The sequence below is a fragment of the Triticum urartu genome, chromosome 7, assembly GCF_003073215.2.
Source record: "Triticum urartu cultivar G1812 chromosome 7, Tu2.1, whole genome shotgun sequence".
Taxonomy (NCBI): domain Eukaryota; kingdom Viridiplantae; phylum Streptophyta; class Magnoliopsida; order Poales; family Poaceae; genus Triticum; species Triticum urartu.
The window spans coordinates 217,097,302-217,169,390 of record NC_053028.1 but is presented as its reverse complement, the minus strand read 5'-3'; positions in this window follow the sequence as shown (position 1 = coordinate 217,169,390).

The window sequence follows — 72,089 nt, the reverse complement described above, 5'->3', positions numbered from 1 at the left end:
TAAGCATCTTCACCGAGGTCTTTCATTGAAAAATTCTTATTCAAGTATCCTTTTATGCTATTCAGAAATTCGGTATCATTTCCTATCAACAATATGTCATCCACATATAATATCAGAAATGCTACAGAGCTCCCACTCACTTTCTTGTAAATACAGGCTTCTCCAAAAGTCTGTATAAAACCATATGCTTTGATCACACTATCAAAGTGTATATTCCAACTCCGAGATGCTTTCACCAGTCCATAAATGGATCGCTGGAGCTTGCACACTTTTTTAGCACCTTTTGGATCGACAAAACCTTCCAGTTGCATCATATACAACTCTTCTTTAAGATATCCATTAAGGAATGCAGGTTTGACATCCATTTGCCAAATATCATAATCATAAAATGCGGCAATTGCTAACATGATTCAGACAGACTTAAGCATCGCTACGGGCGAGAAGGTCTCATCATAGTAAACTCCTTGAACTTGTCAAAAACCTTTTGCAACAAGTTGAGCTTTGTAGACAGTAACATTACCATCAGCGTCAGTCTTCTTCTTGAAGATCCATTTATTCTCTATGGCCTGCCGATCATCGGGCAAGTCAACCAAAGTCCATACTTTGCTCTCATACATGGATCCCATCTCAGATTTCATGGCCTCAAGCCATTTCGTGGAATTTGGGCTCATCATCGCTTCCTCATAGTTCATAGGTTCATCATGGTCTAGTAACATGACTTCCAGAACAGGATTACCGCACCACTCTGGTGCGGACCATACTCTAGTTGTCCTACGAGGTTCGGTAGTAGCTTGATCTGAAGTTTCATGATCATCATCATTAGCTTCCTCACTAATTGGTGTAGGAATCACTGGAACTGATTTATGTGATGAACTACTTTCCAATTCGGGAGAAGGTACAATTACCTCATCAAGTTCTACTTTCCTCCCACTCACTTCTTTCGAGAGAAACTCCTTCTCTAGAAAGGATCCATTCCTAGCAACGAATATCTTGCCTTCGGATCTATGATAGAAGGTGTACCCAACAATCTCCTTTGGCTACCCTATGAATACACATTTCTCCGATATGGGTTCGAGGTTATCAGTTTGAAATATTTTCAAATAAGCATCGCAACGCCAAACTTTAAGAAACGACAGCTTTGGTTTCCTGCCAAACCATAGTTCATACGGTGTCGTCTCAACGGATTTAGATGGTGCCCTATTTAACGTGAATGCGACTGTCTCTAATTCATAACGCCTAAAGCGATAGCGGTAAATCGGTAAGAGACATCATAGATCGCACCATATCCAATAAAGTATGGTCATGACGTTCGGAGACACCATTACGCAATGGTGTTCGAGGTGGCGTGAGTTGCGAAACTATTCCACATTGTTTCAAATGAAGACCGAACTCATAACTCAAATATTCACCTCCATGATCAGATCATAGAAACTTTATTTTCTTGTCACGATGATTTTCTACTTCACTCTGAAATTCTTTGAACTTTTCAAATGTTTCAGACTTATGTTTCATTAAGTAGATATACCCATATCTGCTGAAATTATCTGTGAATGTCAGAAAATAACGATACCCGCCGTGAGCCTCAACACTCATCAGACCGCATACATCAGTATGTATTATTTCCAATAAGTCAGTTGCTCGCTCCATTATTCCGGAGAACTGAGTTTTAGTCATCTTGCCCATGAGGCATGGTTCGCAAGCATCAAGTGATTCATAATCAAGTGATTCCAAAAGCCCATCAACGTGGAGTTTCTTCATGCGCTTTACACAAATATGACCTAAACGGCAGTGCCACAAATAAGTTGCACTATCATTATTAACTTTGAATCTTTTGGCTTCAATATTATGAATATGTGTATCACTACGATCGAGATTCAATAAACCATTTATATTGAGTGTATGACCATAGAAGGTTTTATTCATGTAAATAGAACAACAATTATTCTTTGACTTAAATGAATAACCGTATTGCAATAAACATGATCCAATCATATTCATGCTCAAGATAAACACCAAATAACATTTATTTTAGGTTCAACACTAATCCCGGAGGTAAAGGTAGTGTGCGATGGTGATCTTGTCAACCTTGGAGTCACTTCCAACACACATCGTCACCTCACCCTTAACTAGTCTATGTTTATTTTGTGACTCATGTTTCGAGTTACTACTCTTAGCAATTGAACAAGTATCAAATACCGAGGGTTTGCTATAAACACTAGTAAAGTACACATCAATAACATGTATATCAAATATACTTTTGTTCACTTTGCCATACTTCTTATCCGCCAAGTATTTGGGTAGTTCCGCTTCCAGTGACCATTCCCTTTGCAGTAGAAGCACTCATTTTCAGGCTTAGGTCTTGCTTTGGGCTTCTTCATGGGAGTGGCAACTTGCTTTCCATTCTTCTTGCAGTTCCCTTTCTTTTCTTTACCCTTTTCTTGAAACTAGTGGTCTTGTTAACCATCAACACTTGATGCTTTTTCTTGATTTCTACCTTCGCTGATTTCAGCATTGCGAATAGCTCGGAAATTGTTTTCGTCATCCCTCACATATTATAGTTCATGATGAAGTTCTAGTAACTTGGTGATAATGACTAGACAACTCAGTCAATCACTATCTCATCTGGAAGATTAACTCCCACTTGATTCTAGCGATTGTAGTACCCAGACATTCTGAGCATATGCTCACTAGCTGAGCTATTCTCCTCCATCTTGTAGGCAAAGTAATTTGTGAAAGGTCTCATACCTCTTAACACGGGCATGAGTCTGAAATACAAATTTCAATTCGTGGAACATCTCATATGCTCCATGGCGTTCAAAACATTTTTGAAGTCCCAGTTCTAAGCCGTAAAGCATGGTGAACTAAACTATCAAGTAGTCATCATACCGAGCTTGTCAAACATTCATAACGTCTACATATGCTCCTGCAATAGTTCTGTAACCTAGCATTGCATCAAGGACATAATTCTTCTGTGCAGCAATGAGCATAATCCTTAGATCACAGACCTAGTCCGCGTCATTGCTACTATCATCTTTCAACTTAGTTTTCTCTAGGAACATATCATAAATAAAAGGGGGAAGCTATACGCGAGCTATTGATCTACAACATAGATATGCAAATACTGTCAGGACTAAGTTCATGAATTTAAGTTCAATTAATCATATTACTTAAGAACTCCCACTTAGATAGACATCCCTCTAGTCATCTAAATGATCATGTGATCCATATCAACTAAACCATGTCCGATCATCACGTGAGATGGAGAAGTTTTCAATGGTGAACATCACTATGTTGATCATATCTACTATATGATTCACGCTTGACCTTTCGATCTCAGTGTTCCGAGGCCATATCTGCATATGCTAGGCTCGTCAAGTTTAACCTGAGTATTCTGCTTGTGCAAAACTGGCTTGCACCCGTTGTATGTGAACGTAGAGCTTATCACACCCGATCATCACGTGGTGTCTCGACATGACAAACTGTAGCAACATTGCATACTCAGGGAGAACACTTATACCTTGAAATTCAGTGAGAGATCATCTTATAATGCTACCACTATACTAAGCAAAATAAGATGCATAAAGGATAAACATCATATGCAATCAATATAAGTGATATGATATGGCCATCATCATCTTGTGCCTTTGATCTCCATCTCCAAAGAAACGTCATGATCACCATCGTCACTGGCTTGACACCTTGATCTCCATCGTAGCATCGTTCTCGTCTCGCCAACTATTGCTTCTACGACTATCGCTACCGCTTAGTGATAAAGTAAAGCAATTACATGGCGATTGCATTTCATACAATAAAGCGACAACCATATGGCTCCTGCCAGTTGTTGATAACTTTGTTGCAAAACATGATCATCTCATACAACAATTTATACAATCATGTCTTGACCATATCACATCACAACATGCCGTCCAAAAACAAGTTAGACGTCCTCTACTTTGTTGTTGCAAGTTTTACGTGGCTGCTATGGGCTTAGCAAGAACCGTTCTTACCTACGCATCAAAACCACAACGATTTTTTGTCAAGTGTGTTGTTTTAACCTTCAACAAGGACCAGGCGTAGTCACACTTGATTCAACTAAAGCTGGAGAAACAGACACCTACTAGCCACATGTGTGCGAAGCACAGCGGTAGAACCAGTCTCATGAACGCGGTCATGTAATGTCAGTCTGGGCCGCTTCATCCAACAATACCGCCGAATCAAAGTATGACTATTATCGCCCAGAACTCTTTGTGTTCTACTCATGCACAAAACATCTACACATAGACTTGGCTCAGATGCCACTGTTGGGGAACGCAGTATTTCAAAAGAAATCATACGATCACACGAGATCTATCTAGGAGATGCATAGCAATGAGAGGGGAGACTGTGTCTACATACCCTCGTAGACCGAAAGCGTTAAGTAACGCGGTTGATGTAGTCGAACGTCTTCGCGATCCAACCGATCAAGTACCGAATGCACGTCACCTCCGCGATCTGCACACGTTCAGCTTGGTGACGTCCCTCGTACTCTTGATCCAGCTGAGGCCGAGGGTGAGTTCCGTCGGCACGACGGCGTATTGATGGTGATGATGAAGTTACTGATGCAAGGCTTCACCTAAGCACTACGACAATATGACCGAGGTGTAAAACTGTGGAGGGGGGCACCGCACATGGCTAAAAATCAACTTGTGTGTCTATGGGGTGCCCCCTCACCCATATATAAAGGAGGGCAGGAGGAGGAGGGCTGGCCTCCAGGGGCGTGCCCAAGGGGGGATTCCTACTCCTAGTAGGAGTAGGTTTCCACCTTTCCTAGTCTAAGTAGGATAAGAAGGAAGGAGAGGAAGAAGAGAATGAAAGGGGGGAAAGCTCATCTCCGGTCAATAACCAATAGCGGAACCTGGATGCTCATATTGGTTCCTACATATTCTACTAAGATCTTTATCGGTCAAACTGCATATAAAATACGTTGTTCCCTTTGTCATCTGTATGTTACTTGCCCGAGATTTGATTGTCGGTATCATCATACCTAGTTCAATCTTGTCATTGGAAAGTCTCTTTACTCGTTCCGTAATGCATCATCCTGTGACTAACTCATTAGTCACATTGCTTGCAAGGCTCATAGTGATGTGCATTACCGACACGGCCTAGAGATACCTCTCCGATACATGGAGTGACAAATCCTAATATCGATCTATGCCAACTCATCAAACACCATCGGAGACACGTGTAGAGCATCTTTATAATCACCAAGTTACGTTGTGACGTTTGATAGCACACAAGGTGTTCCTTCGGTATTCGGGAGTTGCATAATCTCATAGTCATAGGAACATGTATAAGTCATGAAGAAAGCAATAGCAATCAACTAAACGATCATAGTGCTAAGCTAACGGATGGGTCTAGTCCATCACATCATTCTCTAATGATGTGATCCCATTCATGAAATGATAACACATGTCCATGGCTAGGAAACTTAACCATCTTTGATTAACGAGCTAGTCAAGTAGAGGCATACTAGGGACATTCTGTTTGTCTATGTATTCACACATGTACTAAGTTTCCGGTTAATACAATTCTAGCATGAATAATAAACATCTTTCATGATATAAGGAAATATAAATAACAACTTCATTATTGCCTCTAGGGCATATTTCCTTCAGATATTTCTGTGGAAGCCAAATTTTTTGAATCAGTTTAGTGAAAAAACTAGCGCGTAAAGTGTCATCAGACACGGTCCCTTATTCATAACTGTGTACGATATGTGAACATCACAAACGATTCAGATAGCTTAACCCGTGTGTGATGAGTTTGAACGTCAAATATTTTGTTTCAAATTTCCCTGGTTACAGTGGTCATCCACGTTATTGCGTAATTTGGGTACACAAAGGAGACTAAAGCACACCCACATTTCTTAATCGAGCAAGTTCAGCAATTAAATAGAGCTAGCTGACCTAAACATTACTCTAAAAAATTAAAGACCCGCACTCTTAATTAAACAAAACAAAGAGTACTACTACAACTGGTACTCGTCGATCTCCGCCACCTCCTCCATATCCAGCTCGCGCCCGACGGTCTTCTAGGGAAGGGGCTCCATGGCATCCATCGCACCATACTCGGCAAGCATCGTTCGATTTGTGCGGTGACCGCCACGAGCTAGGCGTGGGCGGCCTCGACATGGTCATGGGAGGCCTCCATCAGGGCTAAGGCCGCCACTGCAGAACAGATAGCAGATGTGCCACTCTCGCTAGTTGCTATCCCCACGGCAGATGTTGCTGCCGCCACTTGAGAAGCAACAGCGATTGTTTGGGCTGCCTTGGCCACCCGGTCGCAGATTGCGGCCGCGCTCATGCACCTTGTTCGCACGTGCATGGTGGTTGCGGTCGCGCTCTTGCCGGAGTGGGCCGCCGAAGTTGCCCTCACCCCGCGGGTCCACGTCCCCATCTTTCACCGGTGACGAATGAACAGTGAAATGATATTTGGGGAGCGAACTAGTGTGCTTGACACGCCGGTTGTGGACTGTAGCTAATGCACTTTCTTGCGTAAGCCATAGGCGTACTATACACCGACAGTGCTCCAGGATATTTTGTACTGCATCTCACACGGTTGGTGATAATAAACTGTGTGGGATCTACTTGACTTTTCATCTTGATTTGAATTACATAATGGGGTCACAATGGCAATTGACGTTGTTTGAATTGCTAGAACTTTTATTTGCAGTGAACATGCAACTATATATGTGTCGTAAACAATTGGAATTATTCATGGTTCGTTTGGACATTTTATACATTAAATTGGTTTTCTAGCCATTTCAGGTGCACAATTCAAAATTAAACTACATGCACATGCTCTGGTTCACCAACATGGGTTGTAAAACCATATATGTGTCCATGGGTTTATGCTTATGTCCCATGCAATAAATGGGGATGAATTTCAAACACCACGGCACCGTGCCTCTCCGGCAAATGTTGAGGTACTTGCTTTTGTAATTCTAGTAAATCCAAAACCCGTCTGAAATTCATGAACCTTGGCATGCTATCATGGAATGTCATCAACATGCTCGGGTAAAAAATATTGTCCCATTTGGGGCAGGTTATGATATAAGCTTCTCACAAGAAGCCTCATGGTTCCGTTAAGGAAACGTGTCACCTTTGTGGACAAAACGATATTCATCGCCTCTTCTTCCTTTCAATTTTTTTCCTGGTGTCAACATAGGACAACAGGACTGTCATGTTAAAGTTTGGATTTTTTGGGGATCGTTTGGACATTTTTATACGTTAACTGAGTTTTCTAGGCATTTATGTGCATAATTCAAAATTGAACTACATGCACATGCTCCAGTCCATAAAAACAGGTTGCAAAATCAAATGTTTGTCCTTGGTTGCAAGCTTAGGTCACATGCAAGGAATGAGAATGAATGTCAAACACCTTGACACTGTCGCTCGGCTGCTAACATTGAGATACATGGTTTTAAAATTCTAGTAAAGCGAAAACTTGTCTGAAATTCATGAAACTTGACATGATATCATGGAACGGCATCAACATGACGTGATAAAAATATTTCCCCATTTGGGGCAGGTTTGGTATAAGCTTCTCGCAAACCAAAGCTTGTCTCACAACAAGCCTGACGGAACGTGCCACCTTGGGGGACGATACGTCTCCAACGTATCTATAATTTTTGATTGCTCCATGCTATATTATCTACTGTTTTGGACTATATTGGGCTTTATTTTCCACTTTTATATTATTTTTGGGACTAACCTATTAACCGGAGGCCCAGCCCATAATTGTTGTTTTTTGCCTATTTCAGTGTTTCGGATAAACGGAATATCAAACGGAGTCCAAACGGAATAAAATCTTCGGGAACGTGATTTTCTCACCGAACGTGATCCAAGAGACTTGGACCCTGCTCCAAGGAACAAAAGAGACGGTCACAAGGGTGGGGGGCGCGCCCCCTGCCTCGTGGGCCCCTCGTTGCTCCTCCAGCGTACTTCTTCCTCCTATATATACACACGTACCCCCAAACGATCAGAACAGGAGCCAAAAACCTAATTACACCGCCGCAACTTTCTATATCCACGAGATCCCATCTTGGGGCCTGTTCCGGAGCTCCGCCGGAAGAGGGCCATCATCACGGAGGGCTTCTACATCATCATAGCCTCTCCGATGAAGTGTGAGTAGTTTACCTCAGACCTTCGGGTCCATAGTTAGTAGCTAGATGGCTTCTTCTCTCTTTTTGAATCTCGATACAAAGTTCTCCCCCTCTCTTGTGGAGATCTATTCGATGTAATCTTCTTTTTGCGGTGTGTTTGTTGAGATCGATGAATTTTGGGTTTATGATCAAGTCTATCTATGAATAATATTTGAATCTTCTCTGAATTCTTTTATGTATGATTGGTTATCTTTGCAAGTCTCTTCGAATTATCCTTTTGGTTTGGCCAACTAGATTGGTAGTTCTTGCCATGGGAGAAGTGCTTAGCTTTGGGTTCGATCTTGCGGTGTCCTTACCCAGTGACAGAAGGGGCAGCAAGACACGTATTGTATCGTTGCCATCGAGGATAACAAGATGGGGTTTATTTCATATTGCATGAATTTATCTCTCTACATCATGTCATCTTGCTTAAGGCGTTACTCTGTTTTTAACTTAATACTCTAGATGCATGCTGGACAGCGGTCGATGAGTGGAGTAATAGTAGTAGATACAGAATCGTTTCGATCTACTTATCACGGACGTGATGCCTATATACATGATCATGCCTAGATATTCTCATAACTATGCTCTGTCAATTGCTCAAGAGTGATTTGTTCACCCACCGTAGAATACTTATGCTCTTGAGAGAAGCCACTAGTGAAACCTATGGCCCTCGGGTCTATTCTCATCATGTCAATCTCCATTACTTTGATCTTGCTTTGCTTTTTTACTTTGCTTTTACTTTTTACTTTGCATCTTTATACCAAAAATACCAAAAATATTATATCTATCAGATCTCACTCTCGTAAGTGACTGTGAAGGGCTTGACAACCCCCTAATCGCGTTGGTTGCGAGTAGCTATCGCTTTGTGCAGGTACGAGGGACTTGAGCGTGGGCTCCTACTAGATTGATACCTTGGTTCTCAAAAACTAAGGGAAATACTTACGCTACTCTGCTGCATCATCCCTTCCTCTTCGGGGAAAACCAACGCAAGCTCAAGATGTAGCAAGAAGGATTTCTGGCGCCGTTGCCTGGGAGTCTACGCAAAAAGTCAACATACCAAGTACCCATCACAATCCCTATCTCTCGCATTATATTATTTGCCATTTGCCTCTCGTTTTCCTCTCCCCCCAATTCACCCTTGCTGTTTTATTCGCCCTCTCTCTCTCTATCCTCCCTCTCTGTTTTCCTCTTTTGCCCGCTTGCTTTTCGTTTGCTTGTGTGCTAGTTTGTTTTCTTGTCGTCATGACTAGTCTCATATCTTCTCCATTGTCTCCCGAGAGTGAAGTTCTAAATTTTAAACAAAGGGAGGGAGAAAATCTAAAAGATGCTTGGTATAGAATTTGCAATGCTCAAAATTGATCTACCAGGAAGCAATATACCTTAGTTCTTCTCCGCACTTTTTATGTAGGTGTTAATCCTTGGTATAGATATATCCTCGATACCATTAACGGAGGGAACTTCTTGGGTAGCCATACTTTTGATTCTTTTAATGCTATGCTAAATTTATTTTGCTCACCACCTCTTTTGGTTAATGGAACCATGTTAACTTTGGAGCATGTTATGCAAAGACTTGAAATTATTGAAAATAAAGTTGCTACTATTGAATCAATTGAAAATCTAGATAAAAAGATCCACAATCAAATTACTCAATATGGATCTAAGGTAGGAATGACTTTGAAAAATATTAAGGAAAAAGAACCCATAGTTAATGAGAAAATGAACATAGACTCTACTAGAATTGATAAACTTGAGGGTATCATTACAAACTTGGGAACCACTTTTTCTTCCGTAAATAATACTCCAAGTCCTCCTACTAAAATTGCCAAGCTTATGTATGTTCCAAAAAATAAGGGTGAATCATCTAAGGAAACTGCGGATCTTAAATCTATAAGTATTCATCCCAATCTTTTTGATATCATTAAGGAACCAATTGATACACATGAATTTTTTGATCTTGTGCCTAAAATTTTGATAATCCCTAGAAAGAAAGAAACTCCTAAGGGAAATAGATGCCTCATCGAAGAATTGCCAACCAAAGATGGCAATACCTAGATATGTCCTCGCTTTTATGCCTAGCTAGGGGCGTTAAACGATAGCGCTTGTTGGGAGGCAACCCAATTTTAGCCTCTGTTTTGGTTGTGTTTTTTGTTTTTAATTAGTGTTTGTGCCTAGTAGAACCGTTGGGAAGACTTTGGGAAAGTCTTGTTGAACTTGCTGTAAAAAACAGAAACTTCAGCGCTCACGAGAACTGCTGTAATTTTTATTTGGAGAGTGATATTTAGTTCATTATTTTTGAATATGATTAATAGATAAATTACTCACGTCCATCAATTTATTTTAGAATTTTTGGGGTTCCAGATCTGGCGCTAGCTACAGATTACTACAGACTGTTCTGTTTTTGACAGATTCTGTTTTTCGTGTGTTGTTTGCTTATTTTGATGAATCTATAGCTAGTAAAATAGTTTATAATCCGTAGAGAAGTTGGAATACAGTAGGTTTAACACCAATATAAATAAATAATGAGTTCATTACAGTACCTTGAAGTGGTCTTTTGTTTTCTTTCGGTAACGGAGCTCACGAGTTTCCTATTTTGAGTTTTGTGTTGTGAAGTTTTCAAGTTTTGGGTGAATTCTTTTGATGGATCATGGAACAAGGAGTGGCAAGAGCCTAATCTTGGGGATGCCCATGGCACCCCCAAGATAATCCAAGGACACCAAAAAGTCAAAGCTTGGGGATGCCCCGGAAGGCATCCCCTCTTGCGTCCACTTCCATCGGTAATTTACTTGGAGCTATATTTTTATTCACCAACATGATATGTGTTTTGCTTGGAGCGTCTTGTATTATTTGTGTCTTTGTGTCTTAGTATGCCACAACCATCCTTGCTGTACACACCTTTTGAGAGAGCCATACATGAATTAAAATTTGGTAGAATACTCTATGTGGTTCACTTATATCTTTTGAGCTAAGTAGTTTCGCTCTATGTGCTTCACTTATATCTTTTGAGATAAGTAGTTTTGCTCTATGTGCTTCACTTATATCTTTTGAGCTAAGTAGTTTTGCTCTATGTTCTTCACTTATATCTTTTGAGCGTTATAATTTTGCTCTATGTGCTTCACTGAGATCTTTTAGAGCACGGTGGTGGATTTGTTTTAAAGAAACTATTGATCTCTCATGCTTCACTTAAATTATTTTGAGAGTCTTAATAGCATGGTAATTTGCTTAATAATAATATGCTTGGTATTCAAGATTTGTGAAACTTTCTTTTGAGTGTGTTGAATACTAAGAAAAGATTGAAGCATGATAATTGTTTTGAGATATGGAGGTGATAATATTAAAGTCATGCTAGCTGAGTAGTTGTGAATTTAAAGAATACTTGTGTTGAAGTTTGTGATTCCCATAGCATGCACGTATGGTGAACCATTATGTGATGAAGTCAGAGCATGATTTATTTATTGATTGTCTTCCTTATGAGTGGCGGTCGAGGACGAGCGATGGTCTTTTCCTACCAATCTATCCCCCTAGGAGCATGCGCGTAATACTTTGCTTTGATAACTTCTAGATTTTTGCAATAAGTATATGAATTCTTTATGACTAATGTTGAGTCCGTGGATTATACGCACTCTCACCCTTCCACCTTTGCCAGCGTCTCTAATACCGCGCACCTTTCGCCGGTATCATACACCTACCATATACCTTCCTCAAAACAGCCACCATACCTACCTATTATGGCATTTCCATAGCCATTCCGAGATGTATTGCCATGCAACTTTCCACCGTTCCGTTCATCATGACACATTCATCATTGTCATATTGCATATCCCGGTACACCGCCGGATGCATTCACATAGACTCATATTTTTTTCTAAGTATCGAGTTGTAATTGTTGAGTTATAAGAAAAATAAAAGTGTGATGATCATCATTATTAGAGCATTGTCCCAGTGAGGAAAGAATGATGGAGACTATGATTCCTCCACAAGTCGGGATGAGACTCTGGACGAAAAAAAAGAGGCCAAAGAAGCCCAAATAAAAAGAGGCCATAAAAAAGGGAAAGGCCCAAATAAAAAAAATAAAAAAATGAAATGAGAGAAAAAGAGAGAAGGGACAATGTTACTATCCTTTTACCACACTCGTGCTTCAAAGTAGCACCATGATCTTCATAGTAGAGAGTCTCTCATGTTATCACTTTCATATACTAGTGGGAATTTTTCATTATAGAACTTAGCTTGTATATTCCAATGATGGGCTTCCTCAAAAATTGCCCTAGGTCTTCGTGAGAAAGCAAGTTGGATGCACACCCACTTAGTTTCTTTTTGAGCTTTCATATACTTATAGCTCTAGTGCATCCGTTGCATGGCAATCCCTACTCACTCACATTGATATCTATTGATGGGCATCTCCATAGCCCGTTGATACGCCTAGTTGATGCGAGACCATCTTCTCCTTTTGTCTTCTCCACAACCACCATTCCATTCCACCTTTAGTGCTATATCCATGGCTCACGCTCATGTATTGCGTGAAGATTGAAAAAGTTTTGAAAAAGTTAGAGTATGAAACAATTGCTTGGCTTGTCATCGGGGTTGCGCATGATTTAAATACTTTGTGTGGTGAAGATGGAGCATAGCCAGACTATATGATTTTGTAGGGATAACTTCCTTTGGCCATGTTATTTTGAGAAGACATAATTGCTTTTTAGTATGCTTGAAGTATTATTATTTTTTATGTCAATATAAACTTTTGTCTTGAATCTTTCTAATCTGAATATTCATACCACAATTAAGAAGATTTACATTGAAATTATGCCAAGTAGCACTCCGCATCAAAAATTCTCTTTTTATCATTTACCTACTCGAGGAGGAGCAGGAATTAAGCTTGGGGATGCCTGATACATCTCCAATGTATCTATAATTTTTGATTGCTCCATGCTATATTATCTACTGTTTTGGACTATATTGGGCTTTATTTTCCACTTTTATATTATTTTGGGGACTAACCTATTAACTGGAGGCCCAGCCCAGAATTGCTATGTTTTTGCCTATTTCAGTGTTTCGGATAAACGGAATATCAAACGGAGTCCAAACAGAATAAAATATTTGGGAACGTGATTTTCTCACCGAACGTGATCCAGGAGACTTGGACCCTGCTCCAAGGAACAAAAGAGGCGGTCACGAGGGTGGGGGCGCGCCCCCTGCCTCGTGGGCCCCTCGTTGCTCCTCCGGCGTACTTCTTCCTCCTATATATACACACGTATCCCCATATGATCAGAACAGGAGCCAAAAACCTAATTACACCGCCGCAACTTTCTGTATCCACGAGATCCCATCTTGGGGCCTATTCCGGAGCTCCGCCGGAAGAGGGCCGTCATCACGGAGGGCTTCTACATCATCATAGCCTCTCCGATGAAGTGTGAGTAGTTTACCTCAGACCTTCGGGTCCATAGTTAGTAGCTAGATGGCTTCTTCTCTCTCTTTGAATCTCAATACAAAGTTCTCCTCCTCTCTTGTGGAGATCTATTCGATGTAATCTTCTTTTTGCGGTGTGTTTGTTGAGACCGATGAATTTTGGGTTTATGATCAAGTCTATCTATGAATAATATTTGAATCTTCTCTGAATTCTTTTATGTATGATTGGTTATCTTTGCAAGTCTCTTCAAATTATCCTTTTGGTTTGGCCAACTAGATTGGTAGTTCTTGCCATGGGAGAAGTGCTTAGCTTTGGGTTCGATCTTGCGGTGTCCTTACCCAGTGACAGAAGGGGCAGCAAGACACGTATTGTATCGTTGCCATCGAGGATAACAAGATGGGGTTTATTTCATATTGCATGAATTTATCTCTCTACATCATGTCATCTTGCTTAAGGCATTACTCTGTTTTTAACTTAATACTCTAGATGCATGCTGGATAGCGGTCGATGAGTGGAGTAATAGTAGTAGATGCAGAATCGTTTCGATCTACTTGTCACGGACGTGATGCCTATATACATGATCATGCCTAGATATTCTCATAACTATGCTCTATCAATTGCTCAACAGTGATTTGTTCACCCACAGTAGAATACTTATGCTCTTGAGAGAAGCCACTAGTGAAACCTATGGCCCCCGGGTCTATTCTCATCATGTCAATCTCCATTACTTTGATCTTGCTTTGCTTTTTTACTTTGCTTTTACTTTTTACTTTGCATCTTTATACCAAAAATACCAAAAATATTATATCTATCAGATCTCACTCTCGTAAGTGACTGTGAAGGGCTTGACAACCCCCTAATCGCGTTGGTTGCGAGTAGCTATCGCTTTGTGCAGGTACGAGGGACTTGAGCGTGGGCTCCTACTAGATTGATACCTTGGTTCTCAAAAAATGAGGGAAATACTTACGCTACTCTGCTGCATCATCCCTTCCTCTTCGGTGAAAACCAACGCAAGCTCAAGACGTTGTAGGGGACATAACGATATCTGTTGCCTCTTCTTACTTTCAAATTTTTTCTCATGTCAACATAGAACAACACGAGTGTTGTGTCAATTGTTGGGATTTTTCGGGTTCGCTTGGACATTTTCATACATTAACTGAGTTTTCTATGCATTCATGTGCATAATTCAAATTTGAACTACATGCACATGCTTTAGTGCATATAAATGGGTTCAAAATTGGAATGTGTGTCCTTGGTTACATGCTTAAGTCCCATGCAAGAAATGAGAATGAATGTGAAACACCTTGCCACCATCGCTCAGCCGCTAACATTGAGATACATGGTTTTTAAATTCTAGTAAATCAAAAATGCGTTTGAAATTTATGAAACTTGACGTGCTAGCATGGAACGACATCAACATGCAGTGGTAAAATTTTTGTCCCATTTGGGGCAGGTTGGGGTATATAAGCTTCTCACAAACCAGAGCTTCTCACAACAAGCCTCATGGTTACGATATGGAACATTTCACCTTTGTGGACGAAACTATATCCGTTGCCTCTTCTTTATTTCAATGTTTTTGTAGTGTCAACATAGAACAACATGAGTGTTGTGTTAATTTCAGGAATTTTCCGGGGCTCGTTTGGACATTTGTATACATTAACTGAGTTTTTATGCATTTATGTGCATAATTCAAATTTGAACTACAGGCACATGCTCCAGTGCATGTAAATTGTTTGAAAAATTAAATCTGTGTCCTTGGCTACATGCTTAGGTCCCATGCAAGAAATGGGAATGAATGTCAAACACTTTGCCACCGTCGCTCAGCCGCAAACATTGAGATACATGGTTTTGAAATTGTAGTAAATCTAAAACTCGTATAAAGTTCATGAAACTTGACATGCTATCATGGAGCGGCATCAACATGTTGTGGTAAAAAAATTATCCCATTTGGGGCAGGTTTGGGTATAAGGTTCTCGCAAACCAGAGCTTCTCACAACAAGCCTCATGGTTTCAGGATGGAACGTGCCACCCTTGGGGACGAAACGATATTCGTTGCCTCTTCTTGCTTTCAAAATTTTTCTAGTGTCAACACAGAATGACAGAAATGTTTCGTCAATTTTTTGGACTTTTTGGGGTTCGCTTGGACATTTATATACTTTAACTGGGTTTTCTAAGAATTTTATGTGCATAATTCAATTTGAACTACATGCACATGATCCAGTGCAGAAAAATGGGTTGACATATGAAATGTGTGTCCTTGGGTGCATGCTTAGGTCCATGCAAGAAATGAGAATGGATTTCAAACACCAGGGCACTGTTGACTGCTGGCAAAACGTTGAGATACTTTGTTTTTAAATTCTAGTAAATCCAAAACTCATCTGATATTCATGAAACTTGGCATGCTATCATGGAATGGCACCCGACATGCTGTGGTATTTTTTGTGTCCATTTTGAGAGAAGGCACACTCGAATAACAGCCAACAAAGGCATTTAAAAAAATAGCTACCACTTTAATATCTCAAACGTTTGTATAATTCAAATCGTGTGCGTTCTGTTAATCATTCACGCGACGCCACGTGTATTGATTTTAATGGCTACAGGAGGTGCCATGCGGACAGCTTCTTGACTGAGTGGGAGGCATGTGAGCGCAGTCCGGTACGCATGCTGACTGAGAGGCGTGCAAGCTGTCCTCCAATGCGTAGGCTCCCCAGGAAGCGTGCGAGCTATATGCCGCGCAGGCTCACTCGGAAGAGAGCCCTTTGACTTCCATGGCCGCCAGCCTTGCTTGGATCCTCTCGATTAATGGCGCCCGAGCCGCTGTTTAATACGGGCGGCCTTACTGTTCGCCTCCCATTCCCCTCCCTCCCGCACACCTCCACCAACACCATGGCGCAGAAGGATCATCTTCCACTAGTCTTCAAGTTTGGTGAAGTAGACTCCGAGCCGGAGGAGAAAGAAAATAAGGAGGAATGGGGCCTCATGGACATGGCCCTGAATGAGCTGTCTACGGCGGTTGCTGCCCCCTCTCATGTTCCAGCTCCCATTCCCGCGCCCGCGCCAGCGAGCATCCCCGTAGCATTGACGGGCTCGTTGTCGAGCACTATCGCAGAGATGGAAGTCGTGGGCGTCAACGAGGTTTCAGCGGACCCTGCGATCTTGTGTACATGCCAGCGCCAGTGCCAGCGCTCGTGCACATGCGTGCCCCTCCACCCACTGAGGTGCGAGTCCTCGTGCATTTGGCAGCATCCGTCGCGCCCGTGCCCGTGCGCGCGCCCCCCTCAGCGGCATGGGATGCCGCCATCGACCGCTACCTCTGAGCGCCACCAATTGCCATCTGAGGGAGTCCTGGACTAAGGGGTCCTCGGGCGTCCGGCCTGTTATCCATGGGCCGGACTGATGGGCTGTGAAGACATGAAGGCCGAAGACTGTACCTGTGTCCGGATTGGACTCTCCTTGGCGTGGAAGGCAAGCTTGGCGACCGACTATGAAGATTCCTTCTTATGTAACCGACTCTATGTAACCCTAGATCCCCCCCGGTGTCTATATAAACCGGAGGGGTTAGTCCGGAAAGGATAGACTCATGACCATAGTCATACAGGCTAGGCTTCTAGGGTTTAGCCATTACGATCTCGTGGTAGATCAACTCTTGTAACACTCATATTCATCAAGATCAATTAAGCAGGATGTATGGTATTACCTCCATAGAGAGGGCCCGAACCTGGGTAAACATCGTGTCCCCCGTCTCCTATTACCATCGATCCTAGATGCATAGTTCGGGACCCGCTACCCGAGATCCGTCGGTTTTGACACCGACATTGGTGCTTTCATTGAGAGTTCCACTGTGCCGTCGACGAAAGGTTTGATGGCCCCTTCAATCGTCTATAGTGACGCTGTCCAAGGAGAAACCTTCCTCCCCGGGCAGATTTTCATGTTCGGCGGCTTCGTACTGCGGGCCAGCTCGCTTGGCCATCTGGAGCAGATTGATAGCTATGCCCCTGGCCACCAGGTCAGATTTGGAAGCTCGAACTACGTCGTGGATATCCGTGGAGACTTGATCTTCAATGGCCTTGAGACTGCAGCGATCGGTCCCCCTCGCCCTGATTAACATGTCTTAAATCTGTCATCGGACCCGATTCAGGAGATGGCTCCTGTTGCTGCAATGGCCTTAGAACCGGAGCAGATCATGCCATTCGAGGCCACAGAGTTCGCATCGCTAGAGCTGCTCGCAAACTCGACACCCTACAATATTTGCGCCAATGGAACTCCGGACTCGTCTTCGGCTATAAGTTCCGGACCATGTACGCTTGTGGACACCGAGCTAGATCGGTTATCGATCTTCGAATTTAGCGTAGCAGACGTTTTTTAGCACTCACCTTTGGGCGATGTGCTAAACTCTTTAAAGAATATGTTATTCACGGGGGACTCACAGCCGAACTATGTCTGGCTCGAACTAGGGGCTGACGACGGAGAATTTTGCTTCCCACCCGCCAGCCACTTCATAGCTAACATCGAGGACTTAACCGACGTGTTGGATTATGACTCCGAAGACATCGGCGGTATAGAAGGTGATGCTGATAAGGAGCAAGGCCAAGACCCGCAATTCATGGGACGTTGGACGGCCACCTCTTCATCCGATGTGTACATGGTTGATACACCTAAAGAATCTAGCGGCAATGACAAAGAAGACCTAGATGCGAATAAACCTTCTGAGACACAGTCCAAGCGTCGGCGCCCTAAATGCCGCTCTAAGCCACGCCGCTCAAAAGATGGCAACACTGGCACTGGAGAAAATAGCACTCCGGACGACGCCGAAAACAACGAAGACCTTGTTGGAGCAGCATCCGAACAAGAGGAACAAGACAATGAGCAAGCTAACCCTGATAAACAGGACACGCCGAGTGACCCAGATGATGATAGTTATCGTCCACCCTCCGAGGATGAGGAGAGCCTCGATAGCGAGGATTTCATCGTGCCTGAGGCACCCCTAGAGCAGGAGCGCTTCAAGCGCCAGCTAATAGCTACTGCAAGAAGCCTAAAGAAAAAGCAGCAGCAGCTCCAAGTCGATCAAGACCTACTCATTGATAGATGGACCAATGTCCTTGCAGCCGAAGAAAATGGCCTCAAGCGCCCAGCCAAGAGTTACCCAAAGCGTAGACTGCTACCTCAGTTCGATGAGGAGGTACCAAATCCCATACTTCCCTCGCATAATATGGAACGACCACCATGCAGTCGGGATAGTGCAGCAGACCGACCACCCCGTGGTCGGGATAAAACGGAAACTCAGGCCGAACAACAAGCGGCCCCACCGCCTCGCAAAAACAGGGACAGTAGAGCAGGACACACCAGATCAATCTATGGATCGCGAGGATGCTTCCCCACTCGGGATGACAGCCACCTACTCGGATGTGACAAACTTAATTACACCCGGGCCGATAACCGTAGACAGACTTCATCGGAGGTGCGCCGTGACGCGGCCCGCTATAGAGGCACCGCACACCCTCTCTGCTTCACAGATGAGGTGCTGGATCACGAATTCCCTGAGGGGTTCAAGCTCGTCAATATTGAATCATACGACGGAACAACCGATCCCGCAGTGTGGGTCTAAGATTTTATTCTCCACATCCACATGGACCGAGGAGATGACCTCCACGCTATCAAATACCTCCCATTAAAGCTCAAAGGACTAGCTCAACACTGGCTGGACAGCCTGCCTGAAAATTCCATCGACAGCTGGGAGAATCTGGAAGAAGCTTTTCTTGACAACTTCCAAGGCACTTATGTCCGTCCACCTGACGCCGATGACTTAAGTCACATAGTTCAAAAACCCGGAGAGTCCGCCAGAAAATTTTGGACTAGGTTCCTAATCAAAAAGAACCAGATCGTCGACTATCCGGATGCCGAAGCCCTAGCGGCCTTTAAACATAGCATCCGTGATGAATGGCTCGCCCGCCACCTCGGCCAAGAAAAGCCGACATCCATGGCAGCCCTCACGGCACTTATGACCCGCTTTTGCGTCGGAGAGGATAGTTGACTGGCTTGCAGTACAAACACAACCAACGACGCAGGCCCCTCCGAGACCAAAAACAGCAGCAACAAACTCCGGCACAATAGACACAAATGCCGAAGCAATGGCGATAACACCGATGACACCATAGTTCACGCCGGATTCAGTGGCTCCAAGTCCGGCCAGCGAAAAAAGCCCTATAAAAGGAACGACGGAGGACCATCCAACTTGGACCGCATACTCGATCATCCGTGCCAGATACATGGCACCCCAGACAAACCACCCAACCATACTAACAAAGATTGTCGGGTCTTTAAACAAGCCAGCAAGGTGAATAGCAGAAACAAGGAAGGGGAATCACAGAGCGAGTATGATAACGAGGAGCCTTGGCAGCCGAACACTGGGGGGAGAAGAAATTCCCGCCTCGAGTCAAAACGGTGAACATGATATATGCTACACACATCCCCAAAAGGGGGCACAAGCGCGCACTCAGGGACATTTATGCGGGAGAGCCAGTCGCCCCAAAATTCAACCCATGGTCGTCATTCCCGATCACCTTTGATCGTCGTGATCATCCAACTAGCATCTGTCATGGCGGTTCGGCCACATTGGTACTCGACCCAATCATCGAAGGATTTCACATGACACGAGTCCTAATGGACGGTGGTAGCAGCCTCAACCTGCTCTATCAGGATACAGTATGCAAAATGGGCATTAATCCCTCACGAATCAAGCCCACGATAACTAACTTTAAAGGAGTTATACCATGCGTAGAGGCCCGTTGTACGGGCTCGATCATGCTGGAGGTGGTCTTCGGTTCCCCGGATAACTTCCGAAGTGAAGAGCTAATCTTCCATATCGTCCCCTTCCGTAGCGACTACCACGCACTGCTCGGACGAACCGCGTTTGCTAGATTCGACGCGGTGCCGCATTATGCTTATCTCAAGCTCAAGATGCCCGGTCCACGCGGAGTCATTACAGTAAATGGAAACACGGAACGTTCCCTCCGTACAGAGGAGCATACTGCAGCCCTTGCAGCAGAAGTACAGAGCGGCCTTCTCAAGCGGCACCATAATCCGGCCGCCGAACCCGTGGACATCGATAAGAAGGTCCGGACTACACTGCAACAGGGCAGCTCGGTTCGTCATGGGCTGAATTAGTAAATTCGGCCTCTGTCCCAGCCCCAATGAGGAAATGGCATCCGTACCGCGCGTACATAACTACGCACTCAGAACCCCATGGGTACTGACGGAAGCATAACGCGCTCGCGATCCACAGTGCAGCTTGACCGACCTTGGGGTTCGCACGCCTTTATTTTTTTTTATTACGGGTTTTTCTCTTTTCGAGGTCTATGCGGACGACCCATTTGCAGAACACACCAAGGAGGCAAGGAGCTCTGGCATACAAGGGAATCCCTAGGTGGTCTCTATTAAACGATTGCCATACTTGTTTTACATACCCGCACGCAGCTCGCCCTTGGTTGGGGCATGTTAAATAGCCTTACTTGCTTATTACATTACTTGCACAAAGTACGCCTCAACATACTAATTACATCACAATGGTGAATAAATGGTGGCGTCAGCTTATTACTTAATTTTCCTGTTTCCTCACCTTTGTATATATATTACTTATTGCACACGTACACCATGGTACATATTACTGCGCTAGGGGCTTCATTACACCCCGCATTACGGCAATAAAGGTCCGACCACTTTTCCAGTATAGTTCGATAGCTCGAACTTATAGCATTATATGCATCGGCTCCGAATCATGTCTTTGGTCAATAGTTGGGTTGCCCGGCTCCTGTGCTTACTACCTTACGTTCCGCTATATCGGCTAGGGTAGTAAAGGGAGAACTACTACGATTGTGTCCCGGTTCTTCCAGACGAGCACCTCAGTAGAGAAGGCCGAAAACTGACTATCATGATGCGGCGAGAGCTGGTCAGCTGTTCGAGAGGTTCCAAATCGTTAGAGATTTTTCCGCTTCTTGCAAAGAATTGGTTCCTCCGATTGGGCGTGTACACGCCCCTAGTTCGGCCTTCCGAATACCAAGGGCTTCACCAACTTTCTTAATTGTCAAACTCCTATGGCTAAGTGAGGGCGGTAAAGGCCGCATAGTCTGATTGCCTTGTTTGTTGCGCTAAACACCTCCTTTAAGGACCAGAATGTGGAGTAAAGAGTGTTTAGATTTATCCCGAACACCCCCGTACTATCTACATGGGGGCAGAAGTCGACGACTGGTCAACCCTCAGATTTCATAAACGGCCGCACAGGAGGTAAAATGTAAACCATTACAATACATAACATCATTGTTCCATATTACAGGACATGATAATACAAATGTTCTCATGGGAATATGACATCCTTCGAACATTTCTCCGTCACAAGGCGGGACCCCTCCAGGACACCATCAAAATAAAGCTTGGGTCGACGATGCTCCTTGCCCTCAGGCGGCCCCTCGGTCATCAGCTTCTTGGCATCCAGCTTTGCCCAATGCGTCTTGACGCGGGCAAAGGCCATATGCGCACCTTCAATACAGACCGACCGCTTCACGGCTTCGAGCCACGGACAGGCACTTACAAGCCACTTAACAAGTCTAAAGTAGCTGCTAGGTATACGATCGGCAGGCCATAGCTGGACTATCAGGTCCTTCATGGCTAGCTCTGCCGACCTGTGCAGCTCGACCAACTGCTTTAGCTGGTCGCTGAAGGGCAACGGATGTTCGGGTCCAAGATATTGGGACCAGAATAGCTTCTCCGTAGACATCCCTTCTTAGGCTCTATAATGCTCGGCAGCATCTGATATACTGCGCGGCAGATCCGTAAACGCCCTGGAAAACCCAAATCCGAATAAGTACAAGGAATGTTTCTTCTACATACTTGCTTTGCATGGTGAAAGAAGTACCCACCGCAATCTCCTTGGCCGCCTGAATTTCCTGGAGGGTGTTATGGGCTTCGGCTCGTGCATCCTGTGTGCTCTGGCGGGCCTTCTCCAGTTCGGACTCTTGCTCCTTACAATCGCGCTCCAAGGACTCAAATCTCTCGATCGCGCCCTGGAGCTATTGCTGCGCCTCGCCAACCTGGGCCTCGTGCTTCTCGAGCGTGGCACGTTCCTTGGCCGCTTTGTCCTCGGCCTCGGTTAACGCTTTCTTAAGGGCTGCCACCTCGGCCGTGGCCCCTAATAAAGTTTATGACACCTTAGTCCGGACGGACTATTCATTTTTTCTTAAAACGTACCCACAGGTTACTGCATACCTTGGCTATCCTCCAGCTGCTTATTCACGAGGCCGAGCTCTTCCTCGGCCCACTCCAGTTTCCGCCTCAGTCCGGAGACCTCCGCAGCATGAGCGGTGGCAGCCTGCAGTGATACCTGCTTATTCACACAGACAACTTATGTTAGGCTCCTGCGATATTTCTTCTCGATCCTCTATTCGGCTTTTTCCTTCCGAACACCGAACAGAGCATCAGGGGCTACTGTCTATACTATGATATTCTTCCTACAAACACATTACTCACCTCAAAGCCAGATAGAAGGCTAGTGCAGGCTTCGGTCAGTCCGCTTTTTATGAACTGGACCTTCTCTATTACTGTGCCCATAAGGGCGCGGTGTTCATCCACAATAGAGGCGCCTCGTAGCGCCTCCAGCAGATTATCCGGTGCATCTGGTTGGATAGAGGTCACCGGCGGAACAGGCACATTCCCTTCTTTTGGGGAATGTCATTCGCTGGACTCTAGAGCCGCGTATATCTCTGGAATGGTATCCGACTCAGGTCCGAAGGGAACTCGGCCCCCGTCACCAGTCCCCATAAGGGCTTTTCCCCCATGTGTCCAGTGACCGAGGAATCATCTTGGGGCGCCACCCCGACGATCTCCGGAAGCCCCCCCGGTCGGGGAAGGTCTTTTGCGACACCACCTCATCATCACCCTTGGGAGAGACGGAATGAGCAGGTGGCGGAGACATGCTAGCCATCTCCTTTGAGTCTAGCGACCCCTCTGTCGAGGATCGCGGGGAGCCATCGCGTGCTGGACTGCAATAACAAGGTTTAAGGTATATCAATATTACAAACCAGGAAGGCCAGACGTTTTCTGATTCTGGTACTTATGGGGCGCCCCAAGGCTTGATCCGGCGAGGTCGCTCTGGACTGCTATCAACATCCGACACGGAGTTATCCGCGAGGGGGCCTCTAACCCTCTTAGGTGCTTTCTCCTCCGGATTTGTGGAGGCCACTCTCTTCTTCCTCTGCACTTCAGGTGGGGAGTCGCTTTCTTCTTCCTCTTCGTCGTCATCGTCAGCGGACGAAGAGGAAGTCTCGTCTTCGGACATCACGTCCGGAGCGCCTTTTTGGCGAGGGACCTTCTTGGCCGCCTTCTTGGCCGTCTTCTCTGGCACCTCATAAGGTGCTGGAAAAAGCATTTTTGTCAGTAATGGGAATTCTTGGTCTTTGGGCAGCAGAGCTAGGCAGTTAATACCCTCAGCTATCTTGATCCAGGCCTGAAAACACGGGTAGGAAAGCTTAGGCTTTTTCTCAAAATATGCTAGTAAAGGGTACGCCTTGAAAACATTAAAAGAACTTACCAGGTTAGCCTGGCGTTTTAGGCTAAGCCCGCGATCTTCGGTCGTGGGCGGTGGCGTCTCGCCGGAATTGAAGAGCACTTTCCAGATTTCTTCGTGCGTCGTGCCAAAGAGCTCTAGTAGCGTCTGGTGCTTCGCTGGATCGTACTCCCACAGATAGCAAGTCAGGCGTTGGCACGGAAGGACCCGACGAATGGGAATGACCTGGACCACGTTGACAAGCTGGATCTTCCTATCTATCATGCTCTGGACGCCCGTCTGGAGCCCAGTCAGCTCGTCCGAGGGACCCCAGGTTAGGCCCCTATCTTGCCAAGAGGTGAGCCGCATCGGGATTCCAGATCAGAATTCAGGGGCCGCCACCCAGTTGGCGTCACGCATCTCGGTGATATATAACCACCCCGATTACCACCCTTTTACCGTCTTTGCAAATGAGCCTTCGGGCCAGGTAACATTGGGCATCTTGCCTACCATGGCACCTCCGCACTGCTTGTTGGCCGCTCACCACCTTCGGTTTCACATTGAAGGTCTTTAGCCATAGGCCAAAATGAGGCGGGATGCGGAGAAAGGCCTCGCACACGACAATGAATGCCGTGATGTTGAGGATGAAGTTGGGGGCTAGGTCATGGAAGTATAGCCCGCAGTAAAACATCAGTCCACGGACGAAGGGGTGAAGAGGGAAGCCCAGACCATGGACGAAATGTGTGAGGAACACAACCCTCTCGTGGGGCTCTGGAGTAGGGACGATCTGTCCCTTGGCCGGGAGTCGGTGAGCGATCTCCTCGGCCAGATATCCAGCCTCCCGGAGCACCTTGATATCCCTCTTGTTGACGGAGGAGGCCATCCACTTGCCCCCAGCTCCAGATCCGGACATCTTTGGAGTGCTTTATCAGACGAGGGAAAAGCTAAAAGCTTGGGCGCTGGAGCTCAGGGACGGAAGGACTGAGGAGGAGCTGAGGTGTGGGTAAAGAAAGGGAATCCTTATCCCCTTATAAAGGCCATGAATATCAAGTGTCTCCCCACTCGCCTTTAACTCGCCTATTCCCAAGGGCCGTGCAAACAGCACGGTTGGGTCGCCCACGCCCGTATTGATGAGAATTCCATAATAAGGGGACACGATCTCTGCTTCGACAAGACGTGCCAATGGCAACCGTGTCTCGAAACATGGAGCGGCAGACGAAAAACGGTTCGAAATTATGACCAGACAGACGTGAGGTCATCACCAGATTAGACTCGTGTAAAAATATATTCTCTCTGCGGTTATGTATGGTGTGTGTGACAGGTCCGGATACTATCATCGCATCTGAAGACTATCTTGAAGTTCGGATAGAAGGGAACCCGCCTTGCAATGCCGAAGACAATCTGCATGCCAGACTCCTCGTCATTGAAGCCAGCTTCAGGGGCTACTGAGGTAGTCCTGGACTAAGGGGCCCTCGAGCATCCGGCCTGTTATCCATGGGCCGGACTGATGGGCTATGAAGACATGAAGGCCGAAGACTGTACCTGTGTCCAGATTGGACTCTCCTTGGCGTGGAAGGCAAGCTTGGCGACCGACTATGAAGATTCCTTCTTATGTAACCGACTCTATGTAACCCTAGATCCCCCCGGTGTCTATATAAACTGAAGGGGTTAGTCCGGAAAGCATAGACTCATGACAATAGTCATACAGGCTAGGCTTCTAGGGTTTAGCCATTACGATCTCATGGTAGATCAACTCTTGTAACACTCATATTGATCAAAATCAATCAAGGAGGACGTAGGGTATTACCTCCACAAAGAGGGCCCGTACCTGGGTTAACATTGTGTCCCCCGTCTCTTGTTACCATCGATCTTAGACACACAGTTCGGGACCCCCTATCCGAGATCCCTCGGTTTTGACACCGACACCATCCTCCATCGCCCCTCCCGTCAATCGCGCAACGATATGATGTTTGATTTCCAAGTGAAGAACATTATGTGCTGCCTTGAAGACTTCAACAACGGCGTCCCGGAGGACGACAACGACAACGACGGCACGGCACGCCACCTCTGCCGCCGCCGGAAATAGTTTTTTTGGGGTTTAATACTGTATCTCGATCATAGGAATATAAATTCATAGTGTGACTGAGTGAAATATATGGTTTGAATGAACTTGCGTTTTTCCCTCTTAATGTACAGACTTATCAAACAATTTTGTTTTGAAAAAAATGTCAATGGTTTTTAAATATAGAACACTCATCGCAAACGTTTTAGTTAGAACACCCTTATGCAAACCGACAGCTTCCCCTGGAAGCCAAGGGAAAATGTGCCTAGCAGGATTTGTGCAGCTCTTGATCGCAAACATTTTAGATAGAACACCCGTATGCAAAGTGAGAGCTATGGTCTTCCCCCTTAAGTCAAGGGAAAATTCGCAGCGCAGGATTTGTCCATCTCTTCAATGCAAATGGTTCAGATTGAATATGGTATGCAAAGCTAGACTTCAGCGCTAAGCCAAGAGAAAATGTGCCGAGCAGGATTTGTACATCCCTTCAACGCAAACGGTTGTTTTGGATGACCCATGTGTAAACACGTATAAACAATTTGGTTAGATTTGCATCTGTCATATTGGGTATGTTGCCATTTTTCAAACTGGAAAGATTGACATTTTTGATCAAGTAACATTGCCATTTGTCAACCTTGAAACACTACGATTTGTCAAAATATGCACCTAAAATCACTAGCACTATCTATTTTTTGCAACTAAAATCCAGTAATTAAGCATATATTTCATTCATAGATTAAGCAGTCGTTCTTTATATAAACAGTTAAACTAGGGAGCTAAACCGACCAAACTTTTCCCCAATTGTTGCCAACCACGTACTGAAATAGCTAGTTCAACTATATATACTACCTAATTTTAAGTGCGTTGTACAGTTCCACCGCATCTATAGTCAGATGAACTGAACAAAATAGCCCCTAAATACTACTACTACTTGATATGTCTCAACGTATCTATCATTTTTTATTGTTCCATGCTATTATATTGTCTGTTTTGGATGTTTTATATGCATTAATATGCTATTTTATATTATTTTTGGGACTAACCATTAACCTAGGACCCAGTGCCAGTTCTTGTTTTTTCCTTGTTTTTGAGTTTCGCAGAAAAGGAATACCAAACGTAGTCCAAACGGAATGAAACCTTCGCGATGATTTTTCTTGGACTAGAAGACAATTAGGAGACTTGGAGATGTAGTTGGAGGAGCCACGAGGCGGCCAAAAGGACGGAGGGTGCGCCCACGGGGTAGGGCGTGCCCCCCCCCCGTTAGCCTCCTGACCTAATGCTTTAGCCTATGTATTCCCAAATATCCCCAAACCACCATAGGAGTCCACAAAACACTTTTGCACTGCCGCAACCTTCTATACCCGTGAGATCCCATCTAGGGACCTTTTTCAACACCCTCCAGGAGGGGGATTCGATCATGGAGGGCTTCTACATCAACTCTATTGCCCTTCCGATGAAGCGTGAGTAGTTTACCACAGACCTACGGGTCCATAGCTGGTAACTAGATGGCTTCTTCTCTCTCTTTGATTCTGAATACCATGTTCTCCATGATGTTCTTGGAGATCTATTCGATGTAGTACTATTTTTTGCGGTGTGTTTGCTAAGATCCGATGAATTGTGGATTTATGATTAGCTTATCTATGAATATTATTTGAATCTTCTCTGAATTCTTTTATGCATGATTTGATATCTTTGTAATTCTCTTCAAACTATTGGTTTGGTTTGGCCAACTAGATTGGTTTTTCTTGCAATGGGAGAGCTGCTTAGCTTTGGGTTCAATATTGCGGTGTCCTTTCCTAGTAAAAGTAGGGGCAGCAAGGCATGTATTGTATTGTTGCCATCGAGGATAAAAAGATGGGGTTTTCATCATATTGCTTGAGTTAATTCCTCTACATCATGTCATCTTACTTAATGCATTACTCCGATATTTATGAACTTAATACTCTAGATGCATGTTGGACAGCGGTCGATGTGTGGAGTAATAGTAGTAGATGCAGAATCATTTCGGTCTACTTGACACGGACATGATGCCTATATTCATGATCATTCCCTTAGATATCGTCATAACTTTGCACTTTTCTATCAATTGCTCGGCAGTAATTTGTTCACCCACCATATTATTTGCTATCTTGAGAGAAGCCTCTAGTGAAACCTATGGCCCCCAGGTCTATTTTCCATCATATAAGTTTCCGATCTACAATATTAGTTTCCGATCTACTACTTTGCAATCTTTTACTTTCCGATCTATAAACCAAAAATACCACAAATGTTTACTTTACCTTCCATCTATCTCTATCAGATCTCACTTTTGCAAGTAACCGTGAAGGGATTGACAAGCCCTTTATCACGTTGGGTGCAAGTTGTTTGATTGTTTGTGCAGGTATTCGGTGATTTGTGCGTCTCCTACTAGATTGATACCTTGGTTCTCAAATTGAGGGAAATACTTATCTCTACTTTGCTACATCACCCTTTCCACTTCAAGGGAAAAAACAATGCAAGCTCAAGAAGTAGTGGGAAGAATTTCTGGCGCCGTTGTCGGGGAGATTTATGCCAAGTCAAAAGTCAAGACTCATCTCCCGTCAACTTGCCAATTTCTAGCACCGTTGCCAGGGAGATCTACGCCAAGTCAAGACATACCAAGTACCCATCATAAAATCTCATCTCCTGCATTATGTTATTCGCCATTTTCCTCTCGTTTTCCTCTCCCCCACTTCTAAAACAATTTTCAAAAAAAGTTTGCCTTTTCTTTACCCTTCTTTTGTTCGATCTTTTTTTTCTTGTGTTACCATGTGCCTTCTTTTTTCTTGTATCTTCGCTTGCTAAAAGTTTATGGATCATCATCCACTTGCTAATATTTTTAAGAGATCCAATTATGATGAACCAATTGCTAGTGAGTTGTGTGCACTAGATTATCTTTATGAAGTTTTGCTTGAAATTCATGAATCTGAAAATTGTGATGAAGAAATTTATGAAGATATTCACGATAGCTCCTTGAATAAAAAGCATGATTGCAATGATGTTATTATAAATTCTGTTAATGTCAATTGTGCTAATATTATGCGAAACACTAAGCTTGGGGATGCTAATTTTGCAATGTATACTACTTGTTGGAACGATCATGATTGGGGTGATTCTTCTTATGATCTATAAAATTTATTTAAGCCCCATGATGAATATGACATTGATAATAATGTTTGCAATAATATTGAAAGTGAGTATGGAAGAGTGTCAACTTTAGGTAATAATGATCCCACTACTTTGTAGATTGATCAATCTTATGAATTATTTAATAAAAGTGGGTTTGGAGAGGTCATGACTTTAGTTAATGATATTCCCACTATTTTGGAAGAGTGTCAACTTTGCATGCATGTGGATCATGTAGAGAAAATCTTATGTGATAGCTATATTGTTGAATTTGAATGTGATCCTACATGTAATTATTATGAGAGAGGAAAATATGGTTGTAGAAATTTCGATGTTACTAAATTACCTCTCTTTATCTTAAGATTGCTATTGTTTCTTTCTTTCTCCTTGCATATGGTAGTTTTTGCTTGTCTTGATTATTTGTTTGCTTATAAAATCCCTATTCATAGGGTGCATGTCAGACTTAACTTGTTTGTGATATGTTTTATGATGCTCTGTTTATGTTTCAATTGCTATCTTTCATGTGAGTATCATCGAGATTATCAATTCCTAGCTAAAAGGCTTTAAAGAAAAACGCTTGTTGGGAGGCAACCCAATTTTATTTTTGTTCTTTTCTTTTTGTTCCCATTTTGCAATAATGTAGCGACCCGACCTCAAACGGTCAAGTCTCTGTGCTTTAGTGTCATCCCTATATTGGTAATGCTGACACACACAGTACTCGAAGGATTTATAACAGAGTAGCAATCACACACTTATTACATCGAATGTCTCAAAAGAGAACTTATTACAATAAATATTTCTTAAGGCCATCTAATATGATAACAGCTGAAGGCTTGGAAGATAAAGTGAGTCCATCAACTCCAATGGCATAGCTGAGCTGCATGGCAACGACCTAACGAACCTTACTCCTCGTCTGAAAAGTCTGCAATATAATATGTTGCAGCCCAAAAACGGGTTAGCACATGGAATATGTTGGCAATATAACACAGTAGAGCAAGAACGGAATAATGCTTTCACTACATGCATATTTGGCTGGTGGAAAGCTCTATGGTTAAAGTTTTGCGAAAAGCCAATTTTTCCCTACAACAAAGGAATATATTTTATTTAACTATCATGCTAGTTGAAACATCATTGAGAAGGTTCCTCCAACTCAATCCCAATTAAAGGTAATTATCAACCCAACAATATTAATTTAGAGTGATCAGATACATATGATAATCCAAGTACTAGATACTCAAGATGTCCATAACCGGGGACATGGCTAACCATGATTAGTTTGTACACTCTGTAGAGATTTGCGCACTTTTCCCCACAAGACTCGATCTCCTCCGTTGGATTACTCGCACTACCTATGTGTTTGAGAAATGGATGACCGAGACACAGTCTTTCAGAAGCATTAGCTCTAACCCCGGGTAGACAGTACCAACCTACATCCCTCTACATCTGCTAGCCTACCACTGGAAGAGGTCATGCAACTTACTCAACTATGCTAGAGCCCATAATAGCTTGTGGCTGCACCCGGAAGTTTCTAGCATGAAATATCTCAGTTCCCTTTGAGCCTGGGTGGCGGACCTTAGGATTATCACACGGGTACTCCGGGATATCCTAGGACAACACTGTTCTCCAGGTGCCCGACAAGCAATCCACCCAAATGTGTATTAAAGTTGCCACCTTAAGTTGAACCATTAATTAACAATCTCACAACTGTCATGGATTCACTCACCCAAACCACGTCTACGAGCATAGCATGGCAATATAAGCAATACATAGAAGTAACTCCCAAGGGTTTGATAATAATAGGGCAATAGGTTCTACCTCATCAACTAATTCCCAATCCCACATGTTATCAAGACCTAACCATGCAATGTTTGAGGGTTGAAACTAATCCATAAAAACTGGGTGATAAAGGGGTATGATCAAAGTGTTACTTGCCTTGCTGATGATCTGCAAAACCTAGAGACTCGAAGTAGCACACTTCGCACTCCGGGTGTTCTATCGCAAACAAACAATAGCATACATAAGCAATCAAGCAAAGACGCATGGGTAAAACACGAATAAGAAAATCTAACCAGAAAGTTCAACTTAAGAACTCCGGTTTGCAAAAAGAATCAAATCAAACGGAGCAACGAAACTCAAACTGCGAAAGAAAACAAGATCCGATTACTAATCTGGACTAAAGTCAAATTTTACTGTATCAAAATCTTGTTCAAGTTGGTTAAACGGAAAGAGCGTTTTGAGATGAAGACCTAGGCGCTTGAATCGCCTGATTCTGATAAATGAGCGAAAAGATAAACTAAAACGAAAATCGGATCCGAAATCGCGATCGAAAATAACCGCGAAAAAATCCAAAAAAAAGAAAAAACTGACGAACAGGCTAGCGAACGAACGTCCGCTAAGTAACTAAACCGAGAAAAAACTAAAACCGATCTATTCTAAAAAAACGAAACCTAGGGTTTTCTAAAAAACTGAATTGGTTTTAAAATAAAATCGAACGACGGCGACGGCGGCGTATACCTCCAGCGAGGCGGGGCGGCTTCGGCGGGGTTCGGTTGCGGTGGCGGGGCTCCGGGGCAGCGGTGAGGCGGCGGTAGGGCGATGGCGAGGCGCTGCGGTGCGGCGGCGGTTTGCGGGCGGCGGGGCTCCGGCAGGCGGCGGCTGCGGTGACATGGGGTCCCGAGGGGCCCCGAGCTCGGCTTATAAAGGGGGGAGGCGGCTTGGGCGAGGGGGCACGGCGGCGGCGAGGCGTGTCCGGCTCGGACTTGCCCGGCGATGTCAGTGGCGGCGCGGGGTTGGGCTAGCCGGCTCGACTGGGCTTCGGCCCAGTCGGGCGCTAACCTTTTTTTAAATAGGTTCTGCTGAAAATAAATCCTAGAAAAATAAATAAAAATCTAAAAATGCCAAAATAAATTTTCACCGTCGAAATAAAATATTTAGAACAAGATGAACATTTTCTTGGACCTAAAATGCAATTTTGAAAACAAGCAATTTTTCTAATGCAAATAAAATTGCAATAAAATCTGAATAAAAGCAAATATTTGATTTTAATATTTTTCCTCCAATATTTCATTTCTTTTGGAGAAGTCATATTATCTCCTCTCATATATTTTAACATGAAATATTTTCGGGGAGAAAAATAATTAAAACCAAAAATCCTCGTTTCAATATTTGATAAAATTCAAATATGAAAACAGTGAAATCCCCAACTCTCTCTCCTAGGGTCCTTGAGTTGCTTAGGATTTCGAGGATCGAGCCAAAATACAAATAAAATATGATATGCAATGATGACCTAATGTATAACATTCCAAATTGAAAATTTGGGATGTTACAAATAAATAATTCGTATAGCCTCTTGTTAGATGTGGTCTTTGTGTTTTAGTTAGTGTTTGTGCCAAGTAAAACCATTGGGATGGCTTACTATGATAGTTGGCTTGATCTTGTTGAAAACAGAAACTTTTGCGCTCAGGAAAACAATTCTCATTTTTAACAGAAGCCTGATAAAATACTGATTCTTTTTGCAAAATATTAATAAACAAATTTCTTGTTTCATAATTTTTGGAGTTATAGAAGTATTCGAGAGTTACAGATTACTATAGACTGTCCTGTTTTTGACAAATTCTGTTTTCTATGTGTGGTTTGCTTATTTTGATGAATCTATCGGTAGTATCTGGGGGTATGAACCATGGAAAAGTTGGAATACAGTAGATATTACACTAATCTTTCCCTAATAATAAATCACGGATTGACTCCGTGGGTTCACCGTCATAATACACGTCTTCCCGTGAATTTACACTTTCAGTTTGAATTTAAAACATATAAGTGAGGTGGTACTAATTCGACTCTACCTCATCTACACCCATTTCGTCCGTCCACCATTTCGTTCATACGTCAGTTTTGTTCGGCACTAAGATAGGCAAGCGAACGATCTAGCCCATGAGCTGGCACGGGCCCACATATATCCTGGTTAAGATTGTTGGCACTGCATTTACATAGTAATAATAGTCCCACCTTGCTGCTTTTCACCCAATCCCATCAACTTTTATATGCTTAGCGGCCTTGCTGCATCAGAAGAAAACAAGTGGGAAGTAGAAGCAAACGAATAAGGAGGTTTACAAATCCACACGCAACATCAGATTCTTCCAAGAAGAATCAGATTAGCACAATGGGCAGTGTCCGGGAGGCCCTTGAAATAGCCGAAATATCTTTGGTAAAGAAAAGCACAAACAGAGGTGTCCCCCTCGCCGTCACCATGCATCCCAGCATGTCGGTCGGAGCAACATCTCGGCCACTGTCGTAGCATCAGATGCTTCCGGCAAGTAGACTCGCGGCATCGGCGCATCCCCACTGGTGATGGCCCCCACACGCGCGAGGGGAGGACGGACGCCGGCGGCCGACGAGCTCGGAGGCGGTGGCGGCAGCGGTGAGGCTCCCTGCATGCTCCTGCTCTCATGGTCAAGGAAAAAGAAAAGAACTAGGAGGCCGGGGAAGGAAGGAGGAGGTGCTGCGGGAAGGCGCTAGAGCTTCGGTGGGGTGGCGTGCGCGAGGGCGTGGGAGGGGTGGATCAGGCCCTGAGCGGCGTGGAGGGTAAGGAGCGGGAGGTGCTTAGGTAAAGGCTTTGGTTTGGGTGGTGGTGTGTGACCTCGATCCGATCTGGATCGAAAGCTATGGGAAGGCCTTGAAGCAACAACGGTCGTGGGAAGGATTTGATGCATCGGCCGTTGAGACGGACTGGAGAGTGCCTACCATGCTGGTCAAAGAGAAAAGTCTAGGCACTAATGATTCCGGTTTAATATTCATTCCTACCACACCTTACAAATACATCATTAGATAGACTAATTAAAAGTGAGTGAAACATCGTTAATAAATACTACTCCCGTGTTCCAAAATAGACGACCCAACTTTTTAAATGGAGGGGGTATTTTTTAAGGGAGAAGATATTTGGGGCTCACGGGTACTCCGTAGCAAAGGTAGGAGGTGCCAGCAGGGGCCCGGCCGAGGTCAACATGAAGGTTTTTCCACTACATGAGTGATTACCTGGTGCTAATATTGTGTTTTACGGTGATTTTGTTGACTTTGGCCCTTCCCAACATGATTTAACATCAGTTGCCCCCTTGATTAAGTTTTCCGGGCTCTGCCACTGCCGGTACTTGCTGACCATCACATATACCTCCAATCTTGTTGTCATCGATGTCGTTGGTGAGATAGGGAGGAGAGAGGAAAAAAGAGTAGAGAGAGTGCGACAATGGTGCATCTTGCTCGCGTCCTGTTTTGCCCCGCACGATAGCTAGGAGGGAGTTATGGCACACACGGTGAAATCAAAAAATATTTTTCATATACGACTTATAAATTATTCTTTTTTGTGAGATCTATAGTAGTTTATAAATTATCCTTTTGATTACACATTTTCTGGTATAAAAATTATTGCAACGTCACTAATTTAATTTATTGGGTTAGGGTGTTTGGTATTTTTTTTCTTCTCCCGTTGCAACGCACGGCTCTTTTGCTAGTATAAATAAAGACTGAGTTCAGAACAGTACCAAAAGTGGTGATTTATTTTCTTATACTAACAGAGGTTATGAGATTTTATGTTGAGTTTTGTGTTGTGAAGTTTTCAAGTTTTGGGTAAGGGTTTGATGGACTATGGAATAAGGAGTGGCAAGAGCCTAAGCTTGGGGATGCCCAAGGCACCCTAAGGTAATATTCAAGGACAACCAAGAGCCTAAGCTTGGGGATGCCTCGGAGGCCATCCCCTCTTTTATCTTCGTCTATTGGTAACTTTACTTGAGGCTATATTTTTATTCACCACATGATATGTGTTTTGCTTGGAGTGTCTTGTATGTTTGAGTCTTTTCTTTTTAGTTTGCCACAATCATCCTTGCTATACACACCTTTTGGGAGGGACACGCATGAATCGTGATTTATTAGAATACTCTATGTTCTTCACTTATATCTTTTGAGCTAGGCAATTTTGCTCTAGTGCGTCACTTATATCTTTTTAGAGCACGACTGTGGTTTTATTTTATAGAAATTGATGAACTCTCACGCTTCACTTATATTATTTTGAGAGTCTTTTAACAGCATGGTAATTTGCTTTGGTTATAATTTAGTCCTAATATGATAGGCGTCCAGGAGGGATATAATAAAAACTTTCATATAAAGTGTATTGAATACTATGAGAAGTTTGATTCCTTATGATTGTTTTGAGATATAAAGATGGTGATATTAGAGTTGTGCTAGTGAGTAGTTGTGAATTTGAGAAATACTTGTGTTAAGGTTTGTGAGTCCCGTAGCATGCACGTATGGTGAACCGTTATGTACGGAAGTTGGAGCATGAGATTTTTTTATTTGTCTTCCTTATGAGTGGCGGTCGGGGACGAGCGATAGTCTTTTCCTACCAATCTACCCCCTAGGAGCATGCGTGTAGTACTTTGTTTCGACAACTAATAGATTTTTGCAATAAGTATGTGAATTCTTTATGACTAATGTTGAGTCCATGGATTATACACACTCTCACCCTTCCACCATTGCTAGCCTCTCCAGTACTGCGCAACTCTCGCGGGTACCATACACCCACATATACCTTGCTCAAAACAGCCACCATACCTACCTTATTATGGCATTTCCATAGCCATTCCGAGATATATTGCCATGCAACTTTCCACCGTTCCATTTATTATGACACGCATCATCATTATCATATTGCTTTGCATGATCATGTAGTTAACATCGTATTCATGGGAAAGCCATCGTTCATAATTCTTTCATACATGTCAATCTTGATTCATTGCACATCCCGGTACACCGCCGGAGGCATTCATATAGAGTCATATTTTGTTCTAAGTATCGATTTGTAAGTAAATAAAAGTGTGATGATCTTCATTATTAGAGCATTGTCCCATGTGAGGAAAAAAGGAGGAAAGGCCAAATAAAAAAGATGGCCCAAAAAAATGAGAGAAAAGAGAGAAGGGACGATGCTACTATCCTCTTTCCACACTTGTGCTTCAAAGTAGCACCATGATCTTCATGATAGAGAGTCTCCTATGTTATCACTTTCATATACTAGTGAGAATTTTTCATTATAGAACTTGTCTTGTATACATTCCAACGATGGGCTTCCTCAAATTGCCCTAGGTCTTCACGATCAAGCAAGTTGGATGCACACCCACTTAGTTTCTTTTTGAGCTTTTAAAAACTTATAGCTTCAGTGCATCCGTTGCATGGCAATCCCTACTCACTCACATTGATATCTATTGATGGGCATCTCCATAGCCCATTGATACGCCTAGTTGATGTGAGACTATCTCCCTCCTTTTGTCTTCTCTACAACCATATTCTATTCCATCTATAGTGCTATGTCTGTGGCTCACGCTCATGTATTGCGTGAAAGTTGAAAATGTTTGAGAACATCGAAAGTATGAAACAATTTATTGGCTTGTCATCGGGGTTGTGCATGATTTGAATATTTTTGTGATGAAGATGAAGCATAGCCAGACTATATGATTTTGTAGATATAAGCTTTCTTTGGCCATGTTATTTTGAGAAGACATAATTGCCTTGTTAGTATGCTTGAAGTATTATTATTTTTATGTCAATATTAAACTTTTTTTTGAATCTTATGGACCTGAACATTCATGCCACAATAAAGAAATTACACGAATAAAAATGTTAGGTAGCATTCCACATCAAAAATTCTGTTCTTATCATTTATCTACTCGAGGACGAGTAGGAATTAAGCTTGGGGATGCTTGATACGTATCCAACGTATCTATAATTTTTTATTGTTCCATGCTATTATATATATTATCTGTTTTGGATGTTTTATATGCATTAACATGCTATTTTATATTTTTGGGACTAACCTATTAACCTAGGGGCCAGTGCTAGTTCCTGTTTTTTCCTTGTTTTTGAGTTTCGCAGAAAAGGAATACCAAACGGAGTCCAAATGGAATGAAACCTTCATGGTGATTTTTCTTGGACGAGAAGAAAACCAGGAAACTTGGAGATGAAGTCGGAGGAGTCACGAGGCGACCACAAGGATGGAGGGCACGCCCAGGGGGTAGGGCGCCCCCCACCCTTGTGCCCCCCCCCCCGTGAGCCTCCTGACCTAATTCTATCACGTATATATTCCCAAATATTCCCAAACCACCGGAGGAGTCCACAAAAACACTTTTCCACCACCGCAACCTTCTGTACCCATGAGATCCCATCTAGAGACCTTTTCCGGCACCCCGCCAGAGGATTCGATGATGGAGGGCTTCTACATCAACTCTATTGCCCTTGAGATGAAGCTTGAGTAGTTTACCACAAACTACGGGTCCATAGCTAGTAGCTAGATGGCTTCTTATCTCTCTTTGATTCTCAATACCATGTTCTCCTCGATGTTCTTGGAGATCTATTCGATGTAATACTTCTTTGCGGTGTGTTTGCTGAGATCCGATGAATTGTGGATTTATGATCAGCTTATCTATGAATAGTATTTGAATCTGCTCTGAATTCTTTTATGCATGATTTGATATCTTTGTAATTCTCTTCGAACTATCGGTTTGGTTTGGCCAACTAGATTGGTTTTTCTTGCAATGGGAGAAGTTCTTAGCTTTGGGTTTAATCTTGTGGTGTCCTTTCCAGTGACAGTAGGGGCAGCAAGGCACGTATTGTATTGTTTCCATCGAGGATAAAAAGATGGGGTTTTCATCATATTGCTTGAGTTAATTCCTCTACATCATGTCATCTTACTTAATGCATTACTCCGATATTTATGAACTTAATACTCTAGATGTATGCTGGATAGCGGTCGATGTGTGGAGTAATAGTAGTAGATGCAGAATCATTTCAGTCTACTTGACATGGACATGATTCCTATATTCATGATCATTGCCTTAGATATTGTCATAACTTTGCGCTTTTCTATCAATTGCTCGGCAGTAATTTGTTCACCCACCGTATTGTTTGCTATCTTGAGAGCAGCCTCTAGTGAAACCTATGGCCCCCAGGTCTATTTTCCATCATAGAAGTTTCTGGTCTACAATATTAGTTTCCGATCTACTATTTTGCAATCTTTTACTTTCCGATCTATAAACCAAAAATATTTACTTTACTTTCCATCTATCTCTATCAGATCTCACTTTTGCAAGTAATCGTGAAGGGAATGGCAACCCTTTTATCATGCTGAGTGCAAGTTGTTTTATGTTTGTGAAGGTATTCGATGATTTGTGCGTTGTCTCCTACTGGATTGATACCTTGATTCTCAAACTGAGGGAAATACTTATCTCTACTTTGTTGCATCACCCTTTCCTCTTCAAAGGAAAAACCAACGCAAGCTCAAGAACTAGCACTACTATGGAGGGGCTTTTTACTACTTTCGGTAGCCTCTCCTCTGCCGAGCGCGCTCAGTAAGAGGCAGATGAGGAGGAGCCTACCGACGAGCTGGACAACTGCAATACGGTGCCTGCCGCTGCTGCACCTTTAGTTACGCTCACCTCGAATGCCCTCTGCCGCTCCAGACAACCCCTCTTGAAGCGTTCGTTCTCCTCGTAGATCTCCTGATTCCTCACCTCTGAGGCGACATGTGCCGCAGCCATGGCGACGGTAAGGCTCTTTGCATGATCGACGAGGCGCTCCTCCTCCTCTCGTAGGAACTCGATCTAGTGCGCAAGGTCGCTGATGCACGTGCGGGCCTCCACCTCTGGCTCCCGCCTTTTGGCGACGGTGGTGGAGCAGGTGATGGCCTCGGCGGTCGATGGTGGGCTAGCGGCCATGACGGCCGACGACGGGGGTGGCGGCCGCGACCACCACCTCACGCATTCGAGCCGCGGTGGCGGAGCTTGTGATGGCCATGGTGGCCGGCATTGGGGCGAAGGCCACGATGGCCACCTCCTGCCTTCGGGCCATGGCGGTGGAATGGGCAATGGCCCTGGCTTTCTATGGTGGTACTGCGGCAATGCTGGCCCGCAATAACTGCCGACAGGTAGCGGCGGCGGAGCGTGTGGTGGGTGTTCCGCACACACCCAACAGGGACGCCACGCGCACTACACTACGCTGGGGACTGCGCCGCCACCGCGGTGTAGCCTCCCAGCTAGAGCTTTCCTCTGATGATGGTGGAGTGGCTGAGCGAGGACGACGGGCCAGTGCCATTGGCGATTGTGGGAGAAGCAGACGAGGTAAGCTACAGGGAGGGAGGGGAAAATGTGACGCATGACTCGCCGGCCGTGAGGGTTTATATAGCAGGCCGGTAAGCATTGGGATTTTGGGGATTTCACCGAGTCGGGCGGGACGTTTGCGCGGGAACCTGCGAGGTTACGTAGGAATAGGCTCGCCGACGATTCATTGGCGCCACTTTGAGCCACCGTTTAGCCAAAAGAGGGCCTTCTCGCGCTGCGCAAGCTTGCGCCGTAAGCCGCCCGCGGCAGCGAGGTGACAAGACGTGCGAGAGGAGGACGAAAGGCCACTTACACATACGGTTAATAAAAAAATGTTTGTGATATAATTACCTACTATACCCCGTTCTGGTTTATAAGTAGGATTCAACTAATAAAATACGAATGCATGTCACCAAATATTATATAGTTGGATTCGTATTCGAACATAGTTTCCAATTATATAAATTTTATAACATGCATTAACATTTTGTTTGTTAAATTTAGGGGCAAAGTATGGCACAGAATATAAAAGGGACTATAGACAAAGACGGAGGTAGTAGCACACGACCGCTCTCTACGCAGCGACGCAGCTGTAGGCCGGCTTGTAGGCGACGATTTCTTGCGCGTTCAACTCCTCTATGCCTGTGGTTGCTTGATGTTGAGGCGGCCGCGGCGTTCTCTGCTCGCATGCCACCGCGTGCGCTCTTCTCTTGCGTCCCTCCGAGTGCTCTGCCCTCGTCCCTCCACATGTGCTGCCAGTGTTTGGGGCCGACGCACGATCACGCACGTTCGTGTGCATGCGGTTGCGCTTGGCGCGGCGCGACGATGCAGTTACCCGCTGCAAAAGCTGCCATGCGGACACGCCGAGAATCCTGGCCACCTAGCCCCCATTTATTCTCGCGGACATTTACCTTAATCTCTCACGTCACACGACACAATAAGCACACCCATGACAACACATAAAGAGAGGACATCCAGCGGTTCCAATGGCGCTCCCCGTGGCTCCAATGGCGCTCCCAGCGGCCGACGACGACAACGGCGGGCAGTTCACCACGCATCACGTAGTGGACACCCACGTGAGGGGGAAGGCCCTCTCGGTGGTGTACACGAACAATCTGGTCTCGGTGGAGAGCTCCATCCAAACTATGGAGCAGTTCCTTGCGGGGGACAAGTACCAAGTGGTCGGCTTCGACCTCGAGTACACCTTCGGTCGTGTCGGGCATGATGAGAAGGTTGCCGTCGCCCAGTTGTGCGTGCGACATGACGTCCTCATCTACCACTACCACCTGTCCACAAGGCCTTGCGAGCGTTTCTCCAGGTTTATCAAGAGCTCCGACTACAGTTTCGCTACGGTGGACACCACCAATGATTTAAAAGTGCTAAAAGTTTAGGGCTTGAAATGCCCGAATCTTGTCAACATCTAGGACCACTACAAGGTCTGGGGCAGCGACAACAACAAACTGAACTCCCTGGTTGACCTCGCCTCAGGCATCATTGACCCCTACTACATGAAGATGAAGGATGAGAGCAAGAAGGACAAGAACGCCTGGCACAGTGTCTGGCATGAGAGACTGGATGAACAACGCGTCAAGTACACGGCCAAGGACGCGCACACAAGCTATGAGATGTACAAGCGGATCATTGACATGAGGAAGTGTCTTCTTCCTGCCCCAAACGAGGGATCAATCCACAGAGCAGTGGTGGGAGCGTCACAAGAAGTAGATGACTAGACAATCATTTCTGCTACTTTAGAATGCATGCAATTGTTTATTGAGGTGTGTGCTAATGATATGTACAGTCACTTATATAATTGGATGTTTATTTCATTTATATATATACATGTTATTCTTCTGTAGACAGAGCAAATCACACGGCTTATTAGCAGCAATCGTCTGTGTTATTATTGGTCTTCGCACACATTTCTGATTACGGACCTGTTTACCGCGTATCACACACATCTTGTTCAGTTGAACCGTTTTCATTGTGTGGCCTAATCACACATAGTTCATCATAGTGAACTATATGCCATATATCGCACACACCCTCACCTGGCTGCCCTTTCTGTTGTTCTGCATCATCGCAAACAGTTCTTCTAGATTAACCGTTTGGCACTCATCGCACACGCAAATCTAATATGAACCATGTTTGATGTCGCCGCCATCGCAAATGTTTTTCATCTTTTTTGATGGGTTTATTACATCACCATTTGTGATTGATGCATCGCACACAATTTCGTCGAAGGGTCTCTGATTCGACTGTCGCGTTTGGACCATCCTGCAGTAGTGTTTGATAGGCCTTGTTTCCCAAATTTATACTCTCCCACTTGGGGAGGATACCATAACTCTAAGATTGATATAGCCTTGATTAAAATTGGGATTTAAGGAGATGATAATTTTGATAATACTTTGCGAAGGGTTTTGGGAGATGAATTTAATGATGGCGTGGACAGATTTGCAGAGGACGTGATTCTAAAATTTCTGTGAATATGGTTTTGGATGAGTTTTTTGAGATGATGAAAGGGGATAAGGAAAGAGGGGGTATAGTTTAAGACAATTGAAAGGAGGGCCCAGATGGTTTCCAACAAAGCTGGGCTGGTAGTCGGGACTGGACTGGAGATGGCAGCCCATGTACAACACAGAGTGGCTCATTGGCTGATCTGAGAAAGGGGAGTGGGACCGCCGATATATATACCAGCCGGATCCCTAGTTTGGATGACTTTGATTTTCCTCCTTCCCCGTTACCCACACAGGCGGCGGAGGGTCCTAGGATTAGCGAGGTGATTGGAGATAACAGGGGAGAGGGCGGGAAAGAGATCATGGCTGGAAGACAAGGTGGTTGGCCAGGAAGATTCAAAAAAAATTGGCAAGGCATGCTTACATATGGGGGTGGGAGGACTAGTTTCTCTTAAGGCAGGGGGAATTTCAGTAGGCGAGATGGGAGAAATAATGATAGATTTGAAGGCAAAGATATGGAGACAAGATACACATAGGGATTTGTAGGAAGCAATGGTGCAGTTGGTGGGATGCAAAGTAAATTTACTGATAAAAGGCTAGTGGGTCTGGGATAGGGGGACAATCTGGGAGTTCATTTGCACAAAATCAGCAACAACAAGTAGGGAATCAGATAGGAGTTTCCAATCTTCAACGGGGTATTGCATAGATGGGAGGTGGTCAACAGATGCCTCTGCAATTTTCCAATATGCCCATGCAAAACTTCCCACAAATGATGCATGTGGGATGGGTTTGGAGCAAAAGGGTTTTGTTCTCACTGACCAGATGCAGCAACAGTATCAATACTTGCTAGCTAATGTACCAAAGGAGATAACACTTCTAGTTCCTATTTAAGAAAGAGATGGTGTTAGTAAGGATAAAAAAGGGGATGCAAGGGAAGAAAAAGCTAGGGAGAAGATTTGTGGAAAATGCAAAGGGGTTGGGCATGGGAATAAAGACTGCAAGGTGAATGTTTTCTATGTGGTTTGCTGTAGACCCTCTCAAAGAACTGAGGATTGCATAGTGATGAAGCAAGCTTGTCGGCGGGCGTGTGAGGGACACGTGTGTGACAACATGGACTGAGAACGTCCTTTTGCTGGTTCGGGGATGGAGCACGAAGGTGAGGACCTACACTACGAAAATTCATGAATTGGATACGATGATTTACCTAGGTTTGGGCCGCATGGTTGCGTATTACCCTACTCCTACTTTTTGTGTGTTTATGTTGCGGATTTGTAGGCTACAAGTCCTTCCCAAGGATAGGAAGTGTACCACGGGGTCCTGTTCATCCAACTCCCACCGGCTGGGGTGGGGCATACAAGCGGGCGGCAATAATGGGAACTGTTCATCCATAGCCAACCAACCGACTAGGTCAACTGGCCACATCTCGTCAAGGGGCTCGATCAATGCATCTCAACTCATGTCTATGTGTATCGTGCATGCAACAACAACAAAACTGCTCATCCAGAGGCAACCCAACCGGCTATGTCTCGCTCGGGGGCTCGACCGATCGACTTCAGTAAGAAACAACAACGATCGATCCCTAGGGTTTAGTTAGCAGTAGCGAAGGAATTGGTCAAGTTCAGTTAGGAACAAAGGAATCACCCGGGTTCGGTTAGCAACAAAGTAATCACTCGGGTTCAGTTAGCAACAAAGGAATCACTCGGGTTCAATTAGCAACAAAGAAATCACTCGGGTTCAGTTAGCAACAAAGGAATCACTCAGGTTCAGTTAGCAGTAAAGGGATCGATCAATCAGCTTCAGTAGATAGTGGGATCGATCCCTTCACTGCTAACTGAACCTGCGTGATTCCTGCATGTGCAAGTCCAAATTGTATGAAACCTAAATATTAGAATGATGCCTGCAACTGCACAATAATGTGCTATTAGCGAAAGGATCATGCATGAGCAAATCTCGATGGTAAACTGCAGTGCCTCCCATTGTTTCCTTGCAACTCATATAAGGAAGATCTTAATCAGGTAAACAGAGAGTTGCCATACTATAAGTACAATATATTAATGAAAAATAAACAAATTGCAGATCCAACAGATTAACACGAGATGCATCGAAAAGCCAGTTAACCTAACCGAGCATGCTAAACAACCTGGAAATAGAGCAATTATATATGTTTCTCATGTATTGAGTACAACCAAATTCGATTTATTTCTCACATGCATAACAATACAAAATTGTACCCACAACAAATGAAAATCATATTGCAGAATTGAACCAAATAGTTAACTGGACAGCAGAACAAATGAACCAAAACAATTAACTGATCACGACATTGTAGAATAGAACATATACTAGAATATAAGACAGTTAACGAAACCAAGAATGCTTGAGAACTAGTACAAAATGTAGCAATTGTTGGACCAAACTGTTAACTGAACATTACATTTCAGAATATCATATTGCATATTAACATTACAGAGTACAAATCACTAGATGGCACTGGCGGTGGCCTCGAGAAAACAGCATGAACTGTATTTTAAAGTAGACAACCGCATGGCGGTGTCGGGTGGCCTCAAAGATGAGGGGATCCTCCAAGATCTGGCGGTCGGCACTCATGGCAGCCATCGTGACCTCATCCATGTGTGCGGCTGTGATTTGCTTCTCTGTTGCCAGGTGCTATAAAGCTCCACGCTATATTGCGTGCAAAATGGCTGTGGGCGGCGCTTAATACAGGGTAGTGATTTGGGCGGAAGGTGTCCACGCCGTTGGTCGGGGCATGTGGGATGGGGAAGAGGAAGATGGTGTGGGTGGTGTGTGGATTACTTGACCATATCGATGAGGCCGCACAACAAGAAGAAGGGTCGTTGGCGAGAAGGCGGCGCAATAAGAAGAAGGGTCGCCAGTGAGGAGGCGACGCTACAAGAAGAAGGGTCACCGGCGAGAAGGGGACGTTGCCAGTAAGAAGCAGTGAAGGTTTGAACTTAGAAAGAAAGGAGGACCCGTGGAAATGTGTCTTTTGGTGGGGGCGGGAGGATAGATATTTCCGCGGTGGCGGAATTTTTTTTGCTCAGTGCCCCAAGAAACTGGCGCGCAAGTGTGGTTCAAGCGCGGGACGTGGACTTTAGACGACGAAGGTTCCTGCGTAAGCTAGACAAGATGGTGCGCCAAGATATTTTATATCGCATCCGACACGATTCTTACGAGTAAACTGTTTGTGGTATACCTGATTTTTTTTCATTCTATTTTGAAAGACAAAATGGTGTTATTGAGGGAAAGGACGGTTTTTGAATTCCTAGAACATTTATCTGCAGTGAACATGCAACTATATGAGTGTCGTGTTAAAATTTGGAATTATTCCGGGTTCGTTTGGCCTTTTTATGCATTAATTGAGTTTCTAGGCATTTAATGTGCATAATTCAAATTTGAACTGCAAGCACATGCTCCAGTGCACCAAAGTTTGTTCAAAACTCACATGTGTGTCTTTGGGTGAATTGATAGGTCCCTTGCATGAAATGGGAATGAAATTCAAACATTTGTGCATCGTGGCTCGGCCGGAAACATTGATAAACTTGGTGTTTAAATTCCTGTAAATCCAAAACTTGCCAGAAAATCATGAAACTTGGTATGGTGTCATGTCATGGCACCAACATGCCGTGGTAAAATTTTGGCCGGATTGGGACAAGTTTTGGTATAAGCTTCTTGCAAATCGAAACTTCTCTCAAGAAGGCTCGTGGTTCCGAGAGGCAAACGTGTCACCTTTATGTGTGAAACGACATACACTGCCCCCCTCTTGAATTTTTTACAGAGCCAACATAGAAATATATGAGTGCCGTGCTAAAATTTCGAATTATACCAGATTCGTTTGGCCTTTTCTATACATTGATTTAGTTTCTAGGCATTTAATGTGCATAATTCAAATTTGAACTTCAAGCACATGCTCCAGCGCACCAAAGTTGGTTGAAAAATCGATGTGTACCCTTGGGTGAATTTCTAGGTCTCGTGCAAGAAATGGGAATGAAATTCAAACATCTGGGCGTCGTGGCTCGGCCGGAAACATTGAGAAACTTGGTTTTTAAATTCCTGTAAATCCAAAACACGCATCAAAATCATGAAACTTGGCATGGTGTCATGTCATGATACCAACATGCTGTGGTAAAGTTTTTGGCCGAATTGGGACATGTTTTGGTATAAGCTTCTTGCAAACTGGAGCTTCTCTTAAGAAGGCTCGTGGTTCCAAGAGGGAACGTCTCACCTTCGTGTACGAAACGACATACACTGCCTTTTCCCACCTTGATTTCTTTTACAGAGGCAACATAGACCAATAGGAGTTTCATGCTAAATTTTGGAATTATTCCGGGTTCGTTTGGCCTTTTTATACATCAATTGAGTTTTTGGGCATTTAATGCACATAATTCAAATTTGAACTACAAGCAATGATCCAGTGTACCAAAGTTGGTTAAAAAAAATCATTTATGTGTACTTTGGTCAATTTTTAGGTCCCATTCAAGAAATGAGAATGAAATTCAAACATCTGGGTGTCATGACTCGGCCGGAAACATCAAGAAACTTGGTTTTTAAATTCCTGTAAATCCAAAACTCGCTTGAAAATCATGAAACTTGGCATGGTGTCATGACATGGCACCAACATGTTGCGGTAATTTTTTTTGTCTGATTTGCAAAGGTGCACACATTAATAACCAACAAAGTCATTTTGGAACAAGTGATGTCACGTTACAATCGGAAACACAAGTATTATTGAAACCGTGGGCGTTCTACTTACCATTTACATGCCGCCACACATTCCATTTTTTATTGGCTAGGAGACGCCGTGCGGGGTTGTTATTTGAGTACGGGAGGCATGCGATCAGACCCTTATGCGTGCTTAATGGGAGGAGAGCCCTTTGACCTCCATCCGCCGCCCACCTCTCTCCCAACATCTCCATTAATAGCGCCCGAGCCCCTGTTTTATGGCGTGGCTATGTCTCACTCGATTGAGTTTTAAGAAGAAAAAAAATCTGAAAAGAAAATTTTGCACCGATATTGATGTATGATCTGTATAGCATCGACTGTGACTTATAGCAAGAGTGATATGAATATATAAGGACAATGAAAGTGGACAATAATTGTCTTACTTATTTAGGAAGATAAATCAAAATTCCACATGCGGCAATGCCCAAAATACACAAGGGCGAAGAAGGAAGACGCAGACAACGATCTGGCTCGCTGATCTCTACTTTCATGATGCGTTGTTGCATGCCGCGGGGACTAGTTCTCGCGGCGAGCGGCGATGAGCTCTTTCATGTCCTCAATATGCTGCTTGAGAGGATTCAAGGATTCCTCCACCAGCCCTTCGCGCTCGATGCGGAGCATGATATTCTCGTCCATAAATTTCTTGACGATGAGGCCCATCCTCTTTAACAAGGCAGTGGTCTCCTCGTGCTGCTTCGTCCTTCCGGCAATCTTCGCCATCAGTAGGTCGCGCTCGGTGCGGAGCTTCGCCTTGTCCTCCCCTAGTCCCCGAATGATGCTGGTAGCATTTTCAAACGAGGCATTCATCTCGTCCTGCAACTTCATCCAGCCGGAGATCTGATCCATCAGGTCGTCGAGCATAGCGCGCACGCGCATGTGAGAGTCCTCACCAGCCCACGAGACATTTTCCCAGGCCGCAGCGGCGTGGGAGGACCTCTCTGCTGCATTCACGACGCAGCGGGGCATCTCTGCTGCTTGCGGCACGGCCGGACCAGTCTGCTGCATCGACGACATAGCGAGACCTATGTGCTGCTTCAGCGGCGCAACAGGACTGCTGTGCTGCTATGGCGGCGCGACGGGACAAGTCGGCTACTTTCACGGCGAGGCGGGACATTTCTCGTGCTTCCGCTTCCATGCTCGCCTCTCCCTGGTAGTAATCTCTCGACCCAGAACTCATGCGGGCCATGGCAGATGCAAGGGAACGACGATGAAAGACTTGTTTGTTTTTGTGGATGAGGAGTTGAGGAGGAATGTGCAGTCATCTTGGAGTAGCTACTATTTATAACTGAGTACTAATACGCTCCTAAGTGGAAAACCGTTTAGGTTTTGATCGTTGTGAACAGGTTTGCAATTAAATATAGCATGGTAGTAATTTGGAATGTGACGGGACGCAAGCTCAAAATTTATTGACGGTTCAAGTTTTGAAGTGCGGCACTATTCCTGAATGGCGTAACGTGGGCACGCGTTCTCGACCGCGTACGAGGCGTTTGCACCGTAGGGTGCACTGCCATAGGCGATGTAGCACACGTCTTGTTCCATCAACTATGCGTGCTCGTTATTACCATCACGCACGTTTCTTTTAATTAGAATGTCTGTTTGTCTAGCGCACACATCTTGATCTGTCTAACTGTTTTTATTTGTTGTGGCTAATCGCAAACAGTTCATCCGTGTGAAGTGTATGCCGTCAATCGCAGATACCTTGATCTGGCTGACAGTTTCTGTTGTGTTGCCTAATCGCATACAGTTCATCCGAGTGAACTATATGTCGTCAATCACACACACACCTTGATCTACCCGACCGTTTCTGTTGTGTTGCGTAATCACAAACAGTTCATCCGGGTGAACGATATGCCGTATATCGCACACACCGTCATCTTGCTACCCGTTTCTGTTATTAAGCTCGTCGCAAACAGTTCATTTGATTAAACTGTGTGTCACGCATCGCACACACAACTATTATCTGAAATGTGTTTGTTGTCTCCACCATCGCAAATGTTTTTTTTATCGTTTTTGATGATTTTATTACATTATTGTTTGTAATTAATGCATCGCACACAGTTTCATCGAAGGGTCTCTGATTATAGTGTTGCGTTAGCCACATCCTGCAGTAGTGATTGTACTTAAAATAAGAGTAGCATTCGTTTTATTGCCAGCAGAACACTTTGTCAACTGGTTCTCTTCCCTCCCACTACATCCCTCCACCGATATTTTTTTGTCCACTCGGTTTTTTGTCCCAACACGCCCTTTGTCCGCACCTTCCCCGTATGCTAATCAATCATCTTAAATTACTTGCCTTCTAACCAATTCCATATTAATTTACCTTCCAAACATTAAGGTAAATAACGGACAAGATTTGATAGACATTTGTTTACACAATCTCATTAATATGGTTAGATAACTCACGAGCTAATGTACTTGAATATTTATAATGTTGCAATGCACGAAAATTGTCTAGTTACTGGAAAAAAAATTCCCAATAGAAATGTCATTGTAGCTTCGTTGGGGCCACGACTATGTCCCGCTTATAGCGAGATCTGACCAACCTCGCGTCAAGCACCTTCATAGAATGGGCTGCCCAGCAGGGACCACGGACCTTTAACACCCTTCTTCTTTCGTTTTTTCACATTTTTTCTTCTTTTTATGTTTCTTATATTTTAAATATATCGATTATAAAATTTACTTTACATACAAAATTGAAAATTGTTAATTATGTATTCTGAAAATGTTAAACTTGTATACAATTTTTTGGTAATTTATGCAAAAAAATTGCAATATAAGGTAGACATAAAAAATATTTAAAAAAATTAATAATGTATTTACAAAATGTTAAACGTCTTTAATGTTTTTTGTTGATGTATAAAAAATGTACAATGTTAATCAAAAAATTAGACATAAAAATATAACTTTATAAAAATTGTTAGCCATATAACGGGAAAATGTTACACATGTATTAAAATGTTTCTGATGTATACAAAACATATACAAATGTGTATGGAAAAAGTAGACATCAAAGTATATATTTGCGTTTTTTTATTGTGTATTCAAAAAATATTCACGTAGTTTTAAGAAAAATATTTATTACCAAAAAAGTATGCAATGCATTTTAATTTTTTTTACCCATTTATTCAAAAGATTGTTCAAATCATGTATTAAAGTAAAATATACATCGTTTATTTGAAAAAAAATCAATGTGTACACGTAAAATGTATATTTTATATAGAAAAAAGAGACATGTGTTGAACAAAAAGGAACCGATGTGAAATCAACAAAGAAACAAAGGAAAAATGAAGAACCCAATAAAAACAGAATAAGAAAAAAGTTATAGTTTCAGAAAAAAATACCAAAAAGAAAAATAAAACCAAATAAAAACAATAAAAAAATAAAGCTGTGATACCAGAGAAGGAAACAATGAAAATCAAGCAAAGAAACAAATAAAAATGAAAAAAGAAAGAAAGAAAGAAAGAAACGCAAATACCAATGAAAACCGACAAAGAAACAAGAAAAATGAAGAAGAAGAAGAAGAAGAAGAAGAAGAAGAAGAAGAAAACAAAACCATCAAAGATACAAAGAAAATTGGTGAAAAAACATGAAGTAACAAGAAAAAAGAAATGAAAAAATGACTAAACCAACAAACATGTACGATCGAGGAAATGAGATAGCCAGCGAACGGAAAAACACCGAATCGGGCCGGCCGATAAAACAACAAGAGATTAAAGCACTAGAGGGGAGGGCATTCCATATTTGGCGTTTTAGGCACCCATTTTAGTTGTTTCTACAAACGGGCGCAAACACCGCATCTTGTTGGGCCGGCCCATTTGCCTCTTTTTCCCCATTTCAGTTTAAACAACAAAAAAGGTGCGTTGAACCAACATAGAACTCGCGATCTCTTCCTCCAGTACAAACTGAGCTAACCACTCGGACAACTTAGTCCTCATAATTTCAACGTTTTTTTTCAGTTTGTGGAAAGCCCCTAGTTTCTGGACCGGTTTTAGCTTGATTTTTTTTCTTTCTTTTTTATTTAATATGTTTTTCCATTTTCTTTACTTTTTTCAAAATGCTTGAAGTTCTCAAATTCGATGAACTTTTTTCAATTTTGATGAACCTTTTTTCAAAATCGATCAACTTTTTTGAAATTTGATGTTTTTTTTTCAAATTTGAAGAATTTTGTTTCCAATTTGATGACATTTTTAAAATTTGATGACCTTTTTTTACTTAATGATCTTTTTTCCACATGCGATGAACTCTTTTCAAATTCAACGATTTTTTTTTCAAAATTGATTAATTATATTTTGGATCAACAAACTTCTTTAAAAATCTGTGAATTAACTTTATGTGTTTTTAATTTGTTTCCCTTTTCTATTTTTTAATTTTATAAAATACAAAGATTGAACAATTAGTGAACCGCAAGCGGTCAAACTACAATTGAACAACCCGAAGTGGGGACCGATGAAGCGATCGAGCGCTCACCTTACATGGTCCGGGCCACGAGCATGCATTTGTAAGTGTCAACTTTGAAAGCTGGTGCTTGAAGTGCCAATTAGGTTGAGGCGTGATATGCTTCCGTATCGGTTTTAGCCATATATAATTATTGCACTTTGTCGGTCCAGCTCCTATTTGGCACCGTTAGTGTCGTCTACAGTGCAAATTCTAAACTGGCGCCCACCCCTCTGCGGCACGGTATATGTAAATAGGACGAATCAAGTAGGTATTTTCTTTATATGGTATTTTAGGGAAACCTTTCATTATTGTTCCGAACTTTTTCTTGTGGTTTCTTCCCCTAGTACAGGTTTTGCTGATTTCTCATTTTTTTTTTCGATTTCTCTTTTGTTATCACTTTTTCGTTTTTCATTTTTAGTGTTATTTATTTTCCCAATTTTCTTTTTATAAAATTCATGACTTTTTTTTTACAAATTTGCGAACTTTTTTAAAATTTCTTTTCTCCTTTTCCAAATTATTTTGGACTTTTTTCAAATCTCTAAACTTTCCTAAATTTTTGAATTTTTTTGAATTTTTTTGAATTGCCCGATTTTTGAAATCTATGTTTTTTTCATTTTTGTGTTATGAACTTTTCCAAGTCATGATTTTTTAAAAAATTAATAAACTTTTGTCACCTTTTTGTTTTTTCCAAATTCATGATTTTTGTCAAATTTTTGTAAAGAAATATTATTTGAACTGTTTTATTCATTTTGTGAAAATAACCATATATCAAAAAATTCAATACTCAACCATTTGTGGTCAATGGCCAGTGGTCCAACAGTTAACTTTTTTAGGGGTGTCCACCATTTAGAACACAGGTGGGCTGGCCATATGCTCCTCCGCGTGGGTGCCAATTATCTTAGCTGGCTCCAAAGGCGCTAGTTAGGAGCTCGTGACCTCCTAATTGGCACCTTATGCGCTAGTTAGGGCTTCCTGTACCCACACCTACATATATGGGCCGGCCCGTCAGCGTGTGACGTAATCGCTTGGTAGCCGCATAGCTCGTTCGCTTTGGGTTAATGGTTGACAGATCGAGGTTTGGCGAGTTGACCAGCCAATCAGTCACTTCGTAAAATAAAATACGAAAATCACAGAAACAAAACTCACAAAAATGGATAAAGGCTTTTGAAATAGAATAATTTCATGGACTTGAAAAGAAATTTAGAAAATCATGAATACAAAAAAGTTCATGATTTTAGAAAAAAGTTCATGAAATTGAAAAAACACAAAATCGAAAAAGTTCATGACTTTGAAAAGTGTTCATCGATTTGGCAACGTTTCATGGGTTCAAAAAAAGTTCACCTAATTTTGAAAAGAAGTTTATGGATTTAAAAAAAGTTCATCGATTTGATAAAAAAGGTTCACGAATTTGAAAAAAAGTTCATCCATTTTGGTAAAATTTATTTTGCAGATTTTGAAAAAAATCATGAAGTTGAAAAAAATTCATGGATTTGAAAAAAGTACATCAATTTTAATAAAAAAGAGTAATTTGAAAAAAAAGTTCATCGATTTTGAAAAAAAATCATAAATTTTGAAGAAAGTTCAAGAATATGAATAAAGTTTGTGAGTTAAGAAAATATAATAAAAAGAAAGAAAATCAAATATCATAGAAATAATGGCCAAGCAGAAAAAACAAAAAGAAAAAGCATAGCGTTTCTTAATGTTACATTTGCCACATGAAGAGAAAAAGAAGTGAGCACAACAAAGTTTGATGTCACAGTGGTTTTCTTCGCCGGAATTAACAAGGAGGGCTGGAGTCTGAATAAGCCACAGCGCAATCCTATTTTTTGAAGGTTAGAAAGAGGAAAAAAAAGTAAATGGTTCGAGCCCAAGACAGTTGGGGTTGCGCTAAGTTGTAAAGGGTGCTCAAGGCGCCAAATAGGAGCTGGTTAGGTTTAGTGGACTGGTGCTCCACACGAAGCGAAGACCATTTGGGCCTAAATACAAGAATGGGCTGTGCTCCGGTCTTGTTTGATACATGATGGATATCCTCTGTTCACAGTTGGAACTCATTAATTCCCTTCAAAAGAGTAGTAGTTCCAGAAGCAATAGGGCAGGGACTCCAGATCTATCCTGCTACTGTGATATTCCCTTTCCCTCGAACCCTAGATGTACCGATCTCAGACAGATCCGCCTATCATGCCTTGAGTCCCCTCGTTCCCTCGTCCCCAACCGCCGCCTCATGGACGCCTTGGACTCGTTTACTCGGGTCTCCTACTCCTACCGCCCAACTGGGTGATGCTTGATTCCTTTGTCCGCCTCAACTATGATATTAGAGCATCTACAATCTGGATTGACTAATTTAGATCCCCAAACGTCTTTAGATGTGCCCGGCCAGGACGGGGCATGTCTGTTTTGTATCTCTACTAGCAAAAGAGCATGTGTGTTACAGTGGAAAAAAATACCACATTCCCCTAATCCAATAATCATGACTCAAGACCCCAATAGGTTCATGTCCTTTATTTCAAGACATGACATCCCATCTATGTTTCCACTTATCCTCCTTCCACCCTCACTGACGGTGGGCTTAGTGCTCACACAATCACAACATGTTTGAATTGTCAAAATCTCCTTTTTGTGAGGTCTTGACAATGCTTGCATGCGTGTTTATATATGGTTTCTTTCGTCTCCAATCCTCATTTTGCTGAGGTGTTCATTTCCAATCCAGATCGGCGCCGGCATGAAAGAAAAACTGATCATGCATTATTGAGATAGATTACTCCATAAATAAAAAAATTAACATGGCTGAGATGTAAACTAGCATAATATTCAGATTCTACACATTTTCCTAATCAAATTCAATATATAACATGTTAAATTTGGAGTTAGGGTTTAAAAGCTATGATTTTTTAAGCATATGATATATACTACGAGTTGATTCACTCAAATAACAGGGGGTTTCATGCAAAAGCAAAAATATGACTTTAAATTGGCCTATGGATAGATTACCAGAAACATCAGGGGGTTTCTGCAAAAGCAAAAAACTAACTTAAAACTAAACCGTGAGTTGATTACCGAAAACATCAGTTTTTTTCAAAAGAGCATGATGGACCAAGAATACCTATCCCCTTTATTAGTAGGTATAGATTTGTGCATGCATGCAACCATGTCTACTACATCCTCCCCAAATTATCTGATCAAATGCATATGATTGGTGGAGATGGAGTGAGAAAGAGAATGCTATGTTGATTATCTACGGGGCATATTGGTTAGGAATGTGCGCAAGATAGAATGTTCTAAGATCCACCACATTCCACTACGAGTGAAGGTTCCAGCCTATAATCCAACATACCCTCAATTGGGCACTAGAGGGTGTCCGTGTCTGTTACAAAGAGTGTGCAGCACCAAAGACAACATCCTCAACTTCGTTGATTTTGTTTCCACATCAGCCTTTGTTGCTGGCAGCTGGTCATTGCTACTTCTTGAGCTTGCATTGGTTTTTCCCTTGAAGAGAAAAGGGTGATGCAGCAAAGTAGAGATAAGTATTTCCCTCAGTTAAGAACCAAGATATCAATCTAGTAGGAGGAACACACAAGTCTCCAATGATAGCACCTGCACAAACAAACAAATACTTGCACCCAATGCGATAAAGGGGTTGTCAATCCCTTCATGGTTACTTGCAAGGATGAGGTCTGATAGAGCTAGGTATAAAAGATAAAAGTGCAAAATAAAGTAAAGGTAAATAAATTGCAGGAATGTATTTTTGGGTTTTTGGTTTTATAGATCTGAAAATAATATGATGAAAATAGACCCGGGGGCCATAGTTTTCACTAGAGGCTTCTCTGTTAAAAGAACGCATACGGTGGGTGCACAAATTACTGTTGAGCAATTGATAGAAAAGCGAATAATCATGACGATATCTAAGGCAATGATCATGAATGTAGGCATCATGTCCGTGACAAGTAGACCGAAACGATTCTACATCTACTACTATTACTCCACACATCGACCGCTATCCAACATGCATCTAGTGTATTAAGTTAACAAGAACGGAGTAACACCTTAAGCAAGATGACATGATTTAGAGGGGTAGATCCAATCAATATGTCATAAACCCCATCTTTTTATCCTTAATGGCAACAATATAAATATGTGCCTCGCTACCCCTTCTATCGCTGGGTGAGGACACACAAGATTCAACCCATCATAAAGCACCTCTCCCATTGCAAGAAAAATCAATGTAGTTGGCCAAACCAAATCAATAGATCGGAGAGATATAGAAGATGTTTTAATCATGCTTAAAAGAGTTCAGAGAAGACTCAAATAATATCCATAGATAATCTGATCATATAGTCACAATTCATCGGATCTCAACAAACACACCACAAAAGGAGATTACATCGAATAGATCTCCAAGAACATCGAGGAGAATATTGTATTGACGATCAAAGAGAGAGAAGAAGCCATCTAGCTACAAGCTATGGACCCGTAGGTCTGTGGTAAACTACTCACACATCATCGGAAGGGCAACAAGGTTGATGTAGAAGCCCTCCGTGATCGAATCCCCCTCCGGCAGAGTACCGAAAAGGCCCCAAGATGGGATCTCACGAGGACAGAAGCTTGCGGGGGCAGAAAAGTATTTTTGGTGTGGCCTCTGGCCTTCGGGGAATATTTGGGTATTTATAGAGCTGGAATTAGGGTTAGAGGAGTCACGGGGGCCCACAAGCCGTGGAGGAGCATCCCCCTTAGGGCGCGGCCTCCAGGCTTGTGGACACCCTGTGGTTCTTCTGGTCTCCCCCCGAAGCTTCGTGAGTGTCTTCTTGTCCAAGAAAAATCGTTAAAAAGTTTTGTTACATTTGGAGTCCGTTTGGTATTGATTTTCTGTAAAAGACAAAAACAAGGAAAAATAGCAACTGGAACTGGGCACTGGGTTAATAAGTTAGTCCCCAAAAATGATGTAAAATAGCATAATAACGCATATAAACATCCAAGATGGATAATATAATAGGATGGAAGAATAAAAAATTATAGATACATTAGAGACATATCAGTCACCTATTTCATCTACATTTAACATCAAATTGTGGAGGCTACGTGATGACAATAAGGCATGTGAACAAGACAATAAGTTGGGAGATGCGGAACTCTTGTCTCTGCAGGGATATGCCCATATTCCACATGTCATGCTAGAATTCCCTCTTTTTAGTATGGAAGATCCCTATATGATCTGCTTCCTGTTGAGAAATGACGGGGGTGATAGCTCTGGTGATGCCAATACATGGATTGTTATAGCCATCATGTTGAATAAAAATATGCGATCATCCTCTACATATACCATGATAGACAAAGTTTCCAGCTACGATGGTGGCATGGCATCCAGAAAATTCGCTGCTAATAAAGCGTTCATCCCGTGGGAGTTCTCCCACTACCTACAGAGATAACTACACGTTTTCTACTATTCGCACCCATTTGTTCTCACATACACTGGATTTTCGTCTAATTTTTGTTTATTATCTATGACAAAAAAGGATCCCCCCACTTTATATTATAAATCAACCATCACTGCATACATCTGAGCAAACCGATACAAACACATGCTACCATCGCACCCAATACACACACACGCACACACCTAAGGCAAGATACAAAGGTGTCGGGCACCGTCACACCACCCCTAACAACTACCAATCAAACTACAAATGAGAGAAGAAGAACCGCTTGAGCCGATGAGACCACCACCATGAGCGATTGATACGTCTCCAACGTATCTATAATTTTTGATTGTTCCATGCTATTATATTATCTTTTTTGGATGTTTTATATGCATTAATATGCTATTTTATATTATTTTTAGGACTAACCTATTAACCTAGAGCCCAGTGCCAGTTTATGTTTTTTCCCTTGTTTTTGAGTTCTACACAAAAGGAATATCAAACGGAGTCCAAACAGAATAAAACTTTCGAGATGATTTTTCTTGGACCAGAAAATAGCCACGAAACTTGGAAGCCAAGTCAGAAGAGTCCATACGGCTCTACAAGCCCTAGGGACACGACATAGGGAGGGCGCCCGCTGAATTTTGGGCCCCGGGAGTCCACCGACCTCCCTCTCAGCTCTATAAATCCTCAAATATTCCCCCAACATCAGAAGCATCCACAAAAATACTTTTCCGCCACCACAATCCTGTGTTCCCATGAGATCCCATCTTGGGGCCTTTTTCGGTGATCTGCCGGAGGGGGATTCGATCACGGAGGGCATCTATATCAACCCTATTGCCCTATCGATGAAGCGTGGGTAGTTTACCATAGACCTACAGGTCCATAGCTAGCAGCTAGATGGCTTCTTTTGTCTCTATGATCTTCAATACCATGTTCTCCATGATGTTCTTGGAAGTCAATCCGATGTAATATTATTTTGTGGTGTGTTTGTCGAGATTTGATGAATTGTGGATTTATGATCAGATTATCTATGAATATTATTTGAATCTTCTCTAAATTCTTATATGCATGATTTGATATCTTTGTATTTCCCTTCAAATTATTGCTTTAGTTTGGCCAACTAGATTGGTATTTCTTGCAATGGGAGAGGTGCTTAGTTTAGGGTTCAATCTTGCGGTGTGCTCACCCACTAACAAAGTAGGGGTAGCGAGGCACGTATTGTATTGTTGCCATCAAGGATAAAATATGGGGTTTTCATTACATTGCTTGAGTTTATCCCTCTACATCATGTCTTCTTACTTAAGGCATTACTCTGTTCTTATGAACCTAATACTCCAGATGCTTGCTCGATAGCGATCGATGTGTGGAGTAATAGTAGTAGATGAAGAATCGTTTTGGTCTACTTGACACGGACGAGATGCCTATATTCATAATCATTGCCTTAGATATGGTCATAATTTGTGCTTTTATATCAACTGCTCGACAGTAATTTGTTCACCCACCATATGTTTTCTTTCAAGAGAGAAGCCTCTAGTGAAATCTATGGCCCCCGGGTCTATTTACCATCATATATTTTCAGATCTATAAACCAAAAAACCCAAAAACACCTCACAGCTATTTAGTTGTTTTTACTTTGTTTACGTTTTAGTAATCTTCTATATCTATCTCTATCAGATCTCATCCTTGCAACTGACCGTGAAGGGATTGACAACCCCTTTATCGCATTCGATGCAAGTGTTTGATTGTTTGCGTAGGTGCATAGATTGGAGATCTTGGTTCTCTAACTAAGGGAAATACTTATCTCTACTTTGCTGCATCACCCTTTCCTCTTCAAGGGAAAAACCAACGCAAGCTCAAGAAGTACCAGGAAGAATTTCTGGCGCCGTTGCCAGAGAGGTTCTATATCAAGCCTACCAAGTACCCATCATAAACTCTCATCTCTTGCATTACATTATTTGCCATTTGCCTCTCGTTTTCCTCTCCCCAACTTCTAAAACATTTTCAGAAAATCACACAAATATTTTTCTTTTTATTTGCCTTCTTTCCGTATGCCTTTTTGCTCGTTTGCTATATTTGCTTGTGTTGTCATTTGCCTTCTATTTGCTTGCATCTTTGCTTGCTAAAAATCTATTGATATGGATCCACTTAAATTTTTCTACTTGGATCATCTTCGATCCATATGTGCTCGTGCTGAAACCCCAACTAGTTTAGTTGAGGGAAAATCATTAGATGAGCATGCTCATTTTTGTGCAGTATCGTTTGTCTAAAAAAGGGGGACTCTTATGGAATCAAATAAATTGTTTGCTATGCTATGCTTGGAATCTATGTGAAATTTACGATTTTACTTGTTGCTCAGAAAACCCTAAAAACACCTTCACCTATGTGAGTTTAATGATAATGAAATTCCATCTTCTTATGCCAAAGGTGTTTATAATTACTATGATATCAAACAAATTGAAGAATTTGTCGCTTTTAAGGGTGCTTGTGAAGTTCCTTATTTGATTGAAAAGTATGATATTACTCTCTACAAGTCTAATTTTTTTGACATACTTAAATATTTCTATGAAAACTATGCTTCTAATGCCTACGTTAAAGAATTTATTGAGAGAATGTCTGCTGCTTTGGAAGAAAATAATGATAAGCATGAATCTATATATAATTATGACTCTGTTGATTTGATTGAAATATTCTCCCTTGATGAACAAACACCATGAAAAGGATCATAAGATGTTAAGAATTTTCAATTTGGACAACAAGTTTCAAATTGAATGATATAGCCACCATATTTGCTCACGAGGAAAAAATTCGCTATTACTATATTCTTAAGTTGTTTCCTTTATCATAAAGGGTTATGCTAAGAAATGGTATAATACTCTTGCTCCTGGTTGTGTGCGTAGTCCCCAGGATAATGATATATTACTTCCCTGAAAAATATTTTCCTGCTCATAAGAAACAAGCTACCTTATAGGAAATATTTAACTCTGTATAAATTGAAGAAGAGAATCTCCCTCAAGCATGGGGGAGGCTTCTCCAATTACTTAATGCTTTGCGAGATCATCCTCTTAAGAAAAATAAAATACTTGATATCTTTTATAATGGACTAACAGATGCCTCTAGGGACTACCTAGATAGTTGTGCTAGTTCTATTTTTTTAGTGAACCAATTGTTGGACAGGTTGAAGAACTATTAAATAATATGTTAAAGAATGTTGATGATTGGACACTTCATCAACCACCACCTAAGCCAACTCCAAATAAGAGAGGTATTCTATTCCCCAGTCCTGAAAATATGCAAGAGGCTAATAAATCTATGAAACAAAAGGGTATTAGATCTGAAGATGTTAAGAATTTTCCACCTATTGAAGAAATACATGGAATCAATATCCCGACACAGGTAGTAAATGTAAATTCTCTTTATAGATTCGATGAAGGTGATATTCCCAATGATAAATCCACTAGTAAATGCCTGGATGAATTTGATAATTACATTGTTAAGCAAGAACTCTTTAATATGTATGTTAGAAATCAATTGAAACAAAATGCTATCATGATTGATCATTTGAGTGACTTGATGTTTAGAATTGCTAATGATGTTAAAGGTTTACGTAAACATTCATCTATGGTTCACACCCAGTTAGAACAAGTGTCGGTGTCCAAACCGGCGGATCTCGGGTAGGGAGTCCCGAACTGTGCATCTGAGGTTGATGGTAATAGGAGACAAGGGACACGAAGTTTTACCCATGTTTGGGCCCTCTTGATGGAGGTAATACCCTACGTCGTGCTTGATTAATATTGATGAGTATGGGGGTTACAAGAGTTGATCTACCACGAGATCGTAATGGCTAAAACCCTAGAAGTCTAGCCTATATGATTATGATTATGATTGCCTCTACGGACTAAACCCTCCGGTTTATATAGACACCAGAGGGGACTAGGGTTGTACAAAGTCGGTTACAGAGAAAGGAATCTTCATATCTGAACGCCAAGCTTGCCATCCACGCCAAGGACAGTCCTATCCGGACACGGGTGAGAGAATCTTCAGTCTTGTATCTTCATAGCCCAACAGTCCGGCCCATGTCCAACAGGCCAGATTCCCGAGGACCCCTTAGTCTAGGACTCCCTTAGTAGCCCCTGAACCAGGCTTCATTGACGAGGTGTCCGGCACGCAGATTTTCTTCGGCATTGCAAGGCGTGTTCCTCCTCCTAATACTCCAAAACAACCTTTGTGCACAAAGAACGTGTCCGGCTCTGCAAAATAAGCACCACACACAACCGCAGAGAGTATAATATTTCACGAGTCCAATCCACTGACAGCTTGTTGTAGCATGACACCACATCACCACACGATCATTATTTCGAACCATTTTTTGGCCTGCCGCTTCATATTTCGAGATGCGGGTTTTACTAGCATGTCTTTTTAAAGGAGAGATCGTGTCCCCTTATTGCGGGATTCTCATCAATACGGGTATGGGTAATCCAACCGTGCCGTCTACGCGGCCCTTGCAAATAGGCGAGTTTTAAGGCTAGTGGGGGGGGCTGGATATTCGCTGCCTTTATAAAGGGATAAGGACTCACCCCCTTTCACCCACGCCTTCTCTCTCTGCCCATCCATTCTCGAGCTCCAGCGCCCAAGCTTCCATCCTTTCTGCCTCCAAAAATTACTCGAGTCATGTCCGGATCTGGAGCGCAAGGCAAGTGGATGGTTTCCTCCGTCAAGGAGAAGGACATCACCAGGCTCCGGGAGGCCGGGTACCTAGCCAAGGAGATCACCCACCGGCTTCCGACCAAGGGACAGATCGTCCCTGTTGGGCCTCCAAGTGCAGAGGTTTGTAGGACAGTAGCAAATTTCCCTCAAGTGGATGACCTAAGGTTTATCAATCCGTAGGAGGCGTAGGATGAACATGGTCTGTCTCAAGCAACCCTGCAACCAAATAACAAAGAGTCTCTTGTGTCCCCAACACACCCAATACAATGGTAAATTGTATAGGTGCACTAGTTCGGCGAAGAGATGGTGATACAAGTGCAATATGGATGGTAGATATAGGTTTTTGTAATCTGAAAATATAAAAACAGCAAGGTAACTAATGATAAAAGTGAGCGTAAACGGTATTGCAATGTGTTGAAACAAGGCTTAGGGTTCATACTTTCACTAGTGCAAGTCCTCTCAACAATAATAATATAATTGGATCACATAACTATCCCTCAACATGCAACAAAGAGTCACTCCAAAGTCACTAATAGCGGAGAACAAACGAAGAGATTATGGTAGGGTACGAAACCACCTCAAAGTTATTCTTTCTGATCGATCTATTCAAGAGTCCGTAGTAAAATAACATGAAGCTATTCTTTCCGGTCAATCTATCATAGAGTTCGTACTAGAATAACACCTTAAGACACAAATCCATCAAAACCCTAATGTCACCTAGATACTCCAATGTCACCTCAAGTATCTGCGGGTATGATTATAGGATATGAATCACACAATCTCAGATTCATTTATTCAAACCAACACAAAGTACTTCAAAGAGTGCCCCAAAGATTCTACAGGAGAGTTAAGACGAAAACGTGTGCCAACCCCTATGCATAGGTTCATGGGAGGAACCCGCAAGTTGATCACCAAAACATACATCAAGTGGATCAATAGAATACCCCATTGTCACCACGGGTATCCCACGCAAGACATACATCAAGTGTTCTCAAATCCTTAAAGACTCAATCCAATAAGATAACTTCAAAGCGAAAATTCAATTCATTACAAGAGAGTAGAGGGGGAGAAACATCATAAGATCCAACTATAATAGCAAAGATCGCAATACATCAAGATCGTACCACCTCAAGAACACAAGAGAGAGATCAAACACATAGCTACTGGTACATACCCTCAGCCCCGAGGGAGAACTACTCCCTCCTCATCATGGAGAGCACCGGGATGATGAAGATGGCCACCGGAGAGGGATTGCCCCCTCCGGAAGGGTGCCGGAACGGGTCTAGATTGGTTTTCGGTGGCTACGGAGGCTTCTGGTGGCGGAACTCCCGATATATTGTGCTCCCTGATGTTTTTAGGGTATATTGGTATATATGGGAGGAAGAAGTACGTCGGTGGATCTCCGGGCTGTCCACGAGACAGGGGGCGCGCCCAGGGGGGTGGGCGCCCCCCCCACCCTCATGGGCAGCCCGGGACTCTCCTGGTCCATCTCCGATGCTCCGTGGGCTTCTTCTGGTCCAAAAATAAGTTCCGTGAAGTTTCAGGTCAATTGGACTCTGTTTGATTTTCCTTTTCTGCGATACTCTAAAACAAGGAAAAAACAGAAACTGCCACTAGGCTCTGGGTTAATAGGTTAGTCCCAAAAATAGTATAAAAGTGTATAATAAAGCCCATAAACATCTAAAACAGATAATATAATAGCATGGAACAATCAAAAATTATAGATACGTTGGAGACGTATCAGCATCCCCAAGCTTAATTCCTACTCGTCCTCGAGTAGGTAAATGATAAAAACAGAATTTTTGATGTGGAATGCTACCTAACATATTTATCCATGTAGTTCTCTTTATTGTGGCAAGAATATTCAGATATATAAGATTCAAGACAAAAGTTTAATATTGACATAAAAATAATAATACTTCAAGCATACTAACTAAGCAATCATGTCTTCTCAAAATAACATGGCTAAAGAAAGCTATCCCTACAAAATCATATAGTCTGGCTATGCTCCATCTTCACCACACAAAGTATTTATATCATGCACAACCCCGATGACAACCCAAGCAATTGTTTCATACTTTTGATGTTCTCAAGCTTCTTCAATATTCACGCAATACATGAGCGTGAGCCATGGACATAGCACTATCGGTGGAATAGAATGGTGGTTGTCGAGAAGACAAAAAGGAGAATACAGTCTCACATCAACTAGGCGTATCAACGGGCTATTGAGATGCCCATTAATAGATATCAATGTGAGTGAGTAGGGATTGCCATGCAACGGATGCACTAGAGCTATAAATGTAAGAAAGCTCAACAAAAGGAACTAAGTGGGTGTGCATCCAATTTGCTTGCTCACGAAGACCTAGGGCATTTTGAGGGAGCCCATCATTGGAATATACAAGCCAAGTTCTATAATGAAAGATTCCCACTAATATATGAAAGTGACAACATAGGATACTCTCTATCATGAAGATCATGGTGCTACTTTGAAGCACAAGTGTCGTAAAAGGATAGTAGCATTGCCCCTTCTCTCTTTTTCTCTCATATTTATTTTTTTATTTTTTATTTCTTTATTTGGGCCTTTTTATGGCCTCTTTTTTCTCTTTTTTTATTTTTCGTCCGGAGTCTCATCCCGACTTATGGGGGAATCATAGTCTCCATCATCCTTTCCTCACAGGGACAATGCTCGAATAATGATGATCATCACACTTTTATTTACTTACAACTCAAGAATTACAACTCGATACTTAGAACAAAATATGACTCTATATGAATGCCTCCGGCGGTGTACCGGGATGTGCAATGACTCAAGAGTGACATGTATGGAAGAATTATGAACGGTGGCTTTGCCGCAAATACGATGTCAACTACATGATCATGCAAAGCAATATGACAATGATGAAGTGTGTCATAATAACGGAACGGTGGAAAGTTGCATGGCAATATATCTCGGAATGGCTATGGAAATGCCATAATAGGTAGGTATGGTGGCTGTTTTGAGGAAGGTAAATGGTGGGTTTATGGTACCGGCGAAAGTTGCGCGGTACTAGAGAGGCTAGCAATGGTGGAAGGGTGAGAGTGCATATAATCCATGGACTCAACATTAGTCATAAAGAACTCACATACTTATTGCAAAAATCTATTAGTTATTGAAACAAAGTACTACGCCCATGCTCCTAGGGGGATAGATTGGTAGGCCGTCGCTCGTCTGCGACCGCCACTCATAAGGAAGACAATAAATAAATAAATCATGCTCCGACTTCGTCACATAACGGTTCACCATACGTGCATGCTACGGGAATCACAAACTTCAACACAAATATTTCTCAAATTCACAACTACTCAACTAGCATGACAGTAATATCACAATCTCCATATCTCAAAACAATTATCAAGTATCTGTCGGCGTTCTGGGAACGGGGGTCTCCAGACTTGCCTGCCTGCGGCCCGCGGCGTGGCTGGGCCAGCAGGCCGTACGACCCATCTTCACCAACAAAGCACCCAAGACCCTCGCGAGGCGGACGATGCAGGACCTCCTTTGGAGTGGCCTAGCTAGCCAGGCTCACGAGGAGCAGAGATATCAAGGCAAGGCGAACCTCACGAGGTTCTCGTGACATGAGCCAGGACGATCGACACCTGGCGGGCACCAGCGCGCACAGCGTCCTTGTTTCCTCTTTGGTGCAAAGGGGGCAAGCGCTGCCGCGGAGTACAGAGGCCTCAGGCAAAGGTTGCCATTTCGGTGCAACAAGACCAAGACCATGGACTGCAAGACGGAGGTCACCATGGAGCCCAGAACAGCGTCACCACCAGAACTTTGTGCAGGCGAAGACTACTTTTGTCAGGATAGCTTGTACTAGATGCCCCCCCTTCAAATTAGCCCGCCATTGTTGGCTCCCTTCCCGCTTGATATTTGGGAAGAGGACCAGGGCCTCGATAAATAGGACTAGCCACCACAGTGGAGGGGCCAATCTGATCTTAGCTTGAGAGAGACCACCCCCACGCACTCAAGCTCACCGAGCTCAAGAACGCCCCAACCTCGGCAGGCCGTTCTTCCCTTGTATAGTTCATCATCAGCCCAAGAGGCAATCCACCACCACCACACTGGAGTAGGGTATTACACCACAACGGTGGCCCGAACCAGTATAAACCCCGTGTCCTTCTGTGTTGTGAGTTCGCCGAGTTCGTCCGCAAGATCTTAGCGAGCTAGAGCGTAGATCGGTCGGAGGGAAAGACTTCGTGCACACCCCAGTTGTCGGTGTCAAAACCGGCGGATCTCGGGTAGGGGGTCCCGAACTGTGCGCCTAAGGCGTATGGTAACAGGAGGCAGGGGACACGATGTTTTACCCAGGTCTGGGCCATCTTGATGGAGGTAAAACCCTACGTCCTGCTTGATTATTCTTGATAATATGAGTAGTACAAGAGTTGATCTACCATGAGATCAGAGAGGCTCAACCCTAGAAGCTAGCCTATGGTACAATTGTATGTTGTCCTATGGACTAAAACCCTCCGGTTTATATAGACACCGGAGGGGGCTAGGGTTACACAGAGTCGGTTACAAGGAAGGGGATCTACATATCCGTATTGCCAAGCTTGCTTTCCACGCCAAGGAGAGTCCCATCCGGACACGAGACGAAGTCTTCAATCTTGTATCTTCATAGTCCAACAGTCCGGCCAAAGGATATAATCCGGCTGTCTGGATACCCCCTAATCCAGGACTCCCTCAGTTGCCCCTGAACCAGGCTTCAATGACGATAAGTCCGGTGCGCAGATTATCTTCGGCATTGCAAGGCGGGTTCCTCCTCCGAATACTTCATAGAAGATCTTGAACACGAGGATCGTGTCCGGCTCTGCAAAACAAGTTCCACATACCACCATAGAGAGAATAATATTTCCACAAATCTGATCTACTGACGTACCTCGTAGCATGGCATCACACCACAGCCAGGCCTTTATTCGAATCATTTTTCATAACCTATCTCCGCGTGTTTCGCGAGGCGGTTTCCTTGGCACGTCTTGTCGAAGCAGAGATCGTGTCCCCTTATTACGGGATTCCCATCAATACGGATGTGGGTAACCCAACCACGCCCTCAATTACATCGCTTGGGGGATAAGCGAGTTTTACGAGGCTGGTGGGGGTGCATAGTTTCCTCCGCCCTTATAAGAGATAAGGTTTCATCTTTTTCTAGCCACGCCTTCTTCCTCCTTGCTCATCCATTTTCACGCACTCGAGCTCCAGCGCCCTAGTCCACATCCTTCTCCTCAACTCTCCTCAAACATGTCCGGAGCGGGAGGCAAGTGGATGGTCTCCACCGTCACGGAGGGACACATCAAAAAACTACGTGAGGCCAGATACTTAGCCGCGGATATCGCGCACCGGCTGCCAGCCGCGGGGCAGATCGTCCCTACCCCGGAACCTCACGAAAGGGTGGTTTTCCTCCCCCACTTCGTCCACAGACTGGGGTTTCCCCTCCATCCATTCGTCCGTGGCCTCATGTTCTATTATGGGCTGGACTTTCATGATCTGGCCCCGAATTTCATCCTCAACATCTCGGTGTTCATCGTCGTGCGCGAGGATTTCCTCCGCATCCGGCCCCACTTCGGCCTATGGCTGAAGACCTTCAATATCACGCCGAAGGTAGTAGGCGGCCAGCAAGCGAAATGCGGCGGAGCCATGGTGGGAAAAATGCCCAACGTTACATGGCTCGAGGGCTCCTTCGTGGAGACCATAAAGGGGTGGCAATCGGGGTGGTTCTACATCACCGAGCCGCGCGACGCTAACTGGGTGGCAGCCCCCGAGTTTCGATCCGGAATCCCCACACGGCTCACTTCCTGGAAGGAGAAGGGCCTATCCTGGGGCTCATCGGTGGAGCTGGACGGACTCCAGAAGTGTATCCGGAACATGACAAGCAAGAAACTTAAGCTTGTCAACATAGTCCAGGTCATGCTCTTCCGCTGGATCCTCCCGTGTCAGCAAAGGGCTTTCAACTTATGGGAGTTCGACCCGGCCCAGCACCAGACTCTACACGAGCTCTTCGACACAACGCATAAGGACGTCTGGTAGGTGCTATTCAAGGGCGCCGAGGTCCCCCCTTCTATTACCGAGGACCGCGGGCTAAGCGCGAAGCGCCCTGCGAATCCGGTAAGCTCTGTGCATAGGGTATTGATTTCTCATAGTTTAACCATGTGCGGGGTCTGAGCTCCCATGCCTTTGACAGGACTGGGTGGAGACATCGGAGCAGATTAACTATCCGGCCCCTCTGCCCGAAGACCCCGCAGACGCTCTCCTGACGGAGATGCGGACTCCGACTCCTTATGAGGTGCCGGAGAAGACCAAGAAGAAGGCCACGGGAACCCGAAAGAGTTCCCTGCGCCAGGTGGTATCGGACACATCGTTTGATAACTCCAAGGCGCACTCCTCCCGTGAAAACGAGGAGAAGGAAGACGAATATTCTCCCCCTCCAGCCGGGGGAGACAAGAAAAGGAAGGCCACCCCAACCGGGGAGGCCGAAGGGTCCAAGAAGGGAAAGACTCTCCATCCGAACTGTTCCACCACCGCCGCCGATGGCGAAGACGAGTGGCTGCTCAGGACCAGAGTAACTCATAGCATACTTTTGTTGCACTGCTTCTCCTAACGTCGAATATGATTATGCAGTCCGCCCAAGCCCGTATCGACGTATCATCGTCGGACGGTTCCTTGGACTCGTCGAACATGAATAGTGATACACTTCCAACCGCCTCCTCTCCTTTCCCTACGGACAATGCCGAGGTATTGTCTCAAGGGGCACCGAGCCGGGGGGAGACAGTTCCGGAGACGCCTCAAGGCGACCTTCCGGACTCCAGGAGCAAAGGGAGCAAGGCTCCCAGGGGCTCCAAGTGCGGCCCTCAGCCGGACAGCGCGCCGGAACCTCCAGTGGTTCCAGACATGGGCAGGCGGCCCTCTTCCAAGATGGGCAAGCCGTCTGTGCCGGTGACCTCCATCCATCTAGGGGCACCGGACGAACTGCTGGGAGCGCTTCGCGGCGCTTCTATCGACGAAGAGCACCGCACTATTATGAGTGTGGTGATCAAGAAGGTTCAGTCCGCCAAGAGCGGACTGACTGAAGCCTGTGCCAGCCTTCTAACAGGCTTTGAGGTAAGTATTTAAAATATAGGAAAAATATTACCGCATAGACAGTAGCCCCTGATGCTCTATTTGGTGTTCACAAAGAAAAGCCGAATAGAGGATCAAATAATATCTGCAGGAGTCTAATATAAGTATGTCTTTATGCGTATGCAGGCTTCGCTGCTGACCTCTGCCGCACTGACTGCGGAGGTCGCTACACTAAGGCAGAACCTCGAGCGGTCCGAGAAAGAGCTCGGTCTTGCCAAGAGGTAGCTCGAGGAGAACAAAGGTAAGTAATACCTTGTCCATATATATGTATATATAAAAAGATGTGGTTGCAAAATGATAGGATCATCATGAATGTGCCAGGGGCCATAACCGAAGTAGCGACCCTGAAGCAAGCGCTGTCTGAGGCCGAAAACAAAGCGGCCAAGGAGCGCACTGATCGGGAAAAACAAGAGGCACGGGTGGGCGAGGTGCAGCAAGAGCTCCAGGCTCTCGTGAAGAAGCACGAGGCTTTGGAGCTTTACTCGAAGACGCAAGAGTCCGAGCTTGCCGCGGCCCTCGAGAGCACAAAGCATGCCAAGGCCGAAGCCCAAAAGGCCCTCCAGGAGATTGAGGCGATGAGGAAGATAGCGGCAGGTAAGGCATTCAATATGCAAAGCAAGCATGTGAAAGTAAATTACTTGTTACTTACCTGAGTCCGGAGCTCTCCAGGAGCATTCACAGATTTTCCCCGCAGCGTGTCGGATGCCCCGAAATATTACCAGACCAAGGAGGGAAGCTCGACGGAGAAGTTGTTCTGGTCTCAGTATACTAGGACCGAACACCCGATGCCTATGAGCGACCAGCTGAAGCAACTGGTCGAGATGCACAAGGCGGCCGAACAGGCCATGAGGGGCCTTATAGTCTGGATGTGGCCTAGCGACTCCCTTCCCAATAGCTACTTCGGCCTGGTGAGGCGGCTTGTGGATGCCTGCCCACGGCTGGAAGTCATAAAGCGATCCGTCTGCATCGAAGGTGCACGCCGGGCCTTTGCCCGTGCGAAGGTGCACTGGGCCAAGATGGACGCCGAGAAGCTGGTGAAGGAGGGGCCGCCGGAGGGCAAGGAGCATCGCCACCCCGAAATGTATTAGGAGGGTGTCCTGAAGGGTGCCCGTCTTGTGGCAGACGGGTGTGCGAAGGATGTAATATTTTAATGAACTCGCTCGTTGTGATCCTGTATTATGAAAACTTGTTCATATGCGCTGTGCAACGCTTGTTTGAATTTAAAATATTACCTTCTGTGCGGCTGTTTATCAAATCTGAGAGATGGCCAGTCGTCGGCTTCTGCCCCCATGCCACGAGTGCTGGGGTGTTTGGGATAAACCTGAGCACTCTTTTTCCCATTGTTGGGTCCTTCGAGGGAGGTGCTCAGCTCAACGAACAAGGCAATCAGACTATGATGCTTTATCACTCTCACTTAGCCATAGAAGTCTACAATTTTAAATTTTGGCGAAGCCCCTAGTATTCGAAAGGCCGAATTCGGGGCACTATACACGCCTTAAGCCGGATAAGCCGACTCCTCGCTCTAAGCGGCATAAGTCTTTAGGGACTCGAGACCTCTCGAACAGCGGCCAACTCTCGCCTTATCATGACAGTCAGTTTTAGCTTTCTCTACTGAGGTGCTTATCCCTGATGAACCGGGGCACAATTGCAGTAGTTCTCCCAGTGCTACCTTAGCCGATATAGCGGAACGTAAGGTACCAAAACATGGGAGCTGGGCAAACCCAACTATTGACCCAAGACATGATTCAGAGCTGATGCATATAATGCTATAAGTTCGGGGTGCTGCACTGTCGAAAGTGTTTGGAGTTCTCATGCCGTATTATGGGGTAAGCTTAAGCCCCTGGCGTATTGGCCGTACCAGAGTGTACGGTTGCTGAATGTCATGAATGAACATATATATATATGTATATATATATATATATAAGAAGAATGCGATACTAGTCTAGTTCTATGCATTGTTTATTCAAAAAGGTGCGTCGAAGCAGAATGATACAAGTAGTGCAATAAGCAAAAAGTAGGACTATTTGACATGTCCCTTCCAAGGGCAAGCTGAGGAATGGTATTTAAAGCAGGTATTTCACTCGTTATCAGAGACCACCTGGGAATTCCTTGATGCAACGTAGCTTTTTGCCTCCTTGTTTGTTGTATCGTGTGTCCGGCAATCGTACTGCCGGACGGGGCTTCCAGGGATTAAAGTCCTAAAAGAAAGAAAAATAACAAAGCGGGAAGCCCCTAGTGCGGTTGAGCCACGTCTTAGGGCGTGCCGTAGTCGTGCCCCCCTCCCCACCTGTGCCCATGGTATTTTCAATGCGTAATTATGTACGCGTGGCACGGATTTTGCCGTTTGGTTGGGACTGGGGTGGGGGCCGCATTGCTATGCGAGCTTGGAACGTGCCAGGTGGTCTTGTTGCCGATTACTCAGGGCGTGCTTGAAGGTGTCCGGGTCCTTAATCGCCGAACTGGTGGATTGCCTTAAGAGGCTGCTTTGCGCTTCTGGTGTGAGGGCTGCAGTGTGCTCCTCCATGCGGAGAGAGCGCTCTATGTTTCCATTGACTATGATGACCCCCCGAGGTCCTGGCATCTTGAGCTTGAGATATGCATAATGCGGTACCGCGTTGAATCTCGCAAATGCGGTTTGCCTAAGCAGTGCATGATAGCCACTCCGGATCGGGACTATATCGAAGATTAACTCCTTGCTCTGGAAGTTATCCGGGGATCCAAAGACCACTTCCAGTGTGACTGAGCCTGTGCAATGGGCCTCTACACCTGGTATGATGCCTTTGAAGGTCGTTTTTGTGGGTTTGATCCTTGAAGGGTCTATACCCATTTTGCACAATGTGTCCTGATAAAGCAGGTTCAGGCTGCTGCCGCCGTCCATAAGGACTCCAGTGAGTTGAAATCCGTCGATGATTGGGTCTAGGACCAGTGCGGCGAATCCACCATGACGGATACTAGTGGGATGGTCCCTGCGATCAAAGGTGATCGGACAGGAGGACCATGGGTTGAACTTTGGGGCGACTGGCTCCAATGCATATACATCCCTTAATGCACGCTTCCGCTCCCTCTTTGGGATGTGGGTTGCGTATATCATGTTCACCGTCTACACTTGTGGGGGGAACCTCTTCTGTCCTCCGGTGTTCGGCTACCGGGGCTCCTCCTCGTCATCGCTATGTGACCCCTTATCTTTGTTTTAGGCATTTAACTTGTCAGCCTTCTTGAACACCCAACATTCCCTGTTGGTGTGGTAAGCTGGCTTGTCGGGGGTGCCATGTATTTGGCAGAAGCGATCGAGTATTCGGTCCAAACTGGACGGGCCCGGAGTGCTTCTTTTGAATGGCTTTTTCCGCTGACCGGGTTTAGAGCCACTGAATCCGGCATTGACTGCCGTATCGTCGGTATTGTCGTTGTTGATGCGGCGCTTGTGTTTGTTGCGACATGACCTTCCATTGCCATCCTTGGTATCCGAAGTACCATGGTTCTTTTATATATTATTGCTGCGAGCCAGCCAGCTGTCTTCTCCTGCACAAAAGCGGGTCATGTGTGTCGTGAGGGCTGCCATAGATTTTAGCTTTTCCTGGCCAAGGTGCCGGGCGAGCCACTCGTCGCGGATGTTGTGCTTAAAAGCCGCTAGGGCCTCTGCATCCGGATAGTCGATGATTTGATTTTTCTTTGTCAGGAACCGTGTCCAGAATTGCCTGGCCGATTCCTCTGGCTGCTGAATTATGTGGCTCAAGT